The sequence below is a fragment of the Gigantopelta aegis genome, chromosome 8 (assembly GCF_016097555.1).
Source record: "Gigantopelta aegis isolate Gae_Host chromosome 8, Gae_host_genome, whole genome shotgun sequence".
In the NCBI taxonomy this organism is placed as follows: Eukaryota; Metazoa; Mollusca; class Gastropoda; order Neomphalida; family Peltospiridae; genus Gigantopelta; species Gigantopelta aegis.
This window is the reverse complement of record NC_054706.1, coordinates 73,502,603-73,574,691: the sequence shown is the minus strand read 5'-3', so window position 1 is coordinate 73,574,691 and position 72,089 is coordinate 73,502,603. Positions and strand designations below refer to the sequence as shown.

The following is a 72,089-nucleotide window of genomic DNA, read 5'->3' as shown; positions in this document are numbered from 1 at the left end:
ATGTACACATATTAATTTGCATTGCAACAGGAGTAGGGAAGAAATTATTATTGTAAGAGTTGAGGGGCCCCTGCTTCCAATGCCTATGGTCTCGACAAGTAAGCAAATTGATGTTCAGAATTTTTCTTCTATAATAATACAATATTAAAACAGTTTGCACAGATGATAATGAACATAACTTTCCATTTGGGTACGATCTCTTAAATAGATGTATTTTAGCCATTCAAATAAAAGCAAAATCATTAATCTGAATGACGGCCTATTTAAGAAAATGAAAATATAATAAAACAAATATGGTGAATTTGAATATATCCTAAGTTGCCTCTTAAAAATTTTAAACCCTGCAAACAAATTATTTCTAAGAACTATGTTTTTAAATTCAGACATTTTAAAACTGTGTCAGAGTGGATAGTTGTCAGTTTGTCACCTAGTGTGCTGCATAAATATCAAATAAAATAAAAACCACTGAATGAAATGATGGTCATTTGATGCTTATCCATGACTAAACTTAATTTGTATCATCATTAACTATACTATTTGATCACACAAATGGTTCAAAATACTGATGTCATGTTTTCCATTTATTCTACAAATATTCTGTCTAGGTAAAGATAATAAATTTAAATCATAATAAAATTGATTTAAAACAGTGGTAATAGAAATGTTAGTATATAGGTGCTTCTACTACAGGCCATCTGAAAATGGCAGTATTTTGCTAAATATTAGTCAAGAAGGGACTATAGGTTTCATCTCTGTCCTATCTGTTATGTCTGTCCGTCCATCTGTCACACACATAGTTTTCACAATGCCTTGAAATACTATACTGAAATTTTGTGAATAGCTTTATCATGTTCCGTTACAGATCAAGTTCGACTTTCATGGCAATAAACCCACTTTTGACAGTTATGGCCCTTGAACATGAGATATGAAATTTTTTCCGGACTTTGTTTTTGCAATGCCTTAAAGGGACACACCCTAGTTACGTTTATTTGTTAACCATTACGGCGTTGTTTTTCGCTATTAAACCCCATTTTTCAGAAATAAAATTGCACTTTACTTACATTTTATTATTTAGAATACACATTTCCATTCACCTGAAGTGCTTTTTGGTAATCATGATGTTTGTAAAACCACGAAATGATTTTTTTGCATTTTTTCACAAGACGTGTTGTCGAGAAAAAACCGTTAAGCAAGCGAGATCCAATCTATTTTTAGAGGGGATATTTCCATTTCAATGTCACAGACGTTGGTATATCACGTGACCGTTATCATTTTGGTTCGGTTTGTTTTCTCGTGCACGGTTCGCGCAATCAACATCCGATTTGTTGTTGTTCATTTGTGAGATTTTTCTTCACAGTTCGTGAACATTTTCAGTAACAATAAAGTTCAGACAAGTAAGTGTCTCAATACAAAATGTTACAAACCCTTAAAACCAATAATTTTGCTAAGTCTTACGATATCTGGAGAGGGGATACAACCAGGACAGAACAGTTGGAACATGTCCAGGAGAGGTGAAACGAATGCACCCCAAGTCTGTGAAATTTGTCGTGACGTAGGCATTGTTGTGCTTCGAGCGACATCTACCGGTGACATCAGAATACTAACTTTCAAAATTATTTCAAGCAATTGGGACATGGGGATTCCCATGGTATTTATCGATATAAAACCTGCTTTTTCACTCCATTTGATAAAAACGTGATCTAAGTGTGTTACAGGTTTGTAGATTAACCAAATTATAATTTATTTTCGCTGGATGTAACTAGGGTGTGCGGCTTTAAGATACTGAGCTGAAATTTTGTATATAATTTTATCATGTACTGTTACAGATAGTTTGACTGTCATGGCGATATATAAATTTTTGACAGAGTTACACCGGATTCTTCTGACTAAAAGCTGCAGACGTATCCAGTTTATGTACCAATACTGAGAATAAAACCAGTGTTTTGTATTTTCACATTTCAAAATAAAAAGACAAATTCAGTGATCATCATTGGTGTTGGTTACTTAATAAATACAAATACTAGTTTTGTGTCTTTATACATGAAATACATGGACCTATAAAATATTCTTACATCAATTTGGAAATTTAGAAAAAGTTGGAATGTATTCCTGCTATTAACTTTAAAATGGAGAATACTGCTTGCTTCAAATAATATAACATACATAGTAAATGCTACACTTATCTACAACAGGATAAAATATACATTTAAACAAATCATAACATACATACTTAGCCAAGATCCAGAATCTTAAATTTATGTTATGGAGGTATATAAAAGAACATACGTGCTAGAATTGATACTTTGAGTTTTAAAAAGAGTTTGTTTTGTTTAATGACACCACTAGAGCACAGATTTATTAATCATTGGCTATTGGATGTCAAACTTGTAATGGTATATGGTAATTTTGACATAATCTTAGAGAGGAAACCTGCTACATTTTTCCATTAGTAGCAAGAGATCTTTTATATGCACCATCCCAAAGACAGGATAACACATACCATGGCCTTTGATATACCAGTCATGGTGCACTGGCTGAAATGAGAAATAACCCAATGGGCCCACCAACGGTGTTTGATCCCAAACGGACCACGCATCAAGCGAGTGCTTTACCACTGGGCTATGTCCCGCCCTTGATGCTTTGAGATGCCACTAGGTGAATAATACATGTATAATTATGTTGTGGATTGAAAATGTTTGAGTCTTTCACAATTTAAAATACTGAATAACTTATACAAGTAGGTCCTGTCATTGACAATTTTTACTTTTGTGCTCGACAGATTGGATTTTACAGTAAAATAAATCTTACAATGGTGCAATTATTACAAATTAAATTATATTAAATTTGTTTGCTAATAAACTTCTTTACTGAATAAATTTCATTAAATTTGTCCCCCCCCCCCCCCCCCCCCATAGTAACAAGGATGCAACTTTCCAAGGCATTAAATTTTTCAATTGAACATATTTCAAACCACAACATAACTGTCAAGAGTTTGTTAGTTTGGAAAATACATTAGTCATGAGGTGTACTATATATAACACTATGTGAAATGGCTACTTGAAACAAAGAGTGCTACAAGTTTAACCTGCATGCTTGCGTCGGAAGAACTGAAACATAATAAAACAAATGTGAAAATAAACACATTGCAAAAAAGCTAAATTAAACAAAATGAGTAATTTTATCTACAGGTAGTAAATTTATACTTTGTTTAGGCAATTAATGATTTTAAAAATATAAAATTTCCTGAGTCATAAAAAGTGGAGCACTTCTACACTTCTAAGTGTATTTTATTATACAAAAGATTTGTAGATGTATTATCAGAATTAATGTTTAAAGACATCCCACACCAAAAATATATATCGCCATAATCGGCTATTAGATGTCAGTGGTAAATATATGGAAAAAGGAAAAAAAAGTATTTACATTGAAATAAATATCATATACATACAATTATGTAACAGTGTAAAGATCATCAAATGTGTATCACTTAATTATTAATTATTTGGGAGGTAGGGGAATAATATTTGTATACTTCCCATTTTAAAAAATTATATTTACCAGTATAAGACTGTTAATTCAAAACTGAAAACATTGGTCACTTGTACTATAATACACTCACACAATGAAAGAGAGCAATGCCATGGTGATCCCAAGTGTTTTTAATTTTCCGCATTTATTTTTCCATGACATTTTTCATTTTCTGTCACTTCTGTTAGTTATTATTTTTGTAATACCAGGGAACATTTTGTTTTCGAAATTTTGATTACCGTTATTTTTAGTCAATTGAAAATGAATTAGCAATATCTGAAACCTGTGTAGCGAAATGCGACGCGATGTGATACTGAATAAAATGTCCCCGGGATACTAATAAATTAAGCTCCCCTCTTACATCTCTGTGGAGAGTTATTTCAACAACATGTTTTTTGCCATGGCTATATTATAACTGCCAGGGTTGCTGTATTGTAAAAGTTTATTTTAACTACACTACAAGAGCTCATTGATTTATTAATCATTGGCTAATGGATGTCAATTTTTTTTTAAGCCTGACATATATACTCTTAAAGAAGAAATATGCTACAATTTCCCATTAAGGTCAATGACAGTCACTCTTCGCACCCTTGTTTAGGTTTTGTACACAATATTATATCTTACTGTAATTTCACTTCCAATCCATATTTCCTACAAGGTACTTTTTACAATCACAAGATTTTCTTTAAACAAATTCAGGTGCATTAGTAATGTTCAAACAAAAAAATATTGATAGCAATTTTGCATTGGAATTTTCCCAGCATTCTTAAAACAGAAACATCATGTACCCAGTTTGTTATTGTAAGATGTAAAGTACATCATTGGAATACTGACGTCATTCAAATTAAACAATAGCTGTATTATTACAATGATTTTGTTATACCAGTCTTGGGCACTGGTTTGTAATTAGAGTGCATGGTTGCCATAGACTATGGTATAGTACTTAACATTATTTTGAATGTCTACTCGTCTTGTCCTCATTTGTGCACTTAATTTTTTGGAAGGTTTTCTTAATTGAATGAATGAATGAATGAATATTTAATGACACCCATGCACGGTCATGGTTCAATTGTATGCCGATTTGTTAAAAACAAGTCAAATGTAAATAGACCGGTTTATGGGGTAGCCCTGTTTTTCATGATATTATTATTCGATATATCCATACCATCATCATCATGGTTATGATCATGATTATGATGATCATGGTGATCATGGTGAAACAAATGGCAGATCATCAGTGGCAGATGAACTTAAAACTGATGAAAAACAAATTGTCTACAAAACAAATATACTTCAAACTTACTATTAAATTATTTTGATATTACTATAGCCATAAAACCCCACCATTATATTAATTATCGTATGCAATATTTATTGTTCTCAAATATTGAAATAAAAACATTTTCCAATTTGCCAATTCTGCAATTGTTGACAAGTTGCGACAGGTCAGGTTTAAAATTTACATTATTTCCAATAGGCCTACTATTTATTAATAAACTGTATATGTAAAATTATGTAAGCTACAAAACCACATCTACTATATCAGTAAAAATGCACAATAGTAAACACATATTTGAACTGTAATTTCATATAAAGTTACCTTTGTAAATGTCAAAAAATAAATATTTCGCCGAAAATTCGACTGATAAACGTCAGTCTATTTAGACAATGTAAAAGCGAACTATGAAAAAAAAACCAGTTGCGAAAATGTAACCGGTGTAAAGTTACATTTTGTAACTTGTGTCAGATTTATACCGAGAATAAATCAACTAGGGTGGGGTGTTAGGGGGGTCAGTATGTCCACAGGTCTCCCACGTTTGAAGTACCCTTTTTAGTGTCTTTTTGTTGTTGTTGTTGTACAATTCATCATCCACAAACCCTACAGACCTCACTCTGCCTAAAACTCAACTTAATTTTTATACGATCTTGTGATGCCCCTTTACAAAATCCTGGATTTCTCGTTAACGTGCCATGTATTTTCTTTTCTGCATTGCTCTTGTAAGGAAAAAAACCCAACAACGTTTGCTTTGGTTACCGACACAACTAGAGCACATTGACTAAATAATTGAATGTGAAATATTTGAAAACATGTATTCTTTAGAGGTAATATTCGTTTTCCCACATTCCAACCAGCGCTCCGCGACTGTTACATCAAATGGCGTTGTATGTACTGTGCTGTTTATTAAAAAGTGCATATAAAAGATCCTAGCTGCTTTATTGGAAGAAGCAACTAATATGGCGACGGCGGATAGGCCTATCCTGTCTATATTTATCTAAGTGACCTTGTTTTTCCTCGTTCCAAACATTCGCCAGTGACTAAGTCCAGGACAAGGGGGGAGGGGGTAAGTTTGAAGTGGGCAGAATTTGGAATAAAACCATTTAGTAAAGGTCCAGCGACTGCACGGACCAAATAGTAGACACCAAGTTGGAGCCGTGTTGTCATTGGCTGAAGTTCGATTCCTTGGTTCTACTTGTAAAAAAACCTAGGCCTAAGTCTACAGAGAATAACTGCATCCCAATCATGTCCGGACTAAGAATTTAAACCCAAACGTAAGTTTGCCTGCTCGGCCTAAAAGGTTTTAAAGTGATTTGAGCAAATGAACGGGCGCCAAAGTAAAATGTGTTGGACTATTTATAAAAAAAATAAACATAAGAATTTTGAGCCAACTAAGCCCAAAAAAGAAGGTTACCTGTCCTAGGTAAGGTTGGTTCTACTTCGGGGAGCCTGGAGTATCTCGGAGTGACGGCAGCTGGTCTTCTCGCTGACGTAGATTGTTGACTACACTGGAGTAACCGGGGCCGCAGACTGCTTTGAGCATCTTGTGGATAGATCTGTTGTCGATCTTCCAAAACAAGATGCACGGCCTGTAGATCTGGTCCCTTCGGTGCGTGACGATTACTCCCAGCGTCCCACTGAAGGTCTTGGTATGTATCTCGTAGCTGCTGCCGTCATCCAATGTTTTCCAGTTAAAGCCGCACACCCTAGTTCCATCCAGCGAAAATAAATTATAATTTGGTTAATCTACAAACCTGTAACACACTTAGATAACGTTTTTATCAAATGGGAGTGAAAAAGCAGGTTTTATATTGATAAATACCATGGGAATCCCCATGTCCCAATTGCTTGAAATAATTTTGAAAGTTTGTATTCTGATGTCACCGGTAGATGTCGCTCGAAGCACAACAATGCCTACGTCACGACAAATTTCACAGACTTGGGGTGCGTTCTTTTCACCTCTCCTGGACATGTTCCAACTGTTCTGTCCTGGTTGTATCCCCTCTCCAGATATCGTAGGACTTAGCAAACTTATTGGTTTTAAGAGTTTGTAACGTTTTGTATTGAGATACTTACTTGTCTGAACTTTATTGTTACTGAAAATGTTCACGAACTGTGAAGAAAAATCTCACAAATGAACAACAACAAATCGGATGTTGATTGCGCGAACCGTGCACGAGAAAACAAACCGAACCAAAATGATAACGGTCACGTGGTATACCAACATCTGTGACATTGAAATGGAAATATCCTGTCTAAAAACAGATTAGACCGTGTCTGCTCAACGGTTTTTCTTAAACGTGCGTCCGTTTTTCAGAAATACGAAAAATGCATTTTGTGGTATTACAAACACCAGGATTACCAGGATTACCAAAAAACACTTCAGGTGAATGGAAATGTATATTCTAAATAATAAACGACGAAGTCCACTGATGGAAAGGCTTCATTCGTCGTCAACAGGCGGCGGCGGCTTAGTCTTAGCTGGCTGTCCACCAATCAAAACCTTACTTGCAGAATCATGCCAGTGATTCAAAAATAATTTGAAAACATTTCGAATTATCCTGAGGGTATACGACATGATTCGTGTGAATTACGAATTACGAATGCTTTAAAACATGTTATTTTATAAAATAAATAATTTGTAATGTAAAACTGAAGACTAATTTAGTTTTTAGTTGTTGTTTTTTATAAATAAATAAATAATTTTTAATGTAAAATTGAAGACTGATAACCCATCCCGTACGTATTGGTATGGTTCGCTGTACTGCGGCCACTGAAATAGACTCGCCCGATATTTTTAGAATTTGTATACTCCCAAATAACGTTATAAAAGGCGAAGTGTGATTGGTCAATATTTAAATTATTATTTACAGACGAAATGTTACCTGGACATTGGAGACTACTGATTAAAATTAGTTCTACTGGTCTAAATAAGGCATTCGTAATTCACATGAAACATATCGTATACCCTCAGGATAATTCGGAATATTTTCAAATTATTTTCAAATCACTGGCATGATTCTGCAAGTAAGGTTTTGATTGGTGGACATGAGCTCCAACTGGCTGCTGTTAGATCCACATGTAATAGTGGAGCTAATTTTAATTAGATTGGACGAGCATTAAACTGAATGAGCGAATGCAGAACTTTTCTAGGGGTAGGGTGCAATTTGCATGGACAAATGCTGGACTTTTCTACCGGCCTCGGTGGCGTCATGGTTAGGCCATCGGTCTACAGGCTGGTAGGTACTGGGTTCGGATCCCAGTCGAGGCATGGGATTTTTAATCCAGATACCGACTCCAAACCCTGAGTGGGTAGGTGTAAACCACTTGCACCGACCAGTGATCCATAACTGGTTCAACAAAGGCCATGGTTTGTGCTATCCTGCCTGAGGGAAGCGCAAATAAAAGATCCCTTGCTGCTAATCGGAAAGAGTAGTCCATGTAGTGGCAACAGCGGGTTTCTTCTCAAAATATGTGTGGTCATTAACCATATGTCTGACGCCATATAACCGTAAAATAAAATGTGTTGAGCCGTTAAATAAAACATTTCTTTGCTGGACTTTTCTAGGGGTAGGGTGCAATTTTAAAAAGTGTACCTAAAATGGGGCACCAACAATATTCAAGTTTAGTTAGTTATATGATATGCCACATTTAATTACTGTTTTCTAGCGATATAAAATTACAACTTGAAAAATATCTGCAAGGCCGTACCTAGTGGAGTTGGGGGGGATCATAAAAAACAACAAACAAACGAAAAAGTATTCATTGTAGTTTTTAAAAAGTTTCTTTTATATTCACCATCCCACAGACAGGATAGCACATACCACAGCCTTTGATATACCAATCGTGGTGCACTGGCTGGAACGAGAGATAGCCCAATAGGCCCACCGACTAGGATCGATCCTAGACCGACCGCGCATCAAGATAGTACTTTACCACTTGGCTACGTCCCGTCCTCGGTTGGAAAAGACCCAGTTTCACGTTTTACTACCTTCCACTCTCACCACACCCCGCATTGACTTGGGGCGAATAGAGGCAGCCCTATCTTTCTCTAATTTATTTTTGTTTAACGACACCACTAGAGCACAATGATTTATTAATCATCAGCTATTGGAAAAATGCCATCCACAGAGACTATATTTCAACTGCATATTTTTCCTGTGACCATTTTCTTATATAAATTGTAATTAGATTTAAAAGTCTGTTTTGTTTAACGACACCACTAGAGCACATTGATTTATTAATCATTTACTACTGGATGTCAAACATATGGTGATTTTGACATATAGTCTTATAGAGAAAAACTGCTACATTTTTCCATTAGTAGCAAGGGATTTGTTATATGCACCATCCCACTAGCTATTGAATGTCAAACATTTGGTAATTTTGACAGTCTTAAGTGGAAACCCTTGGTAGTTTTTAATTAGTAGCAAGGTTTTTTTTATATGTACCATCATATAGACATGATAGCACACACCGCGGTCTTTGATATACCAGCTGTACAGCATTGTCTGGGACATCTTCATAAATCAAGGCTAATATTCGTTCCTCGTATTCAGCCTTGATACATGTAGTCAAGATTACTGCTATCCATTACTAGCGCCCTCTATTGGAAGAAAATTTGTAACACCGATTATGTCCCTTACACGATGACATCGCTGACCAATCACAGCATCGGTAACATGTGACAATCTTGAAAGCAATATCAAAAATTAACCGCCGAAACCTTTTTTTTTTAACATATCGTGACAAACACGACACGTTTCCACGGACGCTGACGCTGCCATCTTTGTTTACAATAACAAGGGAATCTATAAGGAGCGTTGCGATTCGTTGCAATCAGATCTCATCGCATCCAATGAAATTTAAGCATTTTATGGCACGATTTCTTGACGACATGTATCAAGGCTGAATACAAGGAACGAATATTAGCCTTGATTTATGAAGATGTGTCTAGGACGATAAATAGCTAAATGGACCCAATAACGGGATTGATCCCAGACCGAGCGCACATGATGTGAGAGATTTATCACTGGGCTATGTCCCGCCCACCTCATATAAAATGCGATCAAAATAAATTAAATTTTAGTAACTTAAAAACATATTAAACGTGTAATGCATCACTACCAATACCAAACACCTCTATAGCTATCAGGGTATCAAATGAAACTACACAGTTGTACATGGATTACAACTACCTGTAATGCATCACTACCAATACCAAACACCTCTATAGCTATCCGGGTATCAAATGAAACTACACAGTTGTACGTGCATTACAACTACCTGTAATGCATCACTACCAATACCAAACACCTCTATAGCTATCCGGGTATCAAATGAAACTACACAGTTGTACATGGATTACAACTACCTGTAATGCATCACTACCAATACCAAACACCTCTATAGCTATCCGGGTATCAAATGAAACTACACAGTTGTACGTGCATTACAACTACCTGTAATGCATCACTACCAATACCAAACACCTCTATAGCTATCAGGGTATCAAATGAAACTACACATTTTTACATGCATTACAACTACCTGTAATGCATCACTACCAATACCAAACACCTCTATAGCTATCAGGGTATCAAATGAAACTACACAGTTGTACATGGATTACAACTACCTGTAATGCATCACTACCAATACCAAACACCTCTATAGCTATCCGGGTATCAAATGAAACTACACAGTTGTACATGGATTACAACTACCTGTAATGCATCACTACCAATACCAAACACCTCTATAGCTATCCGGGTATCAAATGAAACTACACAGTTGTACATGGATTACAACTACCTGTAATGCATCACTACCAATACCAAACACCTCTATAGCTATCCGGGTATCAAATGAAACTACACAGTTGTACATGGATTACAACTACCTGTAATGCATCACTACCAATACCAAACACCTCTATAGCTATCCGGGTATCAAATGAAACTACACAGTTGTACATGCATTACAACTACCTGTAATGCATCACTACCAATACCAAACACCTCTATAGCTATCCGGGTATCAAATGAAACTACACAGTTGTACATGGATTACAACTACCTGTAATGCATCACTACCAATACCAAACACCTCTATAGCTATCCGGGTATCAAATGAAACTACACAGTTGTACATGGATTACAACTACCTGTAATGCATCACTACCAATACCAAACACCTCTATAGCTATCCGGGTATCAAATGAAACTACACAGTTGTACATGGATTACAACTACCTGTAATGCATCACTACCAATACCAAACACCTCTATAGCTATCCGGGTATCAAATGAAACTACACAGTTGTACATGCATTACAACTACCTGTAATGCATCACTACCAATACCAAACACCTCTATAGCTATCCGGGTATCAAATGAAACTACACAGTTGTACATGGATTACAACTACCTGTAATGCATCACTACCAATACCAAACACCTCTATAGCTATCCGGGTATCAAATGAAACTACACAGTTGTACATGCATTACAACTACCTGTAATGCATCACTACCAATACCAAACACCTCTATAGCTATCCGGGTATCAAATGAAACTACACAGTTGTACATGGATTACAACTACCTGTAATGCATCACTACCAATACCAAACACCTCTATAGCTATCCGGGTATCAAATGAAACTACACAGTTGTACATGGATTACAACTACCTGTAATGCATCACTACCAATACCAAACACTTCTATAGCTATCCGGGTATCAAATGAAACTACACAGTTGTACATGCATTACAACTACGTGTAGACCGGCCTCGGTGGCGTCGTGGCAAGCCATCGGTCTACAGGCTGGTAGGTACTGGGTTCGGATCCCAGTCGAGGCATGGGATTTTTAATCGAGATACCGACTCCAAACCCTGAGTGAGTGCTCCGCAGGGCTCAATGGGTAGGTGTAAACCACTTGCACCGACCAGTGATCCATAACTGGTTCAACAAAGGCCATGGTTTGTGCTATCCTGCCTGTGGGAAGCGCAAATAAAAGATCCCTTGCTGCCTGTCGTAAAAAGAGTAGCCTATGTGGCGACAGCAGGTTTCCTCTAAAAACAGTGTCAGAATGACCATATGTTTGACGTCCAATAGCCGATGATAAGATAAAAAATCAATGTGCTCTAGCGGCGTCGTTAAATAAAACAAACTTTACTTTTACAACTACGTGTAATGCATCACTACCAATACCAAACACCTCTAAAGCTATCCGGGTATCAAATGAAACTACACAGTTGTACATGCATTACAACTACCTGTAATGCATCACTACCAATACCAAACACCTCTATAGCTATCCGGGTATCAAATGAAACTACACATTTTTACATGCATTACAACTACCTGTAATGCATCACTACCAATACCAAACACCTCTATAGCTATCCGGGTATCAAATGAAACTACACAGTTGTACATGCATTACAACTATCTGTAATGCATCACTACCAATACCAAACACCTCTATAGCTATCCGGGTATCAAATGAAACTACACAGTTGTACATGCATTACAACTACCTGTAATGCATCACTACCAATACCAAACACCTCTATAGCTATCCGGGTATCAAATGAAACTACACAGTTGTACATGCATTACAACTACCTGTAATGCATCACTACCAATACCAAACACCTCTATAGCTATCAGGGTATCAAATGAAACTACACAGTTGTACATGCATTACAACTACCTGTAATGCATCACTACCAATACCAAACACCTCTATAGCTATCAGGGTATCAAATGAAACTACACAGTTGTACATGCATTACAACTACCTGTAATGCATCACTACCAATACCAAACACCTCTATAGCTATCAGGGTATCAAATGAAACTACACAGTTGTACATGCATTACAACTACCTGTAATGCATCACTACCAATACCAAACACCTCTATAGCTATCCGGGTATCAAATGAAACTACACAGTTGTACATGCATTACAACTACCTGTAATGCATCACTACCAATACCAAACACCTCTATAGCTATCAGGGTATCAAATGAAACTACACAGTTGTACATGGATTACAACTACCTGTAATGCATCACTACCAATACCAAACACCTCTATAGCTATCCGGGTATCAAATGAAACTACACAGTTGTACATGGATTACAACTACCTGTAATGCATCACTACCAATACCAAATACCTCTATAGCTATCCGGGTATCAAATGAAACTACACAGTTGTACATGCATTACAACTACCTGTAATGCATCACTACCAATACCAAACACCTCTATAGCTATCCGGGTATCAAATGAAACTACACAGTTGTACATGGATTACAACTACCTGTAATGCATCACTACCAATACCAAACACCTCTATAGCTATCCGGGTATCAAATGAAACTACACAGTTGTACATGGATTACAACTACCTGTAATGCATCACTACCAATACCAAACACCTCTATAGCTATCCGGGTATCAAATGAAACTACACAGTTGTACGTGCATTACAACTACCTGTAATGCATCACTACCAATACCAAACACCTCTATAGCTATCAGGGTATCAAATGAAACTACACATTTTTACATGCATTACAACTACCTGTAATGCATCACTACCAATACCAAACACCTCTATAGCTATCAGGGTATCAAATGAAACTACACAGTTGTACATGGATTACAACTACCTGTAATGCATCACTACCAATACCAAACACCTCTATAGCTATCCGGGTATCAAATGAAACTACACAGTTGTACATGGATTACAACTACCTGTAATGCATCACTACCAATACCAAACACCTCTATAGCTATCCGGGTATCAAATGAAACTACACAGTTGTACATGGATTACAACTACCTGTAATGCATCACTACCAATACCAAACACCTCTATAGCTATCCGGGTATCAAATGAAACTACACAGTTGTACATGGATTACAACTACCTGTAATGCATCACTACCAATACCAAACACCTCTATAGCTATCCGGGTATCAAATGAAACTACACAGTTGTACATGCATTACAACTACCTGTAATGCATCACTACCAATACCAAACACCTCTATAGCTATCCGGGTATCAAATGAAACTACACAGTTGTACATGGATTACAACTACCTGTAATGCATCACTACCAATACCAAACACCTCTATAGCTATCCGGGTATCAAATGAAACTACACAGTTGTACATGGATTACAACTACCTGTAATGCATCACTACCAATACCAAACACCTCTATAGCTATCCGGGTATCAAATGAAACTACACAGTTGTACATGGATTACAACTACCTGTAATGCATCACTACCAATACCAAACACCTCTATAGCTATCCGGGTATCAAATGAAACTACACAGTTGTACATGCATTACAACTACCTGTAATGCATCACTACCAATACCAAACACCTCTATAGCTATCCGGGTATCAAATGAAACTACACAGTTGTACATGGATTACAACTACCTGTAATGCATCACTACCAATACCAAACACCTCTATAGCTATCCGGGTATCAAATGAAACTACACAGTTGTACATGCATTACAACTACCTGTAATGCATCACTACCAATACCAAACACCTCTATAGCTATCCGGGTATCAAATGAAACTACACAGTTGTACATGGATTACAACTACCTGTAATGCATCACTACCAATACCAAACACCTCTATAGCTATCCGGGTATCAAATGAAACTACACAGTTGTACATGGATTACAACTACCTGTAATGCATCACTACCAATACCAAACACTTCTATAGCTATCCGGGTATCAAATGAAACTACACAGTTGTACATGCATTACAACTACGTGTAGACCGGCCTCGGTGGCGTCGTGGCAAGCCATCGGTCTACAGGCTGGTAGGTACTGGGTTCGGATCCCAGTCGAGGCATGGGATTTTTAATCGAGATACCGACTCCAAACCCTGAGTGAGTGCTCCGCAGGGCTCAATGGGTAGGTGTAAACCACTTGCACCGACCAGTGATCCATAACTGGTTCAACAAAGGCCATGGTTTGTGCTATCCTGCCTGTGGGAAGCGCAAATAAAAGATCCCTTGCTGCCTGTCGTAAAAAGAGTAGCCTATGTGGCGACAGCAGGTTTCCTCTAAAAACAGTGTCAGAATGACCATATGTTTGACGTCCAATAGCCGATGATAAGATAAAAAATCAATGTGCTCTAGCGGCGTCGTTAAATAAAACAAACTTTACTTTTACAACTACGTGTAATGCATCACTACCAATACCAAACACCTCTAAAGCTATCCGGGTATCAAATGAAACTACACAGTTGTACATGCATTACAACTACCTGTAATGCATCACTACCAATACCAAACACCTCTATAGCTATCCGGGTATCAAATGAAACTACACATTTTTACATGCATTACAACTACCTGTAATGCATCACTACCAATACCAAACACCTCTATAGCTATCCGGGTATCAAATGAAACTACACAGTTGTACATGCATTACAACTATCTGTAATGCATCACTACCAATACCAAACACCTCTATAGCTATCCGGGTATCAAATGAAACTACACAGTTGTACATGCATTACAACTACCTGTAATGCATCACTACCAATACCAAACACCTCTATAGCTATCCGGGTATCAAATGAAACTACACAGTTGTACATGCATTACAACTACCTGTAATGCATCACTACCAATACCAAACACCTCTATAGCTATCAGGGTATCAAATGAAACTACACAGTTGTACATGCATTACAACTACCTGTAATGCATCACTACCAATACCAAACACCTCTATAGCTATCAGGGTATCAAATGAAACTACACAGTTGTACATGCATTACAACTACCTGTAATGCATCACTACCAATACCAAACACCTCTATAGCTATCAGGGTATCAAATGAAACTACACAGTTGTACATGCATTACAACTACCTGTAATGCATCACTACCAATACCAAACACCTCTATAGCTATCCGGGTATCAAATGAAACTACACAGTTGTACATGCATTACAACTACCTGTAATGCATCACTACCAATACCAAACACCTCTATAGCTATCAGGGTATCAAATGAAACTACACAGTTGTACATGGATTACAACTACCTGTAATGCATCACTACCAATACCAAACACCTCTATAGCTATCCGGGTATCAAATGAAACTACACAGTTGTACATGGATTACAACTACCTGTAATGCATCACTACCAATACCAAATACCTCTATAGCTATCCGGGTATCAAATGAAACTACACAGTTGTACATGCATTACAACTACCTGTAATGCATCACTACCAATACCAAACACCTCTATAGCTATCCGGGTATCAAATGAAACTACACAGTTGTACATGGATTACAACTACCTGTAATGCATCACTACCAATACCAAACACCTCTATAGCTATCAGGGTATCAAATGAAACTACACAGTTGTACATGGATTACAACTACCTGTAATGCATCACTACCAATACCAAACACCTCTATAGCTATCAGGGTATCAAATGAAACTACACATTTTTACATGCATTACAACTACCTGTAATGCATCACTACCAATACCAAACACCTCTATAGCTATCAGGGTATCAAATGAAACTACACAGTTGTACATGCATTACAACTACCTGTAATGCATCACTACCAATACCAAACACCTCTATAGCTATCCGGGTATCAAATGAAACTACACAGTTGTACATGCATTACAACTACCTGTAATGCATCACTACCAATACCAAACACCTCTATAGCTATCCGGGTATCAAATGAAACTACACAGTTGTACATGGATTACAACTACCTGTAATGCATCACTACCAATACCAAACACCTCTATAGCTATCCGGGTATCAAATGAAACTACACAGTTGTACATGCATTACAACTACCTGTAATGCATCACTACCAATACCAAACACCTCTATAGCTATCCGGGTATCAAATGAAACTACACAGTTGTACGTGCATTACAACTACCTGTAATGCATTACTACCAATACCAAACACCTCTATAGCTATCAGGGTATCAAATGAAACTACACATTTTTACATGCATTACAACTACCTGTAATCTTATAAGTGGACACAGACGGTGAAATTTTTCAAGCTAACTCAATTTTATCCGAATGCTTTCTTTGTTTTTGCCCGTTGGGACAGGTTCGAGATGTGTGTAATGGTGTGTGTGTGTGCGTGTGTGTGTGTGATATGCCGTGATTGGAAGCGGGGCAGAAACACCGTTTTGTTTTGTTTATATTATATAAAGTAATACATGTTTTGTGCCCTACCCTACCTCCTTAACCCCTCCTCTCTACCCTCCCCTTCCTTCCCTTCCTCTCCTCTCCTCTCTCCTTCTGGTTCCCACGGTCGTGCATATTCAAAATGTATGTATATATATATATATATATATATATATATATATATATATATATATATATATATATATATATATATATATATATATATATCAAAATATATATATATATATACTTTATTAGCTGTAAACATACAGTTCACAGACATTATAAACATTAAAATATAATACATCATTAAAACGAACGCAAATATAATCCGTGAAAACAAATCGTCGCTGAAAGATCCTGGCTTCGGGCTTGATTGTACGCATGATTGCTGTATAAAACTCAATGGACAGTGTAGCCTACAGTTTATCTGACGAATTTATTACAGTTAGCTTGTTGACCGTGACACACTTTGCCGTAGATCTATCTGTGTTGCTGTGAGGTAAGTTGTTTCCCCCAAAAAATGCTGTGTGATGCACTCTCGTAATAACGTGCTATCCTGGCTCCTTTTTTTGTGTGCATAAAGATAAATTTGTGAACATTATCTTTAGACTGTTAGTTTAACATCCGATGGCCGATGTATTTTTCGTGCTGGAGTGTTTTGTTAAACAGTCATTCATTTATTCATTATATAGACTGCTTGGAAATGTATAGGCCTAACTGTTGTAAGCACACACATCGGCTATCTGGGTTACCGTGTTGTAACCCACGTTAATAGTTTCTGGGGTTTTTTTTTGTAGTTGGTGATATTATTATTAATTTAGGTCGTGTACACCGAACTGCAGAGCTATGAATGAACTCCCTCTAAGTTTGTTCTAGTACTAATATAAGCTACCCACCCAGCACCCACAAGACGTGAAACGTATTGCATTGTCTTAACCGAGCTAAAAAGGTAAACAACAAAAACATTAGGCTAGTGCGTGCATTACAGACGGTTTACGCTTTTCAAAAATAGGTATAACGGCGTCCCCCCCCCCTCTTTCTCTTTCTCTTTCTCTCTCTCTCTCTCTCTCTCTCTCTCTCTCTCTCTCTCTCTCACACCACATAACCGTAAATAAAATGTGTTGAGTGCGTTTTAAATAAAACAGTTCTTTCTTTCTTTCTTTGTTGCCCCCACCTCTCTCGCTCATTTTGTGGTGTATGTTTGTGTAGAACTGTGTGTAGCTTCAGGTACCTTATACCACGGAACTGCACTAAAATCAATTCAACGGTCTCTGTCGAAGGTCGAGGTTACTGGTAGTGGTAATGAACTAAAGAAATAAAGAAATGCTTTATTTAACGACGCACTCAACACATTTTATTTACGGTTATATGGCGTCAGGCATATGGTTAAAGACCACACATATATTGAGAGAGGAAACCCGCTGTTGCCACTTCATGGGCTATTTTCGATTAGCAGCAAGGGATCTTTTATATGCATCATACCACAGACATGGTAGTACATACCACGACTTTGATATATCTGTCGTGGTGCACTGACGGGGATCGATCCCAGACCGACCGTACATCGAGCGAGCGCTTTACTACTGGGCTACGTCCCGCCCCTGCTAATGAACACAGAATATTATCCATGTGCTGGGCCGTACCTTGCCACCCCACCCCCAGACATATACGAAAACGTGCCCTTTTTTGTTTAAACTATCTGATTGGGTTTTTCTCGTTCTAACCAGTGCAACATAACTGGTCAAAGACCGTGGTATGTACTTTCCTGTCTGCTGCATTTGGGGAAATGCAGCGGGTTTCCAATGATAACTAGCCAACGTGTCAGAATTACCAACTGTTTGACATCCAATAGCCGATGATTAATTTATCAATGTGCTCTAGTGATGTCGTTAAACAAAATAAACTTTAACTTTGTTTTGTTTAAAACTAGTTTTGACTAGCAGGATAATTATAATATTATAAATGTGATATTTATTTCTGCTTTGTTGATAATAGTAGCCTATGTGCCGGCAGTGTTTCTTCCCCTCTCTTTCTCTCTACCAAGTAGGCCTATTGTGTATCAAAACAACATGTGTGCGACATGTGCCTACTGAATAGCCGTACTTTTAAAATGTGCTGAACAGGTGTGGTTAGACAAATTATCCTTTCCTAAATGTAATAGGGGAGTTTTGATGGGGGCTACGGTGTTATGTCAGATAACTGGTAATGACTCTTTTACAACTGTTGTCGATTAAATTTTAGTATTCAAATAGTTACACATCGTAGGCCTATATTTAATACGTGATATACATTTTACTCTTTGATAACGGAAGCGTTCGCTTGATGCGCGGTCGGTCTAGGATCCATCCCCGTCGGTGGGCCCATTGGGCTATTTCTCGCTCCAGCCAGTGCACCACGACTGGTATATCAAAGGCCGTGGTATGTGTTATCCTGTCTGTGGGATGATGAACATAAATGATTCCATGCTGCTAATCAAAAAGAGTAGCCATGAAGTGGCGACAGCGGATTTCCTCTCTCAATATCTATGTGGTCCTTAACCATATGTCTGACGCCATATAACCATAAATAAAATGTGTTGAGTGTTTCGTTAAATAAAACATTTCCTTCCTTCCTTTGACAACAGTTAATTATCGATTAGTTTTTAGTATTCGTAAATTTAGGCCTACACACGGTATATTTAAACACCTAATATGATGACACTTTTAGGCTACAACTACAAACAGTTGTCGATTAGTTTTTAAGATTCATATAGTTACACATCCTATATTTAAAATATACTCTTCAAAAAAAGGAGGGGAACTCTAATAAGAATTTACAATTGCCAAAATTGTAAGGTATATTAGCTGTGGGGAATGGTTATATGATAATAGTGAATTGTTTGGGCAAACATTACAACCGGTAGTTCAGTATTACAGTAGGTTTTATGACCACCAAAGATCTTAAAGGATGATTGGGGTCAGGAGAGAAATTTGAAAGTTAACGGGGTTTTTTTTATCAGTAAATCACAAATTCAAACAATAAAAATTAATAAAAACAAAACAATAAACAACTGTATGATCAACAGAATGAAAAAAGATTGACAGAAATAATGTTCCACAGTGATTAATCGACCTTCCTGGAAATGGGCAAAATCGAGAATGACACCCCACGCACTTGTACGGGGCAACTGCGTGATGCACGTGCGCACTATGGAATGTGTTTCGGTGTGTTGATAAACAAACCTGAACGTTCTTAACTAGGATGTCTGTGGTTAAAACGTATGTTCGGTCTAATAGTTGATATTAACATTAATATTTCAGGTTCTCCTACTTTTTTTGAAGAGTATATAATGACATCGCGGTTTTGTGTAGTCTAATATGGTCAGAGTGAAAATTTGCAACCTTTGTATATTTCTTGGATCCGCCCCTATAATATCAATTTATTTTCCTTTCAGAACACAGGAATGCCATAGTTATGTTATGCTTGGTTCAAAGTGGTACAGGCCTAGTGCCAAAGTTGACTCGTCATTTGAGTACCTTCCCAGGCAAGGTTTTCCATGTTTGTCAAATTAGGAAGACGTCTCACAAAAATGACACGTTATGGCGGTGGGTGCAAGGAAGAGCATCCGTGTTGTTCCCACTGTGTCGGCGGTTTGCGGCATATCCACCGCTGGGCGACTATCAAACAGAGAAAAAACTGTTCAAGATGGATGTCCCTCATCGATTTAACTTTGCCAGGGATGTTATTGACAAATGGACACAAGCCGAAATAGTAAGTAATTATAGGCAGCGACCTTAAATAATAAAAACGTTTTTTCCAATTTGCCACCCTCAATACTGTGTTATATAAACCAGGTTAGCCTTTAGAATTGAAAAAGGGGGCGGGACGTAGCCCATAATATCAGTGGCGTAGGTAGGTGCCAAAAAGTGGTGTGGGGGGGGGGGGAGGGCACACTTTTATATTTACACTTTTACACTATTATAAGCAAATATAAAGCAAAATATCTGAAAGGGGGGGCGCATATGCCCCCTTGCCCCCCCCCCCCCCGTCTCCGCTTCCAACACCAGTGCCATTGGTAAAACTCTCGCCAGATACGCGTTGTCTGTTTAGGATCGACCCACGTTGGTGGATCCAATGGGCCATTTCTCGTTGCAGCTAGTGCTCCACAAATGGTGTAACAAAGGCCGTGGTGCGTACTATCCTGATTGTTAGATGCTGCATATAAAATATCCCTTGCTGCTAATCGGAAAGTTGCGTGGAGCAGCGTGTTTCCTCTCATTATCTGTGTGGTCTGACGCCATATAACCATAATTAAAATGTGTTGAGTTCGTCGTTAAATAAAACATTCCTTCTTTCTCAAGTGAAAAATACTGTAATAAATAAATATTGATCTTCTCTTCTGGTTCTCGTTATTAAATACTCAAAAGTAAAACATTTTCATTTTTGTTCAGTTGAGACTAACTATATTAACCGAAACTGTCATACCGATATTTTTTTCTAGTTGCTGTTCCACTTGAAACTGTTATTTTATATATATATATATGTGTGTGTGTGTGTGTGGTTCAAAACGTTTCATCATTTATTTTTGTGTCCTCTACCCATAGTTCAAAATTCTTTCCGACAATCATAGCATAAAATAACTAATTTATTCAGAGATATAATTAAGCAAATTATTAATGATATATAAGTATTCAAATGAGTTGTCGACAACAGTAAAAACCAGTGTTAGGCACTGGGATATAAACTATTTTTATTTCGATGCATATCAGGGCATCGGTAGATCGCTCACCTGAGGTGCTTGCGTCGTATGTTCGAACCGCATTCTGTTTGTTTCTTCCCCGTCCCAACCAGTGGTTCACCACTGGTATATCAAAGGCCGTAATATGACATCTATGCGTTTGCCTGTTTGTTTCTTCCCCGTCCCAACCAGTGGTTCACCACTGGTGTATCAAAGGCCGTAGTATGACTTCTATGCGTTTGCCTGTTTGTTTCTTCCCCGTCCCAACCAGTGGTTCACCACTGGTGTATCAAAGGCCGTAATATGACTTCTATGCGTTTGCCTGTTTGTTTCTTCCCCGTCCCAACCAGTGGTTCACCACTGGTGTATCAAAGGCCGTAGTATGACTTCTATGCGTTTGCCTGTTTGTTTCTTCCCCGTCCCAACCAGTGGTTCACCACTGGTGTATCAAAGGCCGTAATATGACATCTATGCGTTTGCCTGTTTGTTTCTTCCCCGTCCCAACCAGTGGTTCACCACTGGTGTATCAAAGGCCGTAGTATGACTTCTATGCGTTTGCCTGTTTGTTTCTTCCCCGTCCCAACCAGTGGTTCACCACTGGTATATCAAAGGCCGTAGTATGACTTCTATGCGTTTGCCTGTTTTGTTTCTTCCCCGTCCCAACCAGTGGTTCACCACTGGTGTATCAAAGGCCGTAATATGACATCTATGCGTTTGCCTGTTTGTTTCTTCCCCGTCCCAACCAGTGGTTCACCACTGGTGTATCAAAGGCCGTAGTATGACTTCTATGCGTTTGCCTGTTTGTTTCTTCCCCGTCCCAACCAGTGGTTCACCACTGGTGTATCAAAGGCCGTAATATGACATCTATGCGTTTGCCTGTTTGTTTCTTCCCCGTCCCAACCAGTGGTTCACCACTGGTGTATCAAAGGCCGTAGTATGACTTCTATGCGTTTGCCTGTTTGTTTCTTCCCCGTCCCAACCAGTGGTTCACCACTGGTGTATCAAAGGCCGTAGTATGACTTCTATGCGTTTGCCTGTTTGTTTCTTCCCCGTCCCAACCAGTGGTTCACCACTGGTGTATCAAAGGCCGTAGTATGACATCTCTGCGTTTGCCTGTTTGTGGGGACAGTGCATATAAACAACACCTTACTGCTAATGGGGGGTGGGGGGTGGGGGGGGGAGTAGCGTGTTTCCTCTAACACTGCTTGTTGAAACGTACCAAATGTTTGACATCCGGTAGCCGATGATTAATAAATCATTATGTTCTAGTGGTGTCGTTAAACAAAACAAACTTTAATTTTTAACGTTTCAATGTTTATATGTGGTTGTATTTTAACTGCATTTTATAAAAGTCAAATAATTAAAAGCACTTTCAAAGTAAATGCCTAAACTATTTTGGATTTAGTTTCTAATGGATGCTTAATAATATTTAATGTCGTACTTGTTCCAAATTTTAAGGGTGTAGACAAATACCGGTATTATAATTTACTCATCCCATTTAAATTGTCATACTGAAATATAGTCGAATTGGGACTTGACACAGTTAACATTACAGCATATGTTGCAATATGTCAATGGCTAATAAAACGAACGTCAAGATACTCCAGCTGTGCATTGTAAAACGCCCCACTATCTCAAAAGGCCGAATAATAGCATACAATAGTCAGGGTAGCACCTAGCTAGATACAAGCGCCTGAACCCCCTAAATCCCCTGAAAACAAAAAATACAACGAAAAGGTGCTCTTTTTATCTACCTGATGATGGTCCTCTGTTACGGTGCTATGATTCCTTTTGTACTGACATCCGTCTTAGTTTAGTCTAGGTACGATACTGGTAGTAATTCCCAGGACATTTCACAATATGACTATATTTTACAATATGACAGTTCACAATATGACGCAATTTTACGATATGACGCCATTTCATGAAATGACTGCATCAGTGACCGAAATGACGACTAGTAAAAACGCTGTACACCTAGTATGAACATGTGAACTGCATTTCATTCATGAGTGCATGCTATCACTATTTTGTGCAAAAGTCCATTCGACTGTATTAGGGCCTCCACGAGTCTAAAATACTGAACTCAAGTACTCGAGGGTCAAGCTCGACCCGGAACCGAGTATCCGACACTTACCCTAGAATATAATGAGACTAAGGAATACAGCAAACTAGCATTATGCATCTTAATTCCAGCGTTGAACATGGATGCCAAATCATGCCACTGTATTGCATTCCACATATTCGACTTATGTTTTCCCTTCATGTCTTATAGCCCTGTAATGTAACAGGCGGCAAGCATATGACAAAATGACCTAAAACATATAATTAAATTATGGGTACTCGAGCCCTGTGAACAGACTCGAGTCTTGCTAGACTCGTCCCACGCCCAAGTACTCGTGTACTCGTGTACTCGTGGAGAACTTACTCTGTATTGTGTAGAAAAGCAGCCTTGACTGCAATGACTGTTTTCTCGTTCAGAATTTTTTTTGTTTTGTTTTTTTATTGTCCCAGATCACAAACATAGCAGTGTCAGGGATGGGAGCCCCAAATCACTGCTGTACATATAATAAATATACAACACATATATCCATACACAAACAAATACGTACACACGTACCCGGATGTCCTCCGATACATACACATATGTACATACATAGATTCACACATACATACACATACATATATGCAAAAGGGCATCAATGTAAGTGGGTACAAGAGTAGTAAATATACATACATGTAATTGGTTTAATCTGGGATATTATAAAGAGAAGAGAGAGAGGATAAGAAAGAGGAGAAAGAGGTAGACGACGAGATAAGGTTATACGTGAGGTGTATGTTTATTTTTGCTTGTTTTCCGCTATCTCCAAACAAGCCATAGACAAGAACAAACTTAAGCTAACATCATATATTTCATTTAATCGTTATCATTAAATAAATTAGCCCATGGAGCCCATTGTTTATTAAACATTTCGTATTTGCAATTTTTATATAAAATAAATCTTTCTATTTCAAACGTTTGCTTCAACAGATTTTTAACAATTTTGATTTCTAAATATCTTTTTGGTATCTTAGTTCCATAAACATATTTCATGTTAATAATTAACCAGTTAAGGAAGTTAGATTTTTCGTTATTAATAATACCAAATATAACATTATCTTTATTGAAATTAATTATAATACCAGTCTGAGTCAATATTCAGTTTTGAACTGCAACCCATCAGTCGTGAACTTTATTGCATTCGAAAAATAGATGTGGTATAGTTTCTGGATGGTTGTTACAAAAGCTACACATGTTTGACTCAACATAGTGAGAAAGTGTTCGTAGCTAAGATTCGGTGAACTAGTCTATATTGAAACCATATTAATGTTGAATCCTGAGTGCTCTGAAAAGGAAGTAAATAATATTCTGCCCATTCACTTGATGAAAAGATAAAACCTTGATTGGTGTATTTAGCTTGCGATTTTGGAGTTATGGATTTAGAGTTTAATAAGTTGTACATATCCTTACATCCTCTTTGTCTTTTTAATAAAAATGATTAAGTTTAAATGGAAAAATTGGGTTATTAACCATTTTAAATTTGTTATCTTTCAAATCATCTAAACTATATATGTACGTTTTTACTGCATTTGTTAACGAAGCATAGCTAATGAAATTGGTGGATATATTGTATTTTTTTATGAACAGATCATATTTTAAAATATCACCTTTTTCGTCAATAAGGTCGTTTATAAAAACAATTCCTTTTTTCAAAATAATTTTTATATAGAAATGGCTTACGATCAATGAGTTTTCTATCATTCAGCCAAATATTAATACATAAAATATCATCTACGGTTTGAGGATTAAGTTCTTTCTCTGTTTTTAGCCAGCTAAGTAGGGTATCTCTCCAAAATCTATTTGCAATATTTAAAAAAAAAATTGTTAAATAATAGTCTCCGTATTTTAATATCTCCTTTGTTGTTATACCAGTAACCGAATTAAATAGGTTTACCCATTGTGAATTACTTATAAATAATCTTCGTAGCCATGTGCATTTTAAGGCAGTCATAAAATTGTTTACGTTTATCATTTTAAGACCTCCAGCTTTATAGTCTTGAGTTATTAAATCACGTTTTAATTTTTCAGGCTTATTCTGCCATATAAATTTTAAAAATAACGTATTTAAGTTTTTTAAGATCGTTTCTCCAGGATTAGGTAATGATATTAAAAGATGTGTTATTTTAGGTATTATTAAAGTTTTAAGAACAACTATTTTTCCTAAAACTGTTAGTTTTCTAATAGACCACAATTGTATGGCATTTCTTTTATTTTAGATTCATAATTAACTGCAGTAATATTTTCCAAATCTACTGAAAAATTAATACCAAGTAAATTGAATTGTGTTGCGCCCCAGTCCAATTTCCATCTTGTATGGTGGTAAACATCTTTAAAAAACTTTTTGCTCCCAATCCATATAGCTTTTGATTTTGAATAATTAATTTTTAGGCCTGAAATCTGTTCATAATAGTCTAATTCCATTAGTGTATTGCGAAGGGACTCGGTAGATCCATCTAGAATAAAACATGTGTTGTCAGCATATTGCGATATTAAATATTCTTCACCATCTATATTTATGCCTTTAATAGTTGGGTTATTTCTAATAATAATTACAAGGATTTCAGCACATATAATAAAAATGTATGGCGATAGTGGGTCGCCTTGTCTGCATCCCCGTTGTAAAATGATAGGTTGAGTTAAAAATCCATTTTGTATTACTCTTGACATAGAATTATTATAAAATGTTTTGATCCAATCTTTTATGTTCAGATTTAATTTACTAAAGTAAATAGCATGACTCGTATCGACACAGTAATCGAATTGTATGTTCGTGGGTAGGCTTCACGTTTAGATTACAACAGATTGCAATATATCGATGTATATTTTCAGGATCTTATTTAGCGGGGATGGACAGGAGCCACTCGTCTCCCCCAACACAGTATGACATAATGTGTCTATTTTAGTTTATTATACACTTTTGTCCTTATATGAGAGAGAGAGAGAGAGAGAGAGAGAGAGAGAGAGAGAGAGAGAGAGAGAGAGAGAGAGAGAGAGAGAGAGAGAGAGAGCCCTCTCCATATTACTTTGCCATGATTATGTTGTTTTCACTCCCCTACTTTATGTACTTTGGGCTAAGTACAGCCTGATTTCACAATGATTAGATTTAAAATATAAAAAAGAAGTTAGTAACTTTAATTCGATACTTGCGTTTTTGAATATGGAAATTAAAAGTAATCGAATATTTCGTCCATATTCTCGTGCTCACGTTATCTTTATATCTTTTGTTTCAAGACTGGTAAAAGAACTACTTTGCCAGCATTCTGGTGGATTTCCAGTACGAAACCGGAAGTCAAATGGAGCTTCCAGGATCTCTCCAGGCTAAGTCAAAGGTACATGTCATTGATTGTTACAAGTCAGGTGTATCATAAGAAATTTATAGCAATTGTTTATTTCCCGAGCAAGATAGAGGTTAAAAAACAATGCATAAACGAGTTTAATAAATGTGCAAGTGTAATAGTTTCTTTATTACCTACAAAGCGTAATTTTAAATAACTTAACTCAGTATTCGCTACACATTCCACATTAATAACAAAGATGTTGAAGTACTATCATTTCATTTCAACTTATTTTCGTGCTTATATCCAATTAAGGTTCAAGCACGCTGTCCTGGGCACACACCGTAGCTATCTGGGCTGTTCATCCAGGACAGTGGGTTAGTTGTTAGTGGTTAGTCAGAAAGAAAAGGGTGTAGAAGTCTTACACCTACCCATTGAGTCGTTAAAACTCGCTCTGGGTGAGATCCGGTATCGGGCTGTGAACCCAGTACCTACCAGCCTTATGTCCGATAGTTTAATCACGACACCACCGAAGTACCATCAAAACGTTACTAGCGTAATACATAGAAATAATTTAAATTGTATGTTCACGTAGATCAAATACTTGCTGTCACATTCTTTACAACATTGTGTAACGTTTCAACAATGCGACGTCTCCAACGTCAGGAACGTCTCAGGGCTGTAGGCATGCTCTAAGTTGGCACCACCCAGCGAATTGTGGCCCGCAGACTTAATGTGTCACAATCAGTCATTAGCCGATTGTGGGCCCGATATCGACAAACCGGAAATGTGGATGATCGTCCCCGTTCAGAACGGCGAAGGACCAAGGACCTCTTCATTAGGACTTGCACGTTGAGGAATCGAGGTCAAATAGCCAGTCAAATCGCAAGAGAACTCCATGTTACAACTGGCGTTACAGTGTCTGGTCAGACTATTCGTAACAGACTACATAGAAGTAACATCCACGCATGTCGACCCTACGTTACCCCACATTTGACTGCGAGACACATTGCTGCCAGACACCAATGGTGTAGACATTGGGCTAACAGGCGTTGGGTTCAGGTAATGTTTTCAGAAGTCCAGATTCACACTAGAAGACTTCCATGATGACGCCAACGTCGACGTTCGTCATGACCGATTTGGAGGAGGGTCCGTTATGGTGTGTGGGATGGCATCACCATGTCTGCCAGAATCCAGCTGCATATTGTTCATGGGAGGGTCACTGGGAAGTACTACCGTGACAACATCCTTACACCGATCGTTGTGCCCTTCGCACGTCAGGTTGGATGCCATTGTGTTTTTCATGATGACAACTCTCGTGCTCACCGAAGTCTACTGATCACTGCGTATCTGTAGCAACAGAATATCGCCACACTACCGTGGTCAGCTCTAAGCCCAGACCGTTCACCCACTGAGCACATGTGGGACATCATCGGACGAGTCTCCGAGAACGTCAGCATTAGACAACCAACTTGGCTGAATTAGGCACCGCTCTCCAAGAGGAATGGGACAGGATCCCCCAAAACGTTACTGGACGTTTAATCAGGAGCATGCCACTTCGGATTCGTGCGTGCTTGGCGAACCGCGGGGGTTTTACCCGTTACTAGTGGAAATATTGAAAATGTCAAATTGACAAGCACCACCCCTATTGCCGATGATCTGTCTCTTCTCCGGACCTACATCACTCGCCTGGCTATAATCTTTAATGCCAGTCCCTTGTCACACGAGTGCTTGTGTTTTAATATCACAATAAAAATTAATAAATCTCTGTTATATTGTGATACATTTGAATATCTCCTACTTGTTTTGAACATTATATATATATTCAATATAGAACGAAAGTTGCCGTATCAGAGATGGGTCAATGATGTCAGTTTCACAAATCGTAAGCTTACCATCTATGTATATAAAGAGCAGGAAAAATATGTTTTGTGTAAGCTGTAATATGATTGTTCTGTCTGTAGGGTGGCGAACGTTCTGACTGGTGTGTGTGGTTTAACACGTGGTGACATCGTGATCATCATCCTTCCCAGAGTTCCAGAGTGGTGGCTCATCAACTTAGCTGCTATTAGAGCTGGTAATGGCAAAAGAAACAAACAGAAACAAAACCAACAGGGCCGTTTCTTTCTCTTTTTTTTACTCCACAAAATTACATACACATCTCAGGGTTTAATTTGTATAGTGTTTCATTTGTTTATAAAAAGTAGTGCCCCCCCACCCTAAAATTTCGATCAGGGTACGGCCCTGATCAATCATATACTACCCCTCCTAAAAAGGCCACTATACAGTTTACCTATATAAACGGATATTAATTTCTATGTATGTAAACAGGTTTCTAAGGTCAAATACAAGTGAATTAAGCAAATAATATAGATTCATAGTTTGAAAATCACGAGCGTAGGAAGGTGCCAAAAAGTGGGGGGCACACTTTTATATTTACACACTTTTACACTATTATAAAGCAAATATAAAGCAAAAGATCTGAAAAGAGGGGGGCACATGTCCCCCTCCCCCCGCTTCCTACGCCAGTGAACATTGTAAATTAAACAGAGGACAGGAATTCACGGTAGAAAGGTGAAATTTGCTGTCCCACCCAAACAAAAAGTAATTTCAGTTTAAAACTTCCCTTTTTGCCTAGCTAGAGAAAACCAGCATATTTTTATATATTGTTTGCTGTTACATGGTCCCTTTAAGATTGTACTGCACCCCTCCCCATTACTTTTAGTTTGGTACGGCCCTGTATACATTTAAAAGAAAACTGTTTGTATTCTCGTTTACTAACTGACAAAGAATAACCTTGAAACTAACAAATATACAAGTACCTAATTTCTGTTAACACTGATACGGTTGTAGTATATGTAATATATAGGCTACGAAGGTAATAATCTGGGTCATCCTTGTAATTTGTGCTATGACCCAGGTTATTGTAAAATATAAGAGGAGCGACCGCTCATAACGCGCACAATCGCGCCTGCAGCATGAACTTGCGTGCGCGAAATATCGCTCTTCTGAAAAATAACGCTTTAAAATTGACAGTATCAATATTCGATTCACATCTTCAAAAATGACTCCCCTACCTCTTCTGATTAAATCTAAAGAAGCGGTGTATTTCTTTCCTTTGTGCTTCCCTTCTCAGTCCTGCGCTCCCCCCCCCCCCCCCCCCACTGTTTAGTACCCCACCTTTTCCCCCCGTTCATTTCTCCCCTCTCCTGTCCTTTAGAGTATGTAAAACAGAGATTAACATTTTTTGTCCTACACAGTTATCTATCATATAACTCTTTACGCCTCATATGAGGTTTTACTACTGAGCTACACTCAGCCCCATGTTTTCATTCAGGAATAATAACAGTTTGTGGCACGACAATGTTGAAGGGGAGCGACATCAAACACCGACTGCTAGCATCCAAGGCTAAATGCATCATCACAAACCCGGCCACGGCTGATCAAGTGGAGCAGGTAAACTACTGGAAACAATAATCTCAAATAGTATTTATAACATGTACAATAGCTTAATCGAGGGTGAGGGTGAGGGTGGGGGTGGGGTGGGGGACGTGGCCCAGTGGTAAAGCCTGATGCACTTGTCGGTTTAGGATATATATTTCCTTACCATGTCTGTGGGCTATTTCTCGTTCCAGCCAGTGCACCACAACTGGTATATCAAAGGCCGTGGTATGTGCTGTCCTGTCTGTAGGATGGTGCATATAAAAGATCCCTTGCTACTAATGGAAAAATGTAGCGAATTTCCTCTCTAAGACAATATGCCAAAAAAAACACCCAAATGTTTGACATCCAATAGCCGATGATTAATAAATCAATGTGCTCTAGTGATGTAGTTGAACAAAAACTCAGTTAATTTTAATCGGGTGTGAGTTCAGCCAGCCGTTTGTTAGTAACGCTTGCAAACTGATTTTTACGTTACACAATGAACCGAATGACCACTTCGGGAACCAGTCAAAATGCCGGTAATTTGCAAACTTTTAGCAAAACCCCAACTCAACTCAAACCAGCTGACTGAACGTATGCCAAGCGATTGCGAACAATTCCACTTGTACCATCGTCTTCTTTCATAGTAGTCACGGACTAACGAACGACCGGCCCTGATTGCTCGACCACTCGTACATTTCTCAGGGTTAAGTTCTCCCAGCTGTTTTTCGCTAATGGTTTGCAAACTACTATTATAATATTGACTGGTTCCCGAAGTGGTCGTTCGGTTACAGCGTAAAAACCATGGTTGACTGAACGTTCCCCAGCTGTCTTGAATGTTTGTGTTTACTAAGGTCAGGATCATGTCGTGTGATTATGGAGCAAAGATAAAAAAAATGAATCACTGTCATGGAACAGAAAGTTCAGCAGTTGAACACACAATACGCCATATAGACATTATAGTTTAAACGGTAGTTGTCAAGGATGAAGACAAGATGAATGGTGTCTTGCGTACGCCTACACACAAAAATACCAAGTGACTTATTAACATAATTCAAGATGGCGGCTATCATGGACACATTTCGAAAGTAGCAACAACTGATTTTGGAGTCTTTATGGTTTTATATATCTGGTGCACCGCCGAAAATCCCTCCAAATAAAACACACCCCCCCAACAAAAAATCCCCTCCCCCGAGTTCATCAATAAAATACTTGTCAGATGTGGTCTTCCGCTGGGTTCGAGTAACGGAACGTGGTAACTTCGGACTTTGGTAACTTCGGCCTGGTAACTTCGGACCCGAGTAATCTCGGCCCCAGGTACTTTCGGACCGGTAATCTCGGCCTCTGTATTAATGAAAGCAACTTATATCTGGGTTATACGCAAACGAATTTTTGTTGTGAAACAACCTGATATTATTATTTCAAGATGAGTTTTTTTTATTTAATTAAACATTATTATATATTCATTGTACATTTTGTTGTCTATATTTTGTTTATTAACTTTTAAACATTTATTCTGCTCATACCCCGTCCCCTTCTTAATATGGTTTGATTTGGTAGGTGTTCCTGATTTTAATCAGATGTTATGCCCACATTAAGCATGTTTGAATCCTCGGCATATAAGCATTTTAATACCTATCAAACAATCCCAATTTAGCCATTGGTAAAAATGCATTGAGAGGCCATTTAGTGTATGTGAACTGTAATCTAAAAGCCCTGTTTGAATATGTCGGCAATACCTGGATCACGAGCGCTGTTTGGCCACCATCATCTTGGAGCGTCTACGGACTCAGTATCCGTACAAATAATGATATTGAAGGGTGGCACAACAGACAAAATAAACGTGGTCGCCCACATATGCCATTTTATATGCTGATTACCCTGCTTGGTACCCTTCAAGTTCGATTGGTGAGCGAGTCAAAACAGAAACGTCACCAAGAAAAAAAATACCGGGATCTTCAAAGAAAAATCTTAAAGTACTGGGGAGAATATGTGGAAGGCTCACGTAGTGCGCTGCAGCTTCTACGTTCATGTTCCAAATTAAATGGACCCGTCCAGTAGAATGAGACATGTGGTCTACAATTCTCTGACAACTGTGAACTTTCAGTTTACTTTTAGAAACTGTATGCCTAGATCACTGATTAATAAAAATAGTGCTTAATCGTTTATATAATATTTGATGTTATCACAAATTGTTTTAGTTTATTGATGTAAGCATATAAATTAAAAAAAACACAACATTTATTTATTCAGGATTTTACTTTTACGTTTGGAATATATATATATATATATATATATATATATATATATATATATACACACACACACACACACACACACACATATATATATATGCATATACGTATACGTATACGTATATATATATATATATATATATATATATATATATATATAGTTGTTTAGTATATATTTTGTATTCACGACGCGTAAAGAATGATGATAATTGTCCAGCAGATATATCTAGAGTATGTACTATTAAACTGGATTTTAAACACAACTGGTAAAAACTGTCTTAACAAAATATTTAAAAATGTTTAGAAAATAAAGATATATATGAAATTGAAACTTCTTGTTTTATTTACTAGAAATAAAATATATGTGCAACTGGGTATATGTCCCATACTTTTGGAGAAATATGCGTATTGAAATGAACGTTTGAACTGCATATGCCATAAAATGAAAAAAACATATTTCATTTCAACTATTTTCGTGCTTATATTCAATTAAGGTTCAAGCACACTTGTTATGGCACACACCTCAGTGGTTAATTGTTAGTAAATATATGTTATTGAGAGTATTAATGAGAAAAAAGGAGGGTGTAGTGGCCTTACATCTACCCGTTGTGCCCTTAAGAACTCACTCTGGGCTGGAGTCGGAACCAGGATGCGAACCATGCACCTGTCATCCTTGTAAGACCGACGTTTGCTTAGGCACTGTGCCGTCGAGACCAGTAGAAAAATGTCATCGGAATTCCTCTTAACTAAGCCGATGGCGTCCGAGATTACCTGGGGCCGAGATTACTCGGGTCCGAAGTTACCAGGCCGAAGTTACCAAAGTCCGAAGTTACCCCTATTCCGAGTAACAACAGACTATAGCTTTGAATACAAACTTTTAACAAAGTTGGGGTGTTTTTTTTACACTTTGCATGTTTAAATATTTTTGCTCTATGTTCTAGTGGTATCAAAATAAACTTTAGCACAACCGAAAGAAGATTGTAACCCACACAACTCCATTTTGTCATAATTTATTGTCTCATTGTTTTCCCATCAGGTAGCAGACGAAAGTCCTCACTTGACTCACAGAGTGGTAGTTGGTCCCAAGTCAGAGACTAGGTATGTTTCATTTATGATACTCTTTATTTAAAACGTATTTTTAGATTTAGAAAGTAGGGACTGATCAATATTTAATATATAAATGAATGATAATACATTTTTGATATTAGAGGTTAATATAATTGTCCATATTTAGGATTTATTGCGGTTTGATATAAAAATCCATATCCAGGGTAATCGCTGCCAGTTGTAGAACATGGTCTGGTAACATGGTTTATTGCAATTTTAAAAATAAAAATCCATATTAAGGGTAATTGCGAAATTAGGAGAGGCATGGCCTAGTGACATAAAGTGCCTGAACCTCTTTTGGATATAGACACGTTAATAAAGTAACAGTAACAAGATTTGCAGTTTGATACATAATTATTCATACTTAGATTAATTGCGGCCCTAAATGGGAAGCGGGCTAGATGTTGCAGATTAATATAAAAATTCATATTCAGGGTAATTGCGGCCAGATGTGGGACATAGCCTGGTAATATAGCCATCACTGCCAGGTTGTTCACATTGATTATTCCTGGGTTCATAGGAGCCAAGAATGCAAGGGGATTGGAATTATAGTTGTGAAATTATAGATAAGTTGGTTTAGATTCTGAAATAGGAAAACCTTCAAAAGGCACATTTACCTGTATTTTCACCCACTTCTATGTTCTGTTTTCTCTTTAACGAGCATGGTACTTATACATTTTAAGTAATATAACTTTTCAATAACATTTCATAACAATATTGTGTGTATGTTTGCGTTCGCCAGTGACATGTAATAAAATGCAGTGTACATCACTACTTTTACGGTGTTATTTCTTTTAACAGGCCGGGTTGGTTGAATTTTCATGAGCTTGATGAAAAATCGACGGACGTTTTTGAGGTAGACATTATTTTATTACATTTTATCAATATATAATTGAGCATACTCTTTTATAACTTTCTTTAAATTAAATGAACTCTATTCTTTCTGGTCCTATCGGTTTTATATATTTTTAACGATTAAAAAAAAAATGTTTTTAAAGGGTTTTTGTTTTTTTCCCTCACATTTATGACATTTTTTGTATGAAGATTGACAATTCCATCATTTCAGTGCGTGGACACCCGTTCCGATGAGCCGATGTCGATCTTCTTTACCAGCGGAACGACCGATTCCCCCAAGATGACCGAACACACGCACGCTAGTTACGGCATCGGTCATGCCGTGACTGCTAGGTAAAAGTTTGTTTTGTTTAACGACACCACTTGAGCACATTGATTTATTAAGCATCGGCTATTGGGTGTCAGACATTTCGTAATTTTGACATATGGTCTTAGAGAGAAACCCTGCTATATGTTTGCATTAGTAGCAAAGGATACTGTATATGCACTATCCCACAGACAGGATAGTAAATACCACAGTCTTTTATTTAACAGTCGTGGTGCAATGGCTGGAATGAGTATAGCCCAATGGGTCCAGCGAGATGATTCGACCCCAGCCGGACCGCGCATAAAGCGTACGCTTAACAACTCGGCTACGTGCCGCCCCTTGACTGCTAGGTATATTTTTATATCATCTGTCTTAAGCTTAGTCCTACCTTCACCACCCTCATTGTCCTCTTCTTAACCCAACCCACTACTACCTGGACCACGATATTCATCGTTGTTCTCTTATACATAGTCCTATTACTGCCTCGATCATCATCTTCATCCTTGTCCTCTTATACCCAGTCCTATTACTACCTCGACCACCATCTTCATAGTTTTCCTCTTATACCCAGTCCTATTAATACCTCGACCACCATCTTCATCGTTTTCCTCTTATACCCAGTCCTATTACTGCCTCGATCATCATCTTCATCCTTGTCCTCTTATACCCAGTCCTATTACTACCTCGACCACGATATTCATCGTTTTCCTCTTATACCCAGTCCTATTACTACGTCGATCATCATCTTCATCGTTGTCCTATTATACCTAGTCTTATTACTACCTCGATCACAATATTCATCGTTGTCCTATTATACCTAGTCCTATTATAGCTAGTCCTATTACTGCCTCGATCACAATCTTCATCGTTGTCCTATTATACCTAGTCCTATTACTACCTCGATCACAATCTTCATCGTTGTCCTATTATAGCTAGTCCTATTACTGCCTCGATCACAATATTCATCGTTGTCCTATTATACCTAGTCCTATTATAGCTAGTCCTATTACTGCCTCGATCATCATCTTCATCGTTGTCCTATTATAGCTAGTCCTATTACTGCCTCGATCACAATCTTCATCGTTGTCCTATTATACCTAGTCCTATTATACCTAGTCCTATTACTGCCTCGATCATCATCTTCATCGTTGTCCTTTTATACCTAGTCCTATTACTGCCTCGATCATCATCTTCATCGTTGTCCTATTATACCTAGTCCTATTACTACCTCGATCACAATCTTCATCGTTGTCCTATTATACCTAGTCCTATTACTACCTCGATCACAATCTTCATCGTTGTCCTATTATACCTAGTCCTATTACTACCTCGATCATCATCTTCATCGTTGTCCTATTATACCTAGTTCTATTACTACCTCGATCACAATCTTCATCGTTGTCCTATTATACTTAGTCCTATTACTGCCTCGATCATCATCTTCATCCTTGTCCTCTTATACCCAGTCCTAGTACTACATCGATCATCATCTTCATCGTTGTCCTATTATACCCAGTCCTATTACTGCCTCGATCATCATCTTCATCCTTGTCCTCTTATACCCAGTCCTATTACTACCTCGACCACGATATTCATCGTTTTCCTCTTATACCCAGTCCTATTACTACCTCGATCACGATATTCATCGTTGTGCTATTATACCTAGTCCTATTACTACCTCGATCACCATCTTCGTCGTTGTCCTATTATGCCCAGTCCTATTACTGCCTCGATCATCATCTTCATCCTGGTCCTCTTATACCCAGTCCTATTACTACCTCGATCATCATCTTCATCGTTGTCCTATTATGCCCAGTCCTATTACTGCCTCGATCATCATCTTCATCCTTGTCCTCTTATACCCAGTCCTATTACTACCTCGACCACGATATTCATCGTTTTCCTCTTATACCCAGTCCTATTACTACCTCGATCACAATCTTCATCGTTGTCCTATTATACCTAGTTCTATTACTACCTCGATCATCATCTTCATCGTTGTCCTATTATACCTAGTCCTATTACTACCTCGATCACAATCTTCATCGTTGTCCTATTATACCCAGTCCTATTACTACCTCGACCACGATATTCATCGTTTTCCTCTTATACCCAGTCCTATTACTACGTCAATCATCATCTTCATCGTTGTCCTATTATACCTAGTCTTATTACTACCTCGATCACAATATTCATCGTTGTCCTATTATACCTAGTCCTATTATAGCTAGTCCTATTACTACCTCGATCATCATCTTCATCGTTGTCCTATTATACCTAGTCCTCTTATACCCAGTCCTAGTACTACATCGATCATCATCTTCATCGTTGTCCTATTATGCCCAGTCCTATTACTGCCTCGATCATCATCTTCATCCTTGTCCTCTTATACCCAGTCCTATTACTACCTCGACCACGATATTCATCGTTTTCCTCTTATACCCAGTCCTATTACTACCTCGATCACGATATTCATCGTTGTGCTATTATACCTAGTCCTATTACTACCTCGATCACCATCTTCGTCGTTGTCCTATTATGCCCAGTCCTATTACTGCCTCGATCATCATCTTCATCCTGGTCCTCTTATACCCAGTCCTATTACTACCTCGATCATCATCTTCATCGTTGTCCTATTATGCCCAGTCCTATTACTGCCTCGATCATCATCTTCATCCTTGTCCTCTTATACCCAGTCCTATTACTACCTCGACCACGATATTCATCGCTTTCCTCTTATACCCAGTCCTATTACTACCTCGATCACAATCTTCATCGTTGTCCTATTATACCTAGTTCTATTACTACCTCGATCATCATCTTCATCGTTGTCCTATTATACCTAGTCCTATTACTACCTCGATCACAATCTTCATCGTTGTCCTATTATACCCAGTCCTATTACTACCTCGACCACGATATTCATCGTTTTCCTCTTATACCCAGTCCTATTACTACCTCGATCACAATCTTCATCGTTGTCCTATTATACCTAGTTCTATTACTACCTCGATCATCATCTTCATCGTTGTCCTATTATACCTAGTCCTATTACTACCTCGATCACAATCTTCATCGTTGTCCTATTATACCCAGTCCTATTACTACCTCGACCACGATATTCATCGTTTTCCTCTTATACCCAGTCCTATTACTACGTCGATCATCATCTTCATCGTTGTCCTATTATACCTAGTTCTATTACTACCTCGATCACCATCTTCATCGTTGTCCTATTGTACCTAGTCTTATTACTACCTCGATCACCATCTTCATCGTTGACTTCTTATACCTAGTCTTATTACTATCTTGATCACCATCTTCATCGTTGACTTCTTATACCTAGTCTTATTACTATCTCGATCACCATCTTCATCGTTGACCTCTTATACCTAGTCCTATTACTACCTCGATCACCATCTTCATTGTTGACCTCTTATACCTAGTCTTATTACTATCTCGATCACCATCTTCATCGTTATTCTCTTATACCTACTCCTGTTACTATCTCGATCACTATCTTCATCGCTATCCTCTTATACCTAGTCTTATTACTATCTCGATCACGACCTCTTATACCTAGTCCTATTACTACCTCGATCACCATCTTCATCGTTGACCTCTTATACCTAGTCTTATTACTACCTCGATCACCATCTTCATCGTGATCCTCTTATACCTAGTCTTATTACTACTTCGATCACGACCTCTTATACCTAGTTCTCTTATACCTAGTCTTATTACTATCTCGATCACGACCTCTTATACCTAGTCCTATTACTACTTCGATCACCATCTTCATCGTTGACCTCTTATACCTAGTCTTATTACTACCTCGATCAAGACCTCTTATACCTAGTCTTGTTACTACCTCGATCACGACCTCTTATACCTAGTCCTCTTATACCTAGTCTTATTACTATCTCGATCACGACCTCTTATACCTAGTCCTATTACTACCTCGATCACCATCTTCATCGTTGACCTCTTATACCTAGTCTTATTACTACCTAAATCACGACCTCTTATACCTAGTCCTCTTATACCTAGTCTTATTACTACCTCGATCACGACCTCTTATACCTAGTCTTACTACTATCTGGATCACCATCTTCATCGTTATTCTCTTATACCTAGTCTTATTACTATCTCGATCACCATCTTCATCGTTGATCTCTTATATCTAGTGTTATTACTATCTCGATCACCATCTTCATCGTTGACCTCTTATACCTAGTCCTATTACTACCTCGATCATCATATTCATCGTTATTCTCTTATACCTAGTCTTATTACTATCTCGATCACCATCTTCATCGTTGACCTCTTATACCTAGTCTTATTACTATCTCGATCACCATCTTCATCGTTGATCTCTTATACCTAGTCTTATTACTATCTCGATCACCATCTTCATCGTTGTCCTCTTATACCCAGTCCTATTACTACCTCGATCATCATCTTCATCGTTGTCCTATTATGCCCAGTCCTATTACTGCCTCGATCATCATCTTCATCCTTGTCCTCTTATACCCAGTCCTATTACTACCTCGACCACGATATTCATTGTTTTCCTCTTATACCCAGTCCTATTACTACCTCGATCACGATATTCATCGTTGTGCTATTATACCTAGTCCTATTACTACCTCGATCACCATCTTCGTCGTTGTCCTATTATGCCCAGTCCTATTACTGCCTCGATCATCATCTTCATCCTTGTCCTCTTATACCCAGTCCTATTACTACCTCGATCATCATCTTCATCGTTGTCCTATTATGCCCAGTCCTATTACTGCCTCGATCATCATCTTCATCCTTGTCCTCTTATACCCAGTCCTATTACTACCTCGACCACGATATTCATCGTTTTCCTCTTATACCCAGTCCTATTACTACCTCGATCACAATCTTCATCGTTGTCCTATTATACCTAGTCCTATTACTACCTCGATCACAATCTTCATCGTTGTCCTATTATACCTAGTCCTATTACTACCTCGATCATCATCTTCATCGTTGTCCTATTATACCTAGTTCTATTACTACCTCGATCACAATCTTCATCGTTGTCCTATTATACCTAGTCCTATTACTACCTCGATCATCATCTTCATCGTTGTCCTATTATACCTAGTTCTATTACTACCTCGATCATCATCTTCATCGTTGTCCTATTGTACCTAGTCCTTTTATACCTAGTCTTATTACTGCCTCGATCATCATCTTCATCGTTGTCCTATTATGCCAAGTCCTATTACTGCCTCGATCACAATCTTCATCGTTGTCCTATTATACTTACCTCTTATTACTGCCTCGATCATCATCTTCATCGTTGTCCTATTATGCCAAGTCCTATTACTGCCTCGATCACAATCTTCATCGTTGTCCTATTATACTTAGTCCTATTATACCTAGTCCTATTACTACCTCGATCACCATCTTCATCGTTGTCCTATTATACCTAGTCCTTTTATACCTAGTCTTATTACTGCCACGATCATCATCTTCATCGTTGTCCTATTATGCCAAGTCCTATTACTGCCTCGATCACAATCTTCATCGTTGTCCTATTATACCTAGTCCTTTTATACCTAGTCTTATTACTGCCTCGATCATCATCTTCATCGTTGTCCTATTATGCCAAGTCCTATTACTGCCTCGATCACAATCTTCATCGTTGTCCTATTATACTTAGTCCTATTATACCTAGTCCTATTACTACCTCGATCACCATCTTCATCGTTGTCCTATTATACCTAGTCCTTTTATACCTAGTCTTATTACTGCCTCGATCATCATCTTCATCGTTGTCCTATTATGCCAAGTCCTATTACTGCCTCGATCACAATCTTCATCGTTGTCCTATTATACTTAGTCCTATTATACCTAGTCCTATTATACCTAGTCCTATTACTACCTCGATCACCATCTTCATCGTTGTCCTATTATACCTAGTCCTTTTATACCTAGTCTTATTACTGCCTCGATCATCATCTTCATCGTTGTCCTATTATGCCAAGTCCTATTACTGCCTCGATCACAATCTTCATCGTTGTCCTATTATACTTAGTCCTATTATACCTAGTTGTATTACTACCTCGATCACCATCTTCATTGTTGTCCTATTATACCTAGTCCTTTTATACCTAGTCTTATTACTACCTTGATCACCATCTTCATCGTTGACTTCTTATACCTAGTCTTATTACTATCTCGATCACCATCTTCATCGTTGACCTCTTATACCTAGTCCTATTACTACCTCGATCACCATCTTCATCGTTGACCTCTTATACCTAGTCTTATTACTATCTCGATCACCATCTTCATCGTTATTCTCTTATACCTAGTCCTATTACTACCTCGATCACCATCTTCATCGCTGTTCTCTTATACCTAGTCCTGTTACTATCTCGATCACTATCTTCATCGCTATCCTCTTATACCTAGTCTTATTACTATCTCGATCACGACCTCTTATACCTAGTCCTATTACTACCTCGATCACCATCTTCATCGTTGACCTCTTATACCTAGTCTTATTACTACCTCGATCACCATCTTCATCGTGATCCTCTTATACCTAGTCCTCTTATACCTAGTCTTATTACTACTTCGATCACGACCTCTTATACCTAGTCCTCTTATACCTAGTCTTATTACTATCTCGATCACGACCTCTTATACCTAGTCCTATTACTACCTCGATCACCATCTTCATCGTTGACCTCTTATACCTAGTCTTATTACTACCTCAATCACCTCTTATACCTAGTCCTCTTATACCTAGTCTTACTACTATCTCTATCACCATCTTCATCGTTATTCTCATATACCTAGTATTATTACTATCTCGATCACCATCTTCATCGTTGATCTCTTATACCTAGTCCTATTACTACCTCGATCATCATATTCATCGTTATTCTCTTATACCTAGTCTTATTACTATCTCGATCACCATCTTCATCGTTGACCTCTTATACCTAGTCTTATTACTATCTCGATCACCATCTTCATCATCGTTGATCTCTTATACCTAGTCTAATTACTATCTCGATCACCATCTTCATCGTTGACCTCTTATACCTAGTCCTATTACTACCTCGATCATCATATTCATCGTTATTCTCTTATACCTAGTCTTTTTACTAAATCGATCATCATCTTCATCGTTGACTTCTTATACCTAGTCTTATTACTATCTCGATCACCATCTTCATCGTTGACCTCTTATACCTAGTCCTATTACTACCTTGATCATCATCTTCATCGTTGTGAAGTAGGTGGGGAGGGGGTCGTAGGATTAGCCAAGACTAAGGAAGAGCTTACCCTCACCTCCAGTTCCCGAGAAACAGGGATATTCTAGCAAACATTTTAATCAATTTTGTATGGAAATTGTTTTGTCAGCCAAAATGTTTCCCCATGCGCTTTTGACCCAAACTTTGGAATCAAATATTACGGTAAATATATTAACATAATAAACCTAATTGCAAATGCTTCATCCATTGATATCGTTCAGCTACATGACATATCCCCTCAAATCCAGTGATATTAAATTCAGGTATTCCTGAATGGGATGGGCTTTGAAAATTATTGGTAAAATGAAAGGTCACGTGGAGATGGGGTTACGTAGGCTTTGATCAGACACGCTCATTGTTAAAAAAGGCAACCCCCCCCCCCTCCACCCCAACAAAAACAAAAACCCATTCAACAACAACAAACAAAAAACCCACCCCGAAAACAACAAACAAACAAACAAAAGAAACAAAAATGTCGAGCTGACTAGAGGAGAATCCACCTGAAGCCAATCAAGTGAAGTGTACTTCCAGATATTTAGATCTCGGACAACTGGACATCTTTTGGTGCGTGTCCGACACGGGATGGGCGAAGGCTGCATACAGCAACTTATTTGCACCCTGGATTGTTGGAACATGTGTGTTTATCGACGAGATGGAACAAAAAGTCGACCCAGAGAGAATATTGAAGGTATATGATCTATGCTACTAAACATATATAATCTCTAATACTAATCTATAATATTAAACGTTTGTAATATTTAACACTAAACGTGTATGATCTATAATACTAAACATTATAATGTATAATACTAAAGGTATATAATGTATACTACTAAAGGTATATAATGTATAATACTAAAGGTATATAATGTATACTACTAAAGGTATATAATGCATACTACTACCGGTAAATAGACGTCGGACGTGAGGGTGGAGACTTGCAAGGAGTCACTGACCACTCCAACTCTGATGATTGTAAGGCAAAATATGATGTATAGCACATGATAACATGAATATATATATATATATATATATATATATATATATATATATATATATATATTTACGCCCCTTTTTGTGGGTTCTTGATTATGATAACAATGTTTGTATTGTGAATTTTGTGATTGCAGATACTGTCTCAATATCCCGTGACTCACATATGTAATGCACCGACCACCATGAGGACGATGGTAACACTAAACCTCAAGGCTGCTTCCTTCATAAACCTGCAAGTCTGCATCAGTGCTGGCGAACCTGTGGTATGTGTCGTGCTGTGAATATCATACCAGACACTTTTATTTATACATCTCGTTTATGATATAAATATAATAAAACATTTGTGTTTTTCGAAATCAGTTCCAACATTTGTCTTAGAATGTCTCCAATGGTTGGTTCCCAAGAATCTGAACGAAAATGAAAACAAAACCGTTTACACGTTCAAAATAGTATCTCTTGTAAGGCAAAAGTGTGTTTTGAAAATGATGTGACTGCTATGAATCACTGTCAGGTGTTTCGTACTTAGGAGCAAAAGAGGCATCATGGATATTTTTATGACACTAATAATTTAGCAATATTGGCATTTTGAAAAAGTAAAATTCATATCGGGTTCCGATTCTCTGCATAATGATTTAGTGATTACATCATGGAAACTCTGTGGTAGATCACCTCCATGACTCCGGAAATGATCCAGGATTTAAGGTATGCACGTTCACAAGCTGTGTAAACGTTTAGTTTCAGATATTGTTTATATAGGGCCGTAGCTAGCGAAAACAAAATATAGAAACTTAAAGAATTTGTTTTGTCTTAACCCTTTAAGGAGTTTTAGTCTATTAACTACTCAGTTGCCCCCCCCCCCCCCCCCCCCCCCCCCCCCCCCCCCCCCCCCCCACCCCAACAAAAAAATCCCAGCTACGGCCCTGTTATACCACCTTTATCTAAACCCATGATTAATGTTTTTGAATGCAGAATCCCGAACTTAAGGAAGCCTGGAAGATTGGCACAGGACTGGATCTGCACGAGGGATACGGACAAACAGAAATGGCAAGTATTTCTGTTAAGACAAATGAGACAAACTGTGCTTTATTCTCGGCCATAAATATCCTAAAACTCCCCCCCCCCCCCAAAAAAAAACCCCCCACAAAAAACAAAACAAAACAAAAACAAAAAAACTAGGGCACAGTAATAAGTGGTTTTTAGTTGGACAAAAAGAGCGATTTAAAACTAAAAATGATCATTGTATTTTCGGTGGAAGGAGAGAGAACTGTCATCACATCTACGCAGGGTACAGGGGCCGTCTTCACTAAACCTCTCACTACTTAGCGATCTTTCGGTAAATTGAAAGGACAATTCGATATTGTTTAATATAGCTTAAAGGGACAGACCCTAGTTTTTAAACACTACAACATATTTTTCACTATTAGAGCCGTTTATGATCACTGAAGTCAATTATTACTTATATTTTATTCTTTAAATTATCCATTTCCGTAGAACTGCATTTTTCATATTTTTTAAAACGCACGTGCGTCTGAGAAGTTGCGGTTTATTGATTCAAGTTCTTGTCTATTTTTGAGGATATTTCCCGTTTTAACGTCACACTCTTCTTTCACTCTATTGTAACGTTATCCAAATGAGTTACAGGTTTGTAAATTAACTAAACTTAGTTTCCATTTTGTTTTACGTGTTAAAACTAAGGTCTGCGCCTTTAAGGGAGCTGTGTAAAACACCTCCAGTAAATATATACTTTCTGATTTTAATATTCCTTGGAATGGCGACTTGAGAAATATTCATGATTGCACTCTGTGGCGGTACAAGTTATTCTGATTTATTTCAGGAATATACACAGACCTACTAATTACATTATACCGAGATGTCGCGCGGGGGGTGAGGGTTGGGTTGGGGGTTGTGACGGAGAATGCACGTTGTTATTTCCATTGCCATATTGAATAAAGTTACATGTATACTAAATAAAAAGCACCACGCCACCAACATTCCCCCGAAAAAGAGAATACATGTACACGAATCCTTGTGATTTTCACTATTTTTCAACATACCGAGTTTACATTATGATGTTTGTGTAATGTATATTACAGACCCTCACATGTTCGACATTGATGACAGACAGAGAGGAATCAATGGGGAAGGCATTACCAGGCTATGATATGCAGGTTAGCATTATGATTATTTGGACCAGAAACCACTAGCTTCTCATTATACGATTAGTCGCACCGACTTGTCGTTTGCGATCAAATCGTACACCGAGAACACCTATATAGAATACTATACGAGTTTTCGCCAGATATCATTTTTACGAAACGAGTGAACTTCCCAAACGTATCTGACCGAACGAAAGTGAGGTTAGATACGTTTGGGAAGTTCACGAGTTTTGTAAAAATGATATCTAGCGAAAACGAGTTTGGTATTTTATTTATTACCCTCCTTTAAATCACGCAAATTATGAAAAATCAATCAATCAATCAATCAATTTTGCATTTCAAGACCGGATGTTGATTTACATAACTAGCCGGTGCACGACTACATACCGCCGCATTGAGAAATAGTTCGTTGTACTTCCGCTACTTCTCAGTAACGTTTTCAGGGGAGTGATGTAGACGTACTTCCCCATAAATTTCCATCGGGTTTCTTTTTTTAATTTAAAGAAAGCTGTAAGGTACATGCATAAATATACGTTTATTTTCATATTGGGTGAAAAATGGGTAAAACTAATGCATAATTACATATTTTAACAAAACGCCCCCAAGAAACAAATGTTCCCGTTACGCCACTGGTTATGCTTATAATGATGAATTCACAAATCACAACTGACAATAACAATTTGTTGACCAAAAATCCAACCAATAAGAGAATAACAAGTGTTTTTGCAGTTATAAACGTGTAGGTTGCAAAAGCAGCCGAGTTATTACTTTAAGGTCGACGACAGTCAATTTTCGCGCCCTTGTTTTGGCTTTGTACACAATAAATATAGCATATCTTACCGTAATTTCACTTGAAATCCATATTTCGTAAAAGGTACAATTTTTTAATCACAGAATTTTCTTCAAACACATTCAGGTGCTTCAGTAATGTTCGAAAAAAGAAAAACCGGAAACGTCCTGTACCCAGTTTGTGGTTATTGTAAGGAGGTGCAATGTGACGTCATTGGAATTCTGACGTCATTCAAATTCAAAATTAGCTATATTATTACAATGTATCGCCACATTAAAATAAAAACTGGTCTACTAACCTTGACCCCTGTTAAATTTCTACAAGGAGCCAACAACGCTGTTTACAGGTCGGTATATTTAACTTTTTCATAATTCTACAAAAAATATTAAGTTTGTTTTAAAAAATAAAAAACTACCTTTTGTCAAATATATCATATGAAAAAAATTAACGTTGGATATGTTTCATTTATTGTGTACGAAGCCAAAACAAGGGTCCAAAAAGTGACTTTCGTAGACCTTAATAATGATGAATTCACAAATCACAACTGACAATAACAATTTGTAGACCAAAAATCCACATAATAAATAAAATAAATATGTTTAATTATTGTTCTGTTCATTATTTTATTTTAATTTTTTATTTAAAAATATTTCTCGCGCGGTCCAGTTTACATCAACTTTTAATGAATGACATTGCTGAATCGGTGAATGACATTTGTAGTAAAAGTTGTGGATGTTACTGACCTTGACATTAATTATGAATGAAAAAATAGTAACATTATGCTAATAAGGTCGCTGTCCAACCAATCGAAATTGACTCTGTTCCCTGTTGACAAATCAAAATACAGTTTGTAATACGCACCTGGTGGTGCGTACGAAATTTGTACGACACCGCTATATCTTCATCAGGAGGGTAATAAAAATCGGAACGACTTCAGTATATCTTATATACTCTTCAAAAGAAGAAACGCAAAACCACATTGTCGTAACATTTGGAGAATTGATTTAATTATTGAATGGTGAGTCCGATAATTACCAAATGTTGCAGGATTGTTCACAATTCACTCTAGTCCATTGTGAGTAAGTGATAGGACACACCACCAAGGTCAAGGTCATCTGGAGTCATCCGGGTGTGGCCTCCGCGTGTGTTGACAACTGCCTGGCACCGCCTGCCCATTGAAGCAACCAGAGTACGGATGACGTCCCGGGGGATGGTGGCCCACTCGGCCTGCAAGGCTGCTGCCAGCTCGGGCAGGGTCTGGGGCTGTGGTTGTCGCTGTCGGAGGCGTCGGTCCAACTCGTCCCATAGATGCTCAATTGGGTTCAAATCCGGTGATATCGATGGCCAAGGAAGGACATTAATGTTGTTGTTCTGTAGGAAAGCCGTTGTGAAACGTGCTGTGTGAGGCCTGGCGTTGTCATGTTGGAACACTGCGTTGGCGTTGGCCATAACTGGAACGATGTGTGGCCGGAGGATCTGGTCAATGTAGCCCTGTGCATTCAGGTTGCCCTGCACGTGGACCAGGTCAGTTCTGCCAGTGTGTGAGATGGCTGCCCACACCATGACACTACCCCCGCCGAATCTGTCCACTTCCTGCACGCAGTTTGCCGCATAACGTTCACCACGACGCCTATACACGCGACATCTTCCATCATGACGTCGGAGCAGAAATCGGGACTCGTCACTGAACCACACCTGTCTCCATCGCAGTTCAGGCCATTGTCGATGAATCTGGCACCACTGCAGTCGGAGTCGACGGTGTTGTGGTGTTAAGATGACACCTCGAACTGGACGTCTGGCACGAATTCCTACCTCACGTAGGCGGTTCCGTACGGTCTGGTCGGATATCCTGCGCAAACCTGGTATTGCTGCGGCTGTGGAGGTGGCAGTAGTCAATCGTTCCCGAAGGTGGCGTACCCGGATGTAGCGGTCCTGCCCGGGGGTAGTGACCCGTGGTCGACCAGATCTAGGGAGGTCACGTGTTGATCCATGTTGCTGGAGATGGTGCTTGGGGACACATGGAATGCCCTGGCAACGGCCGTTCTGGATTCGCCTGCGTCTAGTCGGCCGATGGCATTGTTTCTCTGCGGTTCACTGAGACGTGGCATGTCCTGGATTGTCAACTGTCGGCCAGATACAGAGGCCAGGCAAGCGAACACCCTGCACTTTTATACTGTCGGTGTTCATGTTGCACGTGCAGACAACGCACGTGCAGTGGTGACATGGTTTGCACGTGGCTGCGTTTTTGCGAATATTCACATTTTGGAACTTTATTGTACAGTAGCTGCGTTTTATCGAATGTAACCGTGGGAATGTGTTTGGGACATGCAATGACCTTATATTCACAAAGCATGAACCGGTAGGAAACATAAAATCGGAGTTATAACCCATTTGTACCCTTTTGCGTTTCTTTTTTTTGAAGAGTATACGTTCCGGTTTTTGTAGGGCTGACAAATCGCACGCAACAAGTCGCGTAATGAGAACTTTACGAAACTCTATAAATCAATGTTTTTAATGTTAAATATTAAAAACTATCTTTGAATAAATTTTTCTGTCCAAGAGAGGCAGTCCAGGCTGGTGGACTGTGTCCCCAGAACAGCATGCTTGAGCTTTAATTGGATATAGGCACGTGCAATACTTATAAGTAAGTAATTATTCAAGTAATCTATTTTTATAAACTTTTAAAACGTTTTTAATTGACATTTTGCTACCGTATTGATAGATGTTAAAGAATCGAGTTCTGTTGTACCATTCAGATTGTGGACGACGACGGGAACGTTGTAGAGCGGGGTACAGAAGGAAACATTGGAATCCGAGTTAGACCACATCGGCCGGTGGGACTGTTTTCACGATACGTTGTAAGTTTTTACTTGTTAGTGCTCTACCTATTCTACCAGAGCAGACTTCAGGTTCCGTATCCGTCCTTCTCTCTGTGTGTGTGTGTGTGTGTGTGTATGTGTGTGTGTGTGTGTGTGTATCTGTCTGTCTGTATAGTTTTTCGGACATATTTTTTTCGCAATGCCTCTAGATATTGTTTTGCTGATATTTTGTATGTAGCTTTATCATGTACTGTTACAGATCAAATTTGACTTTCATGAAGACTTACTTATTTTTGACTGAGATATAGCCTTTGAACGTTTTTTTTTTTTTTAAAGAAGAAGAAAAAAAGGATCACTCCAATAATGTAAGAAAAGGATCAAACGTGTACGTGTTTAGGGCAGTTAAAATTTGTTTTGTTTAACGACACAACTAGAGCGCATTGATTTATTAATCACTGGCTATTGAGTGTCGAATATTTGGTAATTCTGAAATATAGTCTTAGAGAAAACCAGTCAGGGTTTCTGCCAGAGGGTAAAATGGCGGCATACCCAATTTTGTTTTTTTAAAGTTAATATTTTGACAAAATTAATGACTCTTATCATTATTGTATGATTTTCTTAAGCCTAACCCTAAATGTAACCCATTTTCTTTGTGGAGGAGGCCCCCCATAGCCCCTGTTGACTGTGGTTGCATTCAGTAACATAGCGCCATACCCAAACATTTCTTTCTGGCAGAAACACTGCCAGTGGATCTCATATATGCACCATCCCACAGGCAGGGCAGCACATATCATGACAAGTCCAGGGCCGTAGCTAGGATTTTTTGTTTGGGGAGGGGGGGGGGGGGGGCAACTGAGTAGTTAATAGTCTAAAACTCCTTAAACGGTTAAGAAGAAAATTTTCTTTGATTTTCTATAATGCTTTCCGAATTTTTTTCGGGGGGGGGGGGGAACTATATAAGAGGCATCTGTCATATTGGGAACTTCAGTGTGACCGAAGCATGGGGGGACCCGAGGGGGAGGGGGACAGGCCCCCGGACAGACCTAACTCCTCCTACGGCCGAAACCGCTTACGCCCTATGGCACCTAACCTATTTCCGTTGGAATACCCCCCCCCCCCACCCCACCCCGGTCAGTCTAACCGTCGTGCCCTCCAATCTCGATGCCCCCAAGTGTTAACAGTCCATCATAATCAATGGATCCGTTATTAACGTAGCCATAGGTCGATCGCGCAAGTATCGGTCGATCAGGCTGCGCCATCAATGGATCGTCGTTAGGGCAGCCATCGTTAGATCGCGCAAGTATAGCAAGCAATCGATTCTCACTTGATCCCCCACCTAAAACTCACCACGAATCCATCGTTCAATCTACCAGTGGTTAAACTAATAACGGTTCAGTTGGTGGCGCAGCTCGATCGTTAGATGCTTGCGCGATCTATCGATGGTTATGCTAATGGCGGATCCACTGAGGGCGCAGCGCGATCTATCGATGGTTATGCTAACGGCGGATCCACCGAGGACGCAGCGCGATCTATCGATGGTTATGCTAATGGCGGATCCACTGAGGACGCAGCACTATTTACAGATGGTTATGCTAACGACATATCCACTGAGGGTGCCGCGCGATCTATCGATGGTTATGCTAACGACGGATCCACTGAGGGCGCAGCGCGATCTATCGATGGATCCACTGAGGGCGCAGCGCGATCTATCGATGGATATGCTAACGACGGATCCACTGAGGGTGCCGCGCGATCTACTGATGGTTATACTAACGACGGGTCCACTGAGGGCGCAGCACGATCAATAGATGCTTGCGCGATATACAGATATACGATCGAAGTTTTCACGATCTACGGATGGCTACGTTAATGATGGATCCATCGATGACTTGGCGCGATCGATCCATGGCACGTGACATATATTCTAGCTCAAAAATGTTGTTTAATATTTAAATCTCTTGTTGCTTGTCTAACATATTTGATGGAATAGGCCTGTTATGTTAACTTTTAGTACCATATATTTTATTACATAATTAAAATATTTTTATTGTTTAATGGTTCAAATATTGGCCTACGTATATCTCCCCATGCAGCGATTAGAAGTGGTATTGACAATTGAAACATAATAAGTGTAATTAAGAAGTCCCTTCTCCTTCCCAACTGTTAGTACATTTATTTCAAAAGCCGTGGTAAGTGTTATCATGTATGTGGGGAGTGCGTATAAGAGAGGACTGTTGCTGTTACGGATTGCTTTTCTCTCTGGCAAGAACAAGTGTTACAATTTAGAAACCTAAAATGTTCAAGGGTAGGCCGTATTAACTCAGCCTTTGGTTAGTATCAAGTTAACAGGTTTTGTACTGTAAATATTACCATTGCTTGGACACGCTATCACATGGTTATTATTTTTAAATTTTAGAATGATCCCGAAAAGACGGCTTCATGTTACCGTGGTGATTTTTATCTTACTGGAGATAGAGCTTTCATGGACGAGGATAGTTTTATCTTTTTTATTGGTAGGACTGATGACGTCATTATTTCAGCGGGGTAAGTACCTAGAAATATGCTTTCAATATTTCTGTTCCAATTAATGACATTTAGCAGTAGTTTTACAGATGATTTATTCAGGGCAAGGTAATTCTATAATAATTACATTTATTATAAATATGTTTCTTACACACCCGTTGGTGAGAACACCATGTGTTATTTTTGATAACACATAGTTGTTTACACACGTACGTGTGTTAACAATTTCAAGACATATGGCTGGCTGCTCCTAGGTGATGATCAGGTCACCAATGACATACGTCCAATAAGAAACAGCACAGTGGTTCTGGAAATCGATTACACTGACATATATTTAACCTGACAATCATGTGTCTGTGATGCGTAAGGCAGCTACAAGTGCAAAGGGTTGTAAATATATTTTAGTCGATAAAGATGTTAAAAATATATTTGCTTAAAACCTGTTTTTTGAAGATATGTAAGAAATCGAATATTACATTCGTGCCCGAATAAAACATTCGTTGTTTAAAAACGTATTAAACTCGCTTTCGCTCGTTAGAAACATTTTTAAACAACTCGTTGTACAATAAATGTAAGATAAATGGTATCTAACGGCCTCTATGTGATGGTTCCGTCTTTGGGTTGGTAACAAAATATCTCTTATTATCATGAATATCTACGGACGTGTACGTAAATTTCATTTAGGTGTGGTAGTGAACCTTTTAAAGTATGGAGTTCTTTCCTGACTGTATTTAGTATGTGATGTTTATGTATCTTGTATTAGCTTGTGACATTCATTCAGGTATCGTAGTATGGTGACGTTCATTCAGGTATCGTATTGGACCGTTTGAGGTAGAAAATGCTATATTGACTATATTTAGTGTGCGACGTTCATTCAGGTACCGTATTGGACCGTTTAAGGTGGAAAGTGCTCTACTGACTATACTTAATGTGTGACGTTCACTGAGGTATCGTATTGGACCGTTTGAGGTGTAAAGTGCCCTGTTGACTATATTTAGTGTGTGACGTTCATTCAGGTATCGTACTGGACCGTTTGAGGTGGAAAGTGCTCTTTTGGCTATATTTAGTGTGCGACGTTCATTCAGGTATCGTATTGGACCGTTTGAGGTGGAAAGTGCCCTGTTGACTATATTTAGTGTGTGATGTTCATTCGGGTATCGTATTGGACTGTCTGAGGTGGGAAATGCCCTGTTGACTATATTTAGTGTGCGACGTTCATTCACGTATCATATAGGACCGTTCGAGGTGGAAAGTGCCCTGTTGACTATATTTAGTGTGCGATGTTCATTCATGTATAGTATTGGACCGTGTGAGTTTGACTATATTTAGTGTGTGACGTTCATTCACGTATCGTATTGGTTGGACTGTTTGAGGTGGAAAGTGCCCCGCTGACTATATTTAGTGTGCGACGTTCATTCACGTATCGTATTGGACCGTTGGAGGTGTAAAGTGCCCTATTGACTATATTTAGTGTGTGACGTTCATTCACGTATCGTATTGGACCGTTTGAGGTGGAAAGTGCTCTGTTGACTATATTTAGTCTGTGGCGTTCATTCAGGTATTGTATTGGACCGTTTGAGTTGGAAAGTGCCCTGTTGACTATATTTAGTGTGTGACGTTCATTCAGGTATCATATTGGACCGTTTGAGGTGGCAAGTGCTCTGTTGACTATATTTAGTGTGTGACGTTCATTCAGGTAGCGTACTGGACCGTTTGAAGTGAAAAGTGCCCTGTTGACTATATTTAGTGTGTGACGTTCATTCAGGTATTGTCTTGGACCGTTTTAGGTGGCAAGTGCTCTGTTGACTATATTTAGTGTGTGACGTTAATTCAGGTATCGTATTGGACCGTTTCAGGTGGCAAGTGCTCTGTTGACTATATTTAGTGTGTGACGTTCATTCAGGTATCGTATTGGACCGTTTGAAGTGGAAAGTGCCTCGTTGACTATATTTAGTGTGTGACGTTCATTCAGGTATCGTATTGGACTGTTTGAGGTGGCAAGTGCTCTGTTGACTATATTTAGTTTGTGACGTTAATTCAGGTACCGTATTGGACCGTTTGAGTTTGACTATATTTAGTGTGTGACGTTCATTCGCGTATCGTATTGGTTGGACTGTTTGAGGTGGAAAGTGCCCTGTTGACTATATTTAGTGTGCGACATTCATTTACGTATCGTATTGGACCGTTTGAGGTGGAAAGTGCTCTGTTGACTGTGTTTAGTCTGTGGCGTTCATTCAGGTATTGTATTGGACCGTTTGAGATGGAAAGTGCCCTGTTGACTATATTTAGTGTGTGACGTTTATTCAGGTATCGTATTGGACCGTTTGAGTTGGAAAGTGCCCTGTTGACTATATTTAGTGTGTGACGTTCATTCAGGTATCATATTGGACCGTTTGAGGTGGCAAGTGCTCTGTTGACTATATTTAGTGTGTGACGTTCATTCAGGTATCGTATTGGACCGTTTGAAGTGGAAAGTGCCCTGTTGACTATATTTAGTGTGTGACGTTCATTCAGGTATTGTATTGGACCGTTTGAGGTGGCAAGTGCTCTGTTGACTATATTTAGTGTGCTCTGTTGACTATATTTAGTTTGTGACGTTAATTCAGGTACCGTATTGGACCGTTTGAAGTGGAAAGTGCTCTGTTGACTGTGTTTAGTCTGTGTCGTTCATTCAGGTATTGTATTGGACCGTTTGAGATGGAAAGTGCCCTGTTGACTATATTTAGTGTGTGACGTTTATTCAGGTATCGTATTGGACCGTTTGAGTTGGAAAGTGCCCTGTTGACTATATTTAGTGTGTGACGTTCATTCAGGTATCATATTGGACCGTTTGAGGTGGCAAGTGCTCTGTTGACTATATTTAGTGTGTGACGTTCATTCAGGTATCGTATTGGACCGTTTGAAGTGGAAAGTGCCCTGTTGACTATATTTAGTGTGTGACGTTCATTCAGGTATTGTATTGGACCGTTTGAGGTGGCAAGTGCTCTGTTGACTATATTTAGTGTGCTCTGTTGACTATATTTAGTTTGTGACGTTAATTCAGGTACCGTATTGGACCGTTTGAAGTGGAAAGTGCCCTGCTGACACATCCAGCGGTTATCGAATCAGCAGCTGTCAGCAGTCCACACGATATCAGGGGACAGGTAATCACTTCTGTTTTGATCGTTATTCACCAACCAATGCTACATGACACTGACCATATTATATCATTTAGTTTATGTTTTCTACAAAAAAGGCGTTTTAATAAAATAATGATTTTTAACATAGATACACTGTGATGAAGGCGATAATTATTATAAATTTACTTAAGTTTATTGTTCAACACTAAACAACATCGTGACAATTTTCAGTTATGTTAGATTCATAAAAGGTTAGGCCATTAGAGTCAGAGGGAGGCTGGGACTGGAGGCATTTTCAAGAGGTGGATACAGGATTCTGTGAAATGAGGCAGGGACCTGAAAGGGGGGGGGGGGGGGGTCAAGTTTTGAGTGCAATATTGGTACTAAACATGAGGGACAGTTCTAATAGGGTGCACTTCGACTAGGGATAGATGTGGACCTGTGAATATGCATCTCAATCAGTTTTGCCACTTTTACCCTACCATATTTTTAAAATGATAAAAATTTGATTAATAAAACATCACTTAATGCTCCTAAAAGCATCAGCAACTTAAGCAATAAGTATTTGAAAGTTAGTGTCCCTTACCCACACACTTCAGAAATGTTCAACAATTTTTTCAGAGCGCAATAATAAAACCCTAACATCATATTACATACTGCAGATAGTGACGGCGTTCGTGGTACGTACCCCGAACTACGAATCAATGGATGAAGCCACGTTGACCAAGGAGTTGCAGGATCATGTAAAAACGGCCACAGCCCCGTACAAGTATCCAAGAAAGGTGAGACAAACCCTGGTTTAGTTTGGATTAGTAATCGTATCCGAAACATGTATGTCGTACCTTTTAACTTTGCATCAATTTTGTTCTTATGGCAAAGATGTGAAGTTTATATACCATGGAAGAACACTGCATTTTTACTTTTGATAACATATTTACAATACAAATATATATTTATTTTAAATGTTAAAATGTTAATAACATATTGCCGATACCAAATATTAACATCAATATTAACTCTTTAATGTACCAAAGTCACCCCAAGGCTGCGTCAGCCCTGGACATGTATATCTGTGTGCATTTCTTAATGTTGACTGGTACTGGTAATTTAGTTCTATACTAAATAACGCATCTAACGGCATTGTGATTATCATTATTAAAGTTCATGCTGGGGTGTCCTTAAACATTCATTCATTCATTATTTATTAAAGACTCAAAAGAATCAAACGGCCAATAAATCTGTCCATTGATTTAATAACTTTGAAAGATACTATTGTTTTTCATTCCAGATTGTGTTTGTGAAAGAACTTCCCAAAACAGTGAGTGGTAAGATCCGCCGAATTGACTTGAGATCTAGAGCATGGAATGACGCAAAGAAAAAGAGATCATCATAAAAAACCACAGACTGTTGCCGTATTATATACACAGTGGCAGACCCAGGGGTGGGGTGTCTTAGGTCTTTAGTCCCTTTCGAGCACTGCAAATGCTCTAAAACTGTCACAGTGTACAATTAATGTATTATCAATTTACTGAAATTTATAGCTCAGCAAGTGCCTTATTTTAGTTATACCCCTTCCAGAAAACATCTTTGGATCCGCCTCTGAAGTTAATATACTATGGATTATTTATATTGTTCATAATAAACAGTGCAATTATATTGTTTGTGTATATAATTCATATTATAAACATTGTATAATTGATGATTGCAAGTACTGACGTGATGTAAAATTGTCCAGCTAGCTGGTGAATCATCAGGAACGTGCGCGAGGAGGGGTGCATTCTCAAAGCAAGTTGTTTTTGTTTTGTATTGTATTTATAAATATTGTTTTTATTAATATGCATTTACCTGCACTTTCATAATGAAGGAATGAAAGAAAATGTATTTCAAGGCATTTCACACGTTTCCGCAAAATTGTATTTGTAAGAAATTATTTCTCTAAATCATACAGTTGTCCATTGCGAGTAATTGTATTATTTGATTCATCAATTTGCTTCATAACTGTGATGTCTATATATATATATATATATATATATATATATATATATATACATATATTTAAGGTGGGTTTTTAAAAACATATCTATCGGGGATACTTCCAACATCACTGGGGTGTTTATTTTAGAAAAATATGTAATTTGCAACAAAATGTACAACCTTATTAATAATTATGTTAATTAATTCACCAAAAATAGAAGGGTGCATGTGAAAATTACTAGTATATTCTGTATAAATCAGAAACTAGATTTTATGTTTTTTCTTTTTGATACTTTAAATGGCAAAGTTCTGTGAACACGGTCATGTTATTGCAATAAAACAAGGATATCATGTATTTAATGTTCGTGTACTTTTTCATGACAGAAAATAATACAGATTTCTTGATTTTAAGAAATCGAATCTCTACAATAACAAATACTCTCTTCAGATGATAGCAGACAGTGTTATGTTATGTTATGCGAAAGCAGGACACGCTTACTACACTAATGGCTACAGCTGCCTTACCAAAATATTTGTCAATAGAAAGACAGGTAATGATGTGTCGAAATCTCCAGACCTCAATCAGACAGACGGAAAACTCTTCGTACATATTATCCTTCAACCGTTCTAGGCACTGAACATGTTCGACTTTTTCAACTTTGTCGATAACACTCAACAAGACAACTTCAAAAAAGAAAAGAGGTGAATGAAGGTTAGAAGTCAAAAAGTTAGGTTATTGTCTAGGGAAACGTGAGATGATTTTTGTATGTCTGCCTAGTTGTAGTCTGCCATGGAATGCCATTTGCAACAGATCTGGGAGAATGTTTTGTACGAAAAAAAAGAAACAAGTTTGTTTTGTTTAATAATACCATTAGAGCACATTGATTTATTAATTATCAGCTATTAGATGTCAAACATTTGGGTCCACACCCCTCTGTCTCTGTAGGCTTGTGTAGAATCCATTTAAAATTCCAGTAGTGGTCCATGAAATGGAAGGTCAGAAGATGGGGGCCGACAGCTCCCCAGGAGTAGCAAATTAATTAGCATTGTTTCATGGCAGACTGTATTTATTTATTTATTTATTTTACCATTAAGCCTACTATTTCTTTTTTTAAAAACCTGGAATGGAATAAAATGGCTGCGCCCGGTAGCCTATATATACTCTTCAAAAAAAGAAACGCAAAAGGGTACAAATGGGTTATAACTCCGATTTTATGTTTCCTACCGGTTCATGCTTTGTGAATATAAGGTCATTGCATGTCCCAAACACATTCCCACGGTTACATTCGATAAAACGCAGCTACTGTACAATAAAGTTCCAAAATGTGAATATTCGCAAAAACGCAGCCACGTGCAAACCATGTCACCACTGCACGTGCGTTGTCTGCACGTGCAACATGAACACCGACAGTATAAAAGTGCAGGGTGTTCGCTTGCCTGGCCTCTGTATCTGGCCGACAGTTGACAATCCAGGACATGCCACGTCTCAGTGAACCGCAGAGAAACAATGCCATCGGCCGACTAAACGCAGGCGAATCCAGAACGGCCGTTGCCAGGGCATTCCATGTGTCCCCAAGCACCATCTCCAGACTGTGGGACCGTTACCAGCAACATGGATCAACACGTGACCTCCCTAGATCCGGTCGACCACGGGTCACTACCCCCGGGCAGGTTCCGCTACATCCGGGTACGCAACCTTTGGGAACGATTGACTACTGCCACCTCCACAGCCGCAGCAATACCAGGTTTGCGCAGGATATCCGACCAGACCGTACGGAACCGCCTACGTGAGGTAGGAATTCGTGCCAGACGTCCAGTTCGAGGTGTCATCTTAACACCACAACACCGTCGACTCCGACTGCAGTGGTGCCAGATTCATCGACAATGGCCTCAACTGCGATGGAGACAGGTGTGGTTCGGTGACGAGTCCCGATTTCTGCTCCGACGTCATGATGGAAGATGTCGCGTGTATAGGCGTCGTGGTGAACGTTATGCGGCAAACTGCGTGCAGGAAGTGGACAGATTCGGCGGGGGTAGTGTCATGGTGTGGGCAGCCATCTCACACACTGGCAGAACTGACCTGGTCCACGTGCAGGGCAACCTGAATGCACAGGGCTACATTGACCAGATCCTCCGGCCACACATCGTTCCAGTTATGGCCAACGCCAACGCAGTGTTCCAACATGACAACGCCAGGCCTCACACAGCACGTCTCACAACGGCTTTCCTACAGAACAACAACATTAATGTCCTTCCTTGGCCATCGATATCACCGGATTTGAACCCAATTGAGAATCTATGGGACGAGTTGGACCGACGCCTCCGACAGCGACAACCACAGCCCCAGACCCTGCCCGAGCTGGCAGCAGCCTTGCAGGCCGAGTGGGCCACCATCCCCCGGGACGTCATCCGTACTCTGGTTGCTTCAATGGGCAGGCGGTGCCAGGCAGTTGTCAACACACGCGGAGGCCACACCCGGTATTGACTCCAGATGACCTTGACCTTGGTGGTGTGTCCTATCACTTACTCACAATGGACTAGAGTGAATTGTGAACAATCCTGCAACATTTGGTCATTATCGGACTCGCCATTCAATAATTAAATCAATTCTCCAAATGTTACGACAATGTGGTTTTGCGTTTCTTCTTTTGAAGAGTATATAATAACCGTCACATTTATACCGTTTTATAATTAAATTTCTTACGTGTATACCCGTTGGTGATAACAATTTCAAGACATACGACTGGCTGCTCCTAGGTGATGACCAGGTCACCAATACCATACATCTAATGAAAAAGCAGCACGATTGAAACCGATTATACTATGACGTATAGTTGACCTAACAATCATTTGTCTGTGACGCATAATTTAGCTACTGTAAATAACTTTTAGTCGAAAAAGATGTTAAAATTTGCTTAAAACCTAGTTTTTCAGGATATGTAAGAAATAGAATAATATATTCGTGTCCGTTATATACCATAAATTTATATTACAACTCGTTGTTTAAAAACGTATCAAACTCGCTTTCGCTCGTTAGATACATTTTAAAACAACTCGTTTAAGATAAATGGTATCTAACGGCCACTCAAGTATTATTCTCTATATACCAATATTCGTACTTATTGATATTCATGAAGCAATAATGTGCAAAAGCCTTGCCCAAGCATTCCTTTAACTGTATTTTTGTTTGTTTTTATTTTTTACTTTTTAACTTTTTATTATTATTATTATTATTATTTTTTTTTTTTTTTGTTATAGCAGATAATAATTTCATTTACTTTAAAAACCATCAATACAAATTACTTTTGACCCACTCCACAGCTGGTATGTATGCATATTCTCTCTGAATTGGGAAATGCATATACAATTTATCTTGCTACTATTCGATAAAAGTAGCCTGTGTATCGAAAAAAGGTTCCATTTCTCACAATGTTTACCGTCACAAGTGTTACAATAGTCGTGATTTAAAAATTGTGTCCCGAGGGCAGATAACATATCGAAAGCGATAAAGTTATAGGTCCGAGGAATGACCGGATTCGAAAATATCTGATCTGTTCCGAATAAAGCCGAAATATTCCGATTGCATGAAACAGGAAGTAACGGGTGCTTGGATTCCAAAAAGCGTCAAAATGGCCGGTCAAGAAGTTAATGCAATCCCAACTGGAGGGTTTTGGAATTGCCCTAAGGCAACATACAGTAAACAAACACATGATTTGTTAAAAGGTAACAGTGATTAAATAGATGTAAACTAGTATTTTGATATTATTACAATGTTAGTTAAAAAATAAACCCCGACTTGAATTCACAGGACAGCACTGTCAGCAGTGTTACTGCCCATGACAACATCTTTCCAGACCTAAATTCAGCCAGCCGTTTTTCGCTAACGTTTACGAACTATTTTGACCTATTCCTGAATTGGTCGTTTGGTTTAACATAAAGCGTATAAACCAGTCTACTGGACGTTTTTGTGCTTGGTCAGACTTAGCCCAAATACTCTGCTGTTTGAGAGCTAGTCGAACCTTTGTATGGTTATGATTCTTTCTCAGTCAGAGATTAGTCAATAGCAAAAACACGGAATGGCTGACTACTACACAGTAGACAAAGATTCCCACTCTAATAAAACAAAGGAGTTTAATGTTGAATACCTTTACGTACATTTTTGAGTTCGCCGATAAAAAATATTTTACATAATAACCACACACACACACGAAACCTGACAGCACCCCCTTTCAATAATGTTCCAGCTAAATATGTAGGTACTGATAGTTTTCTTCCTGTCATATGTGTATTAGTGGTTAATAAGCAAAATATTTGTTGTTAGCGAACTCAAAAATACTCAAATATAAAGGTATTTAGCATCAAACTTAGAATTTTTGTGTATTAGAGTGAGAATCTTTGTCTACCATGTGGTGGTCAGCCGTGCCATGTTTTCACTATATATAGAGTAATCTCTGACTGAGAGAGTGATCATAATTCAGTACAAATGTCTGTCTAGCCCTCAAATGGCAGAGTACTCTGGCTAGGTCTTGCTGAACTCTTTATGTTTCTTCTTCTCTCTCTCTTGCACTCACTGTCTTCTTCTCTCTCTCTCTCTCTCTCTCTCCCTTCTCTCTGTCTCTCTCTCTCTCTCTCTCTCTCTCTCTCTCTCTCTCTCTCTCTCTTTGCTTTCTCTCTTTCTTACTTTTTCATATAATATATTTGACTTCGTATTATTAAGTAATTTTTTTAAATACTACATTGTTGCATAGATCTGTATTTTGTATAATTTAGAAGAAGCCTTAATATAGGCATTGCCTGTTGACTAATCGGCAAAAGTTCCTTATCCCGCCCCCCCCCCCCCCCCCTATATATAACATTAGGGTTAGTATTGATGAATATAACAAATATTAATAACGGGGGGAAATTCAGAACTCTTTCTGACTAATCTTTCCAAATAATTGGGGGTTTTTTGGTAACAAATCAGTGACCTACAACTGCAATTATATGTGAATGGATGGATAAGAAATATTAAAAACATAAATGTTTACTTATTACTTGTAATAATGTGTTCTTTATACTTGTCTCAACATACATAATTAACTTTTTGTTTTTTGTCCAGAAATGATGAAAGAATCTAAGCTGACAAATTTTCAACAGAGACATTTGGAAAAAACTCTTAGAAGTAAGTTTTTGAATGATTGTGTATAGTAGGATATACATAAATTAAATATTATAGCTCTCACTCTAAATCACATTTCATATACAATTAACATAAAATCAGTATTTGACCGTGTGGTTTTATATATAATAAAGTCAAGTAAAAGAGAAATTATTTATAGACATAAATATTGTGTGTGGAATATAAGAAAGATTGTACATGAAATATAGTACATGTGTATACTAATCATTTGATTAAATTAGAGAAAATTGTAAATTGTTAATCGAGTGAAAAATATTTACTATTTTAATTTTTATTCTCATGTCCTCAATAATAATAAATGATTTATAGTCATCAGATTTTCAGTAATAATTAGTTGTAAATGAATATTAGAAGAAATGTTGTCTTTTTGCAAAAGGTTTAGAAAATTATGTATTTTTAGATTTGTGCAAAAAGCGAGACTATACAATGATTGTGTTTAGTTAATTACTTGTATAGCATAACAGATAATGAATGGTTTCATATCAATAGGTGGTTCTACACTTCCATCGGAGGTGGCACCAACATCCAGTGCCCGTCCAAAACAGCCAAGACCAGTACAAAAACAAGGCAAAGTTATTAAGCTCAGGTAAAGAAATTCAGCATCAATATTTTAATCTTGTATTTCCCTTACTCATTAAAGCAAAGAACTGAACTGCAACAAAGATATTCGGCATCCAAGGTGAGCTTTCATATTCTTAATCTTTAAAGCAGATCCTGTTTTATTGGTTTGACTACATACTATTCGAGTCCATTATGATTAGAGTATTCTGACTTGTTTATCATTTACTTGTTCAAGGAAATATGTTTAGTCCTTTGTATGTTGTTTTAATTTGTGTCATGTTTGTTACTGAATCATAAATTTTATAAATGTTATTTGTAGGACATCATAACATGTTATAATCCCTCCGTTATATAACTAGTATTCATAGAAGTGCATACCATTGGTTGTTAGCCCATCATTCTATAACTGTTTATTCATAGAATTGCATACCATTAGTTGTAATCCCACTATTCTATGACTGGTTTTTCATAGAATAGCATATCATTAGTTATAATCACACCATTCTATTATTGTTATTCCTAAAACTGCATACCATCTGTTATAATCCCACCATTCTATTATTGTTATTCCTAAAATTGCATACCATCTGTTATAATCCAACCATACTACATGTACATGTATGACTGTTATTCCTGAAGTTGCATACCATCTGTTATAATTCCACCATTCTATAACTATTATTCCTAGAATTGCATACCACGTTGTAAACCCACCATTCTATAACTTTTATTTGTGGAATTTCATTCCATTTGTTAATAATTTAATATACCACCTTTCTATACCTGGTATTCATAGAATTGCATATCTTTAGTTGTAATCCCACTATTCTATGTTAATAATCCCACCATACTACATGCCATGTATGACTGTTATTCCTTAAATTACATACCATCTGTTATAATCCCACCATGCTGTAACTGATATTCACAGAACTGCATACACACTGTTATAATCCCACCATGCTGTAACTGATATTCATAGAACTACATACACACTGTTATAATCCCACCATGCTGTAACTGTTATTCACAGAACTACATACACACTGTAATAATCCCACCATGCTGTAACTGTTATTCACAGAACTGCATACACACTGTTATAATCCCACCATGCTGTAACTGTTATTCACAGAACTGCATACACACTGTTATAATCCCACCATGCTGTAACTGTTATTCATAGAACTGCATACACACTGTAATAATTCCACCATGCTGTAACTGTTATTCATAGAACTGCATACACACTGTAATAATTCCACCATGCTGTAACTGTTATTCATAGAACTGCATACACACTGTTATAATCCCACCATGCTGTAACTGTTATTCATAGAACTGCATACACACGGTAATAATTCCACCATGCTGTAACTGTTATTCATAGAACTGCATACACACTGTAATAATTCCACCATGCTGTAACTGTTATTCACAGAACTGCATACACACTATTAGGCCATCAGTCTACAGGCTGGTAGGTACTGGGTTCGGATCCCAGTCGAGGCATGGGATTTTTAATCCAGATACCGACTCCAAACCCTGAGTGAGTGCTCCGCAAGGCGCAATGGGTAGGTGTAAACCACTTGCACTGACCAGTGATCCATAACTGGTTCAACAAAAGCCATGGTTTGTGCTATCCTGTATGTGGGAAGCGCAAATAAAAGATCCCTTGCTGCTAATTGGAAAGAGTAGTCCATGTAGTGGCGACAGCGGGTTTCCTCTCAAAAACTATGTGTGGTCCTTAACCATATGTCTGAGTGCGTCGTTAAATAAATCATTTCTTTCTTTCTTTGCATACACACTGTAATAATCCCACCATGCTGTAACTGTTATTCATAGAACTGCATACACACTGTAATAATCCTACCATGCTATAACTGTTATTCGTAGAATTGCTTGCCACCAGTGCTATAGTAATCTGATGTCTGTGTTATTTTACTATAGTACATATTCTGGAGGACTAAGAACACGAGACACAATGGAGAGACAGGGAGCATTTGAAAAGCCTGAATACTTGCCACCCCAAGGACGTAAGTATCATAGGGTTCTCAGACTTCAGTGTCAGTGTTTTTATTTAGTATATAGTACAAATGACATATATTACTGACGGTAGATGTATTCAAATCTATTCCATTGAGGTGAAATACACAACTCACAGTACTCATCTATGGTATTTCTTTTAAGAATGTGTTGACATCCACCAAATTTAAGTATTAATTTATAAGTTATCTGTTGTTATGGACAATGCCTTTTTATATGGGATAATTTCTTTTTATATAGGAAAGTTTCAACAAGTTTGATACGTTTTTAAACAAGTTGTGAGATAAATGGTATCTAAAAGACACAAATGTATTATTCTATTTCTTACATATCCTCAAAAACCAGGTTTTACGTAAATTTTAACATCTTTTTTGACTAAAAATTATTTACAGCCATTGAACTTTACTAACTTATGTGTCAGAGACATATGAATGTCAGGTTAACTATACGTCACTGTGACTCACAGTGTAATAAATTTCCATCGTGTAGTTTTTCATTGGTTGTATGGCATTGGTGACCTGGTCATTACCTAGAACAACCAGTCATATGTCTTGATATTGTTAACACCTATACATGTGTAAACAAGTATGTGTAACCAAAAATAACGCATGGTGTTCTCACCAACAGGTGTGTAAGAAATTTTTATAATGATAAGCAACCCCTTCCCTTACCCATAACATTTCATAAAGCAAAATTGACATATTAATTTAAATTTATATGGGAAAGTTTCAACTGCAAGAATGATCTAAAATGTTCAACATCTGAAGTCACAGCTATTCAACAAATCCAGGTTTTAACACCTATGTTTCTAGACCAATAATCGACATCATTCATCAAAGGCTGTGTTATTGTTTATTCCTAATTTTGGACTAAAACATTTCCAATCTGATAGGTAAATATTCTTTTTGTTTATTATTATTATTATATACAGATATATTTTGATAACAATATGCAACATTTGACAAACACCCATAACATTTCATAAAACAAAATTGACATATTAATTTGAATAAATACAACTATATTTTCTCTTGTCATCCAGAGATGGTGTTATTCATAGTTGTAACAGTTGTTTTTGTCTGTACACATAGCTACACGCTCAGCCCGTGAGAAAGAGAAACTTGCGAACATCATGGCGTATGGAGAAGACAATCCAAACGTTTACAAAAAGAAAGTACGAGAACGAGTGGAACCACGTGAGGAAAATGAAACAGACAGATTTGAAGAATGTATGTGGTATTCATTTAGACCTCTTTAGTGACAAATCTGATTTCGGTTGATGTATTTAATTATTTTTTTAGATCAACATTGGTTTCTTGAAAAGTAAAATTGTGCATGTAGGTTTTCTCAGTTATATTACAAGCTACCGTATTTTTCGGCATATAAGCCGCTACTTTTTTACTGTGAATTGTAAGGTGCGGTTTATAAAACGGTGTGCTTTATTTATGAATTTAATGGTAACCGCTGTGCATATAAACCAGAACTTTTTTTTTTCATTCTCATAATAATAATATAGCATACCAAATGACTGGGACTGAAGTATTGCAATGGAATGGCTCTTTATTAATAGTCTAGTCAGGCTAGAAACAATACATCACTTGTGTATCGTTATACTTACAGTTTCAAAAATGGACTCATCCGCGAACTTTCTTAGTTTGATTTCTGTAACATTTATTGTTAGTAGTGCATGAGATGTGTTTGTCAGATGTTCTAAAATGAAGTAACTTTCCTCATATTATACAAAGTAGTGTTGTTATACTTTGTAATGAACACACCCAACTTGCATGTTCAATATTGCAGATAAAAAGCCAGTGGCAGCCTAAACAATGGCACCTGATACAATTACAATTGCAAAAGCCGGACCTTAACAAGGACATCAAAACAGTTTCTTGATATCTTTAACGCCACTGTTTCTAACCTGTTTGTAATGTTTTTAATTAATATATCAAAATTTAAGTTTAGTACGAAGCTTGCGAATTAAAATCACATAATCGGAGTACCTGTAATGTTTGTATTAAATGTCGACATTTCCAATCTAATTGGCCCGCTAATTTATACAGAGCATAACGTTGTTGTAATGTATTTCATTATATTACATGTAATTATACATATATAATTCTCGGCATATATATATATATATATTAAAGGCCGTCGTTAGTTAGGTTACAGAGAAACGCGTGTTTTGCAATCGAGTGAGTAGATGTACTAGTAATTTTCACTTGTGCCCTTTTTGGGGGGGTTCACGCTTTGTAATCATACTGGAACAAATAAAATATTATCATGTATTTGTTTTTTCTTTGCAACTAATGCAAGATTACGAAATTAGCATTATCAAGTTCTTGTTCATATGTTCGAAACTTTCCCATTAGGTGAAATGAAATTGAAAGCAACACAATCAACAATTGTTTATTGTTTGAATTTAAGGGAGAATGGATCTCTTTATTATTATTAAATGCAAACAATAGTTAACTGTAATTAAGATTGTGGCTTTATTTTAACTGTGGCTTATTTAAAGGTGCGGTTTATGTATGAACAAAGGTCGGAACTTGGTCTAAAAACAAGGGGTGCGGTTTATACACCAGTGCGTGTAATAAGCCGGAAAATACGGTAATACAAGGTGAAATTTATGTTTGCTCCAACATAAGTAAAGGTTTACTGTTTAATCATTCTATTTTTTATATTGAGAAATAACAACAAAATAAGTGTTTTGCCTCATAAAAAGTAGTTTCTTGGATAATAAAAAATAACCATTAAGAATTATTTTCATGTTTCAGTGGATTATCAGCACAAAAATAATTTTTAATAACATAATTAGTAAATAATATGTTTTTATTTCAGTGCAAAAAGAAATTGAAGATAGACGTGAATTTATGAAAAAAATGGTAAAACTAGGCAAAGCCAAAGACTATCAACATATGATCGACACAGAAATATCACAGGTTTGTTGGCCCTAGTAACAGTGTTAATAAGTTATGACCCATTTTAGACACTAAAATCAAATCGAGAAACTTGTATTTTGTTATCATTATTTAAAACAACATCTATATTTATGAAAAATACAATCCACATTGGATTTCTTGACAGAAATTTCAAAGAAATGAAAAAAGCAATGCCCACCTAATTTTTCACTATTTCTTATAGGTGGATATATTGTATGTATATAGGAGAGGGCCTCGTAAGTTGTCAAACTTGTGTACGATTCTTTTGTTCTTTGTACAATAAAATATATATCAGTCAATCAAGTGGATATTTAATTTGTTTTTAGAAAATACGCGAGATGGAAGTGATAGACAAAAAGAGGACAATGGAACTTGAAAAGCTGATCGCAGAAGATGAGAAGCGTCGAGTCAATGAACAGGGAATGTCACATACAGAAGTTTCGTAACAAAATCTCTTTCAAAGAATCATGTACAGTACCTTGATTTAATGCCAACCAATGTTCCAAAATAATTTTGGCGTTATATCGAGTTGCCTTGGGTTTACTACCAAACTTAATTTTTTTTTAAGTTGTTGAATGTCAAGAATATGACATATGTTTTAAATGTAAATAACAGTAACAAAAGTAACAACAACCAGGTAACAAGATTATTATTTTATTTGTCTATAAACATGGCAAGTCAATACACTAAAACGTAAAACGCGCACATGTATGCGTTTCAATCGATCTGTGAAATACATTTATTTTTGTTCTTTAATCTTTTTTGATGTACACATCTTTTAAGGCGTAATTCTTGATAATGTCACTGGCCTTGGTTCGCCCATTAGCAATCAGCTGTTTGTCAACCCCGGCACTTTCACCTGAAATAATATGCTGCGCGATGCTGTGTCTCGACTTGAACCTCTGCAGCCACCCATTAGAATACGCGAAGTCGGAAATGTTTAGTTCATCACCAAAGGACCTGGCTTTAACTCTCAGAATTTCATCTGTAATAGGGACATTTTGAGCACAGGCATTGCTGAACCATAAGAATAATGCTTCTTCCAAATCGGTGTGTTTTGCCAATTTCATTTTTTTTCGGGCCAGTTAGACAGTTTCATCTTCCCACTTTTCCTTTTGAAGTAGAATATCGCCAACTGTCCTTCGTTTTACAGGATAGGCCCACAACGCTGAAAAGTGATTGGCTATATCTTGTAGACTTTTAGTTGAATTTATCTTCGAGTACTGAACAATTTCTATTTTTTTAACTGCGTCTAATATGATACGTTTTCGCTTTAAATCCATTCTGCTGTAATAAAATGTGTTACTGGTGTCGTCGTATTTATGCCAAAGCTAAATAGCAACTTAACATAGGCCATGGTCGAAATATGCTTGAGCATAATAAAACTTACCTAAAGTTTGTTTATTAATTAAACTTGAGTCGTTGCTGCCAGCACTTCAAAGACCCGATGTAACAATCCGCAATTGAAATAATGAATCTAATGCACCCCTCTGTCACGTGATCACTATAGTGGCTGTTCTTTCTATACCGAGTGTTGATTGGACACAAACACTGCGCCTGCCTAAACAATTCTAGCACTTACATCCGTTAATTGCTACACAATAAACAAAAACAGATTCAGTGTGTACTGCCAGTGTACAATGGTGATAGGATTTCCCCAATCAACAGATCGCTAGTAATTATGTCACTATAATCAACTTTGTGACCAGACCATTGGCGGCAAAATCGAGGGAATTATAATAGCTAAATGGAGTTCGGTTCAAAAACGTCGTTGGCGGATGGCAGATACTGAGGGAGGCGTTATATACAGGGAAATAAACATGAATGAAAACGGTACTTTAAAGAAAGTTGGCGGTATGCGAGGTTGGCGTTAAATCGGGGGGCAATAAATCAAGGGTACACTGTACATGTATTTGGCAGCTGTAATATCAAGTTTTCTGTTAACAATCTAAAATATATTTATTAGCAACAAATAATACATTTTTAACAATAAATTTGTAAAGCAGCCAACTTAAAGCAAAATTGGTTCCAGTAATTTGACAGAAATTGGAGCAGCTGACTTTGATTTTGCAGACACGATAGATTTACAGTGCTAAACCAATTCCTTTATTTAATGATTATCTGCTACCTTCATTTTGCCAGTCTAAGTACAGAATTTTGTTTTCATTTTCTCTAGTCTTATTTATTCACTTGATTACACATTACACAAAAATGTAGTCTGTCCAATTTTCATTTCACAATTTTTTTTAATTTGTATTAAAAAATTAAGAATCTTTAGTATTTCATTAAAAAAAATATGAAAACAAAAGCTACACAATGCTGGAAAAATAAGTATCTAAATTAAAACTGATATGGCTCCATCTCTGACCGACTACCAGCTTCTCTCAGACTAAGCATTAACTTGTCAGAGACAAACAGGACAGATGGTGGAGGGGAGTGCACAGGACATTGTACTGGAACCATAGGCGGATGTAAGAAATAAATGTATATGAAAGGATGTGTACAATATATGAGAGATGTGGATGTTGTTCATTTGTTACTAGTTGTCTAATCACTGCTGTCAGTATTATTTTGTGTTTGTATGGATCACTAATGGTGTCATTTACTTCTTCACACATTTTAGAGGTGTTTTAAATTAAAACATAATATAAAGGGAAATGGAATCCAGATGTAATGGATACATTTCACACTGGCATAGCTAAGATTTTATATTGGGAGTGGGCACCCACATTGAGGGTGGAGTGGGTCTATCAGTCTAATATAAAAGGTGGTGGGGAAAACAGGTGTGATTGGGGCTATGCCAGTGATATTCCACTATGCTTTTTTTTTAATTCGTGTTGTGGCATCCGTTAAGAGTTTGTTGCCTTAAAACTAAGCTTGCTCATTCATCATTTGGGTGCTTAATGGGCAGTTATTAGCAGTCACAGACTAGTTATTGTCTACACAAGGCTTTCACTTTTAAAGATGTTAGCAACTGTATTTTGTGATGTATTTTGTGATACTAGTATAATTTTTATGTAATATTTGTTCCTGTTTATTTATTTATTTATTTAAATACATTTTTATTTGTATGTCCACTTGTTTTCACTAAAGTTGTGAAGATATTTCATTAAATGTTTATTATCCGTCCTGAACCATTATTCTTTTGCATTATTTACAATTTGTCCTATTTAATTACAGACACTAAAATGTCTTTGGAAAAAAAAAATTCTTAAAGAAATATTTTTGTCTGTAATTGTGGTCATGACCACTGTTTTAAAGCAGAAATATGATTTTTTTTAAAAAAGCTTTTTATCCAATTTTAGCTTTTTAAGCATAAAACTATTTGTAAAAAAATGCCTTGGCTTTCATCTGAAACTATCTTGTTAACTATTCTCTCTTTCTTAATAAACAGTCTAACATAATAGCATATTACATATCTAAATTGTTGTGGACATTTTAGTCATGGATCCAGTATAGAACTTGCTTTGTTGAGTCAGTTTGATTGACAGGATGCAAGGTTAAGAGAGTAAGAAACTGAATTAATGTTATGTAATGGAGAAATAGATCATGTTTGTGTATTTTTATATATACAGTGCATTTATTTTTCACACTGTTTGAATTAATAAAATGTATTCCAATATCATCTCATGGTTGTTGTCGTCTTAAATTGTTTTATAGTGCAGTCACCATGAGAAATAAATAAATGTGATTCATGAATAATCAGAGGGGAAAATCTGGAATTCTAGATTTTAGCACCATCTGAAACCTGTTGTTGTCTTTGCTAAAAATCTTTTTACTGAAAACCCCTGCACTTTTCCCAGGTTTTTTTTGGTCCCTATGTCATTTTTATGCCCGAATAATAGTTATTAAAATAATCTAGCTAATTACAAAATTAGTTGACCATTAATACACTGTCACATGATCTTGAATTGCAAATGCCTTTATTGCTGGCAATACCAGAATGTGGTGTTTGTACTAGAATTGGAATGCCACATTTGGGAATAATGCAATGGTTTTATTATTTATTTATTTTTTAAATCTCACTGCCCCTTTTCCTTTCTCTTCTTTGAATTCTATCTTATTTGTTACTGATCTGGCAGCTCCTGTTAAGTTTTGAACTTTACCTAACCATTCGGAGTGTTTTGTGGTTACTTCTGGCATTTCCACGAGGCGTCCATAACCACCTACATTATTCCCCTACTGCCAGTGGTCATTAATTACATGTGAAACATATGGCAGTGTTTACACTTTGTGTAGAACATTCAACAATGTAAACATTTGAACAATGTCTATAACATCCAACACATTGTTTAATTAGTAGTGGTTGCATATGTTAAGTTGGAATATATACAAAGTACATGTATATATAGTTTGTTTTGTTTAATGACACCACTAGAGCACATTGATTAATTAATCATCGGCTATTGAATGTCAAACATTTGGCAATTCAAACATTTAGTCGTCAGAGGAAATCTGCTACATTTTTTCCATTAGCAGCAAGGGATCTTTTATATGCACTTTCCCACAGACTGGAAAGCACATACCAGTCTTTCATCAGTTGTGGTGCACTGGATGGAATGAGAAAAACCC

The 72,089-nt window shown here is 37.6% G+C and overlaps 3 protein-coding genes across 7 annotated transcripts in view; 2 read left to right on the top strand and 1 right to left on the bottom strand.

The window, feature by feature from the left end:
• Window positions 1-6,503, bottom strand: part of LOC121379398 (protein chibby homolog 1-like) — an 8,159-nt gene extending 1,656 nt beyond the window's left edge. The window contains exons 1-2 of one of the 3 annotated variants that reach the window (XM_041507995.1): window positions 5,129-5,178; window positions 3,086-3,107 (exon numbers count right to left, since the gene is read on the bottom strand). In XM_041507995.1, coding sequence (XP_041363929.1) covers window positions 3,086-3,091 — 6 coding nt within the window. In that variant the 5' untranslated portion in view covers window positions 3,092-3,107; window positions 5,129-5,178. Of the gene's footprint in view, window positions 1-3,085; window positions 3,108-5,128; window positions 5,233-6,218 lie in introns of those variants that run through there. The other 2 variants (XM_041507997.1, XM_041507996.1) reach the window with 2 other exon arrangements.
• A 10,972-nt stretch (window positions 6,504-17,475) lies between these two features.
• LOC121378952 (acyl-coenzyme A synthetase ACSM3, mitochondrial-like) lies at window positions 17,476-57,147 on the top strand. 3 transcript variants are annotated; one of them, XM_041507349.1, is made up of 17 exons: window positions 17,496-17,570; window positions 20,505-20,821; window positions 27,121-27,218; window positions 29,129-29,241; window positions 30,502-30,620; window positions 33,879-33,940; window positions 34,751-34,805; window positions 35,016-35,137; window positions 42,947-43,103; window positions 43,546-43,674; window positions 44,381-44,455; window positions 45,505-45,579; window positions 49,114-49,215; window positions 51,593-51,720; window positions 54,743-54,842; window positions 55,481-55,600; window positions 56,107-57,147. In XM_041507349.1, exons 2-17 carry the CDS (start codon window positions 20,525-20,527, stop codon window positions 56,209-56,211), a joined length of 1,857 nt encoding a protein of 618 aa, XP_041363283.1. In that variant the 5' UTR covers window positions 17,496-17,570; window positions 20,505-20,524; the 3' UTR covers window positions 56,212-57,147. The 3 variants fall into 3 exon arrangements, with proteins under 3 accessions (XP_041363285.1, XP_041363283.1, XP_041363284.1); XM_041507350.1 differs by lacking the exon at window positions 44,381-44,455; XM_041507351.1 differs by lacking the exons at window positions 54,743-54,842; window positions 55,481-55,600; window positions 56,107-57,147 and adding an exon at window positions 52,578-53,631 and having other exon boundaries at window positions 17,476-17,570.
• Window positions 57,148-60,055: 2,908 nt separating this feature from the next.
• On the top strand, window positions 60,056-71,142 carry LOC121378912 (UPF0193 protein EVG1 homolog). Its single transcript, XM_041507296.1, has 7 exons — window positions 60,056-60,515; window positions 61,891-61,953; window positions 62,461-62,557; window positions 64,483-64,568; window positions 65,670-65,807; window positions 67,417-67,517; window positions 67,844-71,142. Exons 1-7 carry the CDS (start codon window positions 60,377-60,379, stop codon window positions 67,961-67,963), a joined length of 744 nt encoding a protein of 247 aa, XP_041363230.1. The 5' UTR covers window positions 60,056-60,376; the 3' UTR covers window positions 67,964-71,142.
• The last annotated feature ends 947 nt before the right edge of the window (window positions 71,143-72,089 follow it).

Coding starts and splice junctions, on each gene's coding strand:
- LOC121378952 (XM_041507349.1), top strand. CDS start 20,525: ATGTTATGCTTGGTTCAAAGTGGTACAGGCCTAGTGCCAAAGTTGACT. Junction 30,621..33,878: donor CGGCTGATCAAGTGGAGCAG/GTAAACTACTGG, acceptor TTTTCCCATCAG/GTAGCAGACGAAAGTCCTCA. Junction 44,456..45,504: donor GATACGGACAAACAGAAATG/GCAAGTATTTCT, acceptor TGTATATTACAG/ACCCTCACATGTTCGACATT.
- LOC121378912 (XM_041507296.1), top strand. CDS start 60,377: ATGAAACAGGAAGTAACGGGTGCTTGGATTCCAAAAAGCGTCAAAATG. Junction 62,558..64,482: donor GGCAAAGTTATTAAGCTCAG/GTAAAGAAATTC, acceptor ATTTTACTATAG/TACATATTCTGGAGGACTAA. Junction 67,518..67,843: donor TCGACACAGAAATATCACAG/GTTTGTTGGCCC, acceptor ATTTGTTTTTAG/AAAATACGCGAGATGGAAGT.